The 71853-nt window shown below is 48.6% G+C and overlaps 1 protein-coding gene across 4 annotated transcripts; it reads right to left on the bottom strand.

Moving 5' to 3' along the window:
- Positions 1–32984: 32984 nt before the first annotated feature.
- LOC141069347 (uncharacterized) lies at positions 32985–66226 on the bottom strand. 4 transcript variants are annotated; one of them, XM_073558827.1, is made up of 5 exons: positions 64976–65050; positions 55130–55238; positions 54570–54770; positions 34908–35044; positions 32985–34434 (listed from the first exon to the last, which is right to left on the bottom strand). In XM_073558827.1, the coding sequence occupies exons 1-5, from the start codon at positions 65029–65031 to the stop codon at positions 34428–34430; spliced, it is 510 nt and encodes a 169-aa protein (XP_073414928.1). In that variant the 5' UTR covers positions 65032–65050; the 3' UTR covers positions 32985–34427. The 4 variants fall into 4 exon arrangements, 3 of the variants coding, with proteins under 3 accessions (XP_073414928.1, XP_073414927.1, XP_073414926.1); XR_012226554.1 differs by lacking the exon at positions 64976–65050 and adding an exon at positions 66104–66226 and having other exon boundaries at positions 32985–35044; XM_073558826.1 differs by lacking the exons at positions 34908–35044; positions 64976–65050 and adding an exon at positions 66104–66226.
- Between the last annotated feature and the right edge of the window lie 5627 nt (positions 66227–71853).

The raw sequence follows: 71853 nt of genomic DNA, 5'->3' as shown, positions 1-71853 counted from the left end.
TCAGCATTGAGCTGAATCTCTCCTCGGCCTATCATCCCGAGACGAATGGGTTGATAGAGAGAGCCAACCAGACCTTGATAACATATCTTCGACATTTTGTCTCAGACAGGCAGGACGACTGGGCATCCTTGCTGCCGTGGGCAGAGTTCGCGTTGAACAATGCTGTGGCCGACTCTACCGGTCAAACCCCATTCCTCCTAAATTACGGTCAGCATCCGCGCTTTCCTGTGCCCATGCCCGCACACCGGCGTCCTGCTCCAAGCTTCTCCCCTGGCGACATGGTATGGCTCTCTACCCGAAACATTAAACTGCGGGTTGAGTCGCCCAAGTTCGCGCCACGATACATTGGCCCATTCAAGGTCCTTGACCGACTTAGCTCGGTGGTCTACCGTCTGGCTCTTCCTCCACATTTGGCCATCTCGGACGTGTTCCATGTGTCCCTCCTCAAACCAGTTCACATGGCCCAGTTTTCCGAGCCATCTGCCGGGTCATCAGACTTATCGTCTGACGAGTTTGAGGTTAATGCCATCGTGGGGCGCAAGTTTGTCCGTGGCAAAAAATTTTATTTGGTAAACTGGAAGGGTCATGGTCCCGAGGCTCGTACCTGGGAGCCGGTGGAAAACATTCACGCACCGCTCCTGATCACGGCTTTTGAGCGCAGTGAGGCTCAGAGGGGAGGGGGCCCTAGGAGGGGGGGTAATGTTAGGCGTCGGATTCCTGGCACTGCACAGCGGGAGTCCAGAGCCAGACATCCTGCAGTCTCCCATTCCTCTCCGACCGCTCGGACTCCTGCTCAGCAATCTCGGCTGGCCAGGTATCTCCCTCTGACTCGTTCTGTGAGCCTGGATGTTGCTGCCACCTCTGGTGCAGCAATGGTGACGCAACCTGCTTTGCAGGGAACTGCTCCCGAGGCTAAGTCCTCATGCCGTGCTACTAGGCATGCCCACAACTTGTCCTCTCAGTGGAGAGCAGGGGTCACATGTGCAGGTCCTATTTCGAATCTGATTGGTCCTTCCTATAGTACTGGAAGGTCCCGGAAGCGCATGGCTATAAAAAGCCCGCATGGCGGCTCGGCCATGCGCTAGTGTAGCATATTATGCTGTGTGTGTATGGTGATGGATGCATGGACTGGTGACTGACTCATTTGAAACCCCTTCCCTCGGTTATTACGAATGGTGACAGATTGTTGGGTCGTCAGCTCCAGGTTGTGGCCAGCTACACGCCACTGTGCCTCCTGCACGACACACTAGCGTCCGACGGTGCTCGGTCGTTCCGGCGCCGTCGCTCAGCAGCGATAGTTATTGCCGCACTGCGGTTGCAGCGTTCTTGGCGTCTGCGGTTGCAGCGTCATTCGCTGGGTATCCTGTGAAGTAAACAGGGCCAGCGTCCTCATACAACTCTGTTGTCTTATCGACTATGTGTGTGAACAGAGCCGTACTTAGCGTTCGGGTGACGTTAACCCGAGCGCAGTACCTCACCTTTCGGTGCATCCGCCATTACTTAGCAGCGGTCTTGTCACCTACCGCACGGTGGACCCCGGGCGGCGAACGCACCTCCTATTATTTATATCTGGTGCGTTCCGCCGACCCTAACAGAAACGACTCCACCTAGGTCAGGCAAGAGAGGCCTTCCTAGGTGATGATGATTCCTCTCAACCCCTTACGATTTCTGTGCTTTTGGTTTCAGGGGGGAGGCGTGGTTCCGAGGTGGCCTACGTGGATTCGGGCTCAGCGGGTAACTTCATTCGGCCGGAAGAGGTAGACAAATACCAAATTCCTGTGGTCACTCTATCTAACCCAATTCAGATTGCCACCGTGGATGGCAAACCGCTACAGGTGACCGTCACCTTGGTCACTGAAGAGGTGGAGTTGCAAATCAGAGCCTTACATCGAGAGAAAATAGCCTTTTACATTTTACCTAAGCTCTCTCACGTCATTCTACTCGGTCTTCCATGGTTAAGGACTCATCAGCCTGTTCTCGACTGGTCTTCTGGGGAGATACTCCGCTGGGGGCACCCGTGCCAAGCTCTCTGTCTGACTCCTGTCCGCCTGGCGGCCGCTCCACGGTCGCCTCCAGGCCTCCCGGGTCTTCCTCCAGCTTACAGCTCCTACGCCGATGTTTTTGATAAGAAGGAAGCGGAGGTCCTCCCTCCACACCGGCCGTTTGACTGCCCAATTGAACTTGTTTCCGGTTCAACCCCCCCAAGGGGCAGAATCTACCCTCTGTCTCCCGCAGAGACCACCGCCATGCCCGAGTACGTCCGAGAGAACCTCGCCAAAGGCTTTATACGGAAATCCTCTTCGCCCGCGGGAGCCGGGTTCTTCTTCGTCAAAAAGAAGGACGGAACTCTACGGCCATGCATTGACTATAGGGGCTTGAATGAGATTACCATCAAGAACAGGTACCCTCTTCCACTCATTCCGGAACTGTTTGACCGTCTCAGAGGGGCTCGGGTCTTTACCAAGCTGGACCTCAGAGGAGCCTACAATCTGGTCCGTATCCGTGCAGGTGACGAGTGGAAGACCGCTTTCAACACTCGAGATGGCCATTACGAGTACCTGGTCATGCCCTTCGGTCTTTGCAATGCTCCTGCAGTCTTTCAAGAGTTCGTCAATGAGATCTTCCGGGATCTCTTGTACTCCTGTGTGGTCGTGTACTTAGACGACATCCTCGTCTTCTCGCCGGACCTCTCCTCCCACAGAAAGTGTGTCCGCCTGGTGCTTCAGCGCCTTCGGGAGAACCGTCTGTATGCGAAGATCGAGAAATGTCTCTTCGAACAGACCTCTCTGCCATTCCTGGGTTACATTATCTCCGACGCTGGTCTAAGGATGGATCCCGAGAAGTTGTCTGCTATCCTCAAATGGCCTCGCCCCGTCGGATTGAAGGCGATACAACGATTCCTCGGGTTCGCCAACTATTACCGGCAATTTGTCTCCCACTTCTCCGCGATCACAAGACCCATTTCTGTGCTCACCCGTAAAGGATCTACTTCCAAGGATTGGTCTCCTGAGGCAGAGGAGGTCTTTCTGAACCTAAAACGGGCTTTCTCCACGGCTCCGGACCTTCATCGCCCTGAGAGCGATCGACCTTTTGTACTCGAGGTGGACGCTTCCTCGACTGGTGCCGGGGCGGTGCTGTCCCAGAGAACCGCCTCCGGTCGCCTGCATCCTTGTGGCTTCTTCTCGAAGGCCTTTTCTCCATCCGAGTGCAACTGCTCGATCGGTGACCGGGAAATTTTGGCCATCAAGTTGGCCTTGGAGGAATGGCGCCACCTCCTGGAAGGAGCCGTCCATCCTTTTGTCATCTTCTCGGACCACAAGAATCTGGCCTATCTCCAGTCTGCCCAGAGACTAAACCCTCGCCAGGCCAGATGGTCTTTATTTTTTGCCCGATTTGATTTCGAGCTCCGATTCCGTCCTGGCAACAAGAATTCCAAAGCCGACGCCCTGTCCAGGGTCTTCCAACCACACGAATCCACGGAGGAACTGTCGCATATCATTGATCCCACTAGAATCATCACCGTGGCTCCAGTGAACTGGCTTACTCCTCCACCTGGCAGGACGCTTGTGCCAGAGAATCTCAAGCAAAAGGTTCTTCTATGGGGGCACTCCTCCAAACTGGCCGGCCATGCTGGAACTAAGAAGACCCTTGACCTTATCAAACGTCACTACTGGTGGCCCTCACTTCGCCAAGATGTACTCGACTTTGTGGCTTCTTGTCCATCCTGTGCAAAAAACAAGGTGCCACGGAGATCTCCGTCCGGCTTGTTGCTTCCGTTGCCTGTCCCTACGGTTCCTTGGGAGAACATTGCCATGGATTTAATCACCGACCTACCCTGCTCTGTGGGCTGCTCAGTCATTCTGGTGGTGGTGGATCGTTTTTCCAAGATGGCTCACTTCATCCCTCTGCCCGGTCTTCCCTCAGCGCCAGAGCTGGCCGAAATCTTCATTCATCAAGTCTTCAGGCTTCATGGACTACCTCGACGCATTCTGTCTGACCGAGGGGTTCAGTTTACCTCCAAGTTCTGGCGTTCGCTTTGTAAGCTCATGAACGCTTCCCTCGACTTCTCCTCGGCCTACCATCCACAGTCCAACGGACAAGTAGAGCGTACCAACCAGACGCTTACGGGATACTTACGTCACTTCTCTAACGCCCACCAGAACGATTGGGTCAACTTATTCCCCTGGGCAGAGTTCGCTTATAACAACCATGCTGGTGAGTCTTCGTTTTTCATTGTTTTTGGCAGACATCCCGATGTTACTGTCGTCCTACTCCAGTCCTGCCTTGTGTTCCTGCTGTCCTACTCCAGTCCTGCCTTCGGTGTTCCTGTTGTCCTACTCCAGTCCTGCCTTGTGTTCCTGCCGTCCTACTCCAGTCCTGCCTTCAGTGTTCCTGCCGTCCTACTCCAGTCCTGCCTTCAGTGTTCATGCCGTCCTACTCCAGTCCTGCCTTCAGTGTTCCTGCCGTCCTACTCCAGTCCTGCCTTCAGTGCTCCTGCCGTCCTACTCCAGTCCTGCCTTCAGTGCTCCTGCCGTCCTACTCCAGTCTCAGTCTTACTCCGGTCCATCCAGAGCCGCCCCTCTCGGTACCGGCTACCGTGGTACTCGAACCCCTGGGCCTGCTCCTAACGGTCCCTGTATAGGGGTCGGTTCCACCTGGCAGCTCGCCCGGGGTCCCTCGGTGCCACGGTCCAGAGGGTCCACTCTCGGAGTTTCCCGCTCCAGACCACCCGCGCTAACAGGGGCAACACAAGGAGTCTATTGCACAGATATTATGCACTTCAATGTACTATGGCTATATAGGATGCAATATGGTTGTAAAAAGAATTAATAAGCCACAAAAAATAAGAAAATTGATATACTGATATTATACATAATCATAAAGTGCAAATAGTGAAAAAATCATTCATAAAAAGCACAAATTTGTAAAGACCAATCTATATATGAAAAGTGCAATGTCCAGAAATTCACAGACAGTGGGCTTAGGCACAAGTTTGTAAAGACCAATACATATATAGAGTGCAATATGCACGAATTCATAGACAGTGGGCTTAGGCCCACAACCGCATAAATGTATATCACTAATTCAACAAATGACTAGTGTAGATAGCCATGTGGGCAGAGATAAATATATGTCACAACAGATATCCATTTAAATAAAAATGCTCAGTGGCAGGTTCTAAATAGAGGTGCCAATGACAATTAGTCATATATGCGGCTGCAAGTAAACTGTATTGAAAAGAACATATACATGTGCCAAAAAATTGCACTCAATCAATATCTTATGCCAATGTGCGATAGATCCCCAGGATGCGCCCGTCCCCGACGCGCGTTTCGACGTCTGCCTTCGTCAGTTTTTTTTTCGTTGTGATGATTTGATATCCGATTTTTCCTTATTTGTCTTATATTGTCCATTTGTGCTTTGATAAGGCTTATTATATAATTTTTAACACCATTTATAATTTTCCTTAAACATGCAACTTTGACCTTGGTATTTTGTTGAACCATATACATTTGGATCTCATGAACCAACAACTCCCAATATGTATTAAACAATGATAAGGAGATGCTGGGAGTGGTTGTTATCAGTCATTATCAGACTGCGGACCATGCAGGAACCACAATACTGATGAAACGCAGGCATATGTAAATGTTTACATCCAGGTACCTAATAGGTGACATCTTCTCTGATTGAGTGGTTTCCTTCTTCTTATTTCCATCTTGACCAGATGCCATGATGACTTTTCACATCCACAGCTGTTCTCTGCAGACTTCTCTCTTCTCCAATCTTCTGGAGCACATCCCCACATGGTGACGTTAAAAGTCAAAGTGTTACTAGATTGCCTTCTGCACAAAGATATCTGTCCATACTATGCCCTAAATAAGCCTCCTATGGTGTATGGCCTCTACACTATGTGACTTACTAATCCACAACCACATTACTGTGTGCCATTATCAGCTATAACTGCTACAATGTCATTTTTTCTTCTCCAGCCAGATGGCGTCGCCGTCAGGATATGTGCACACGATGCATATTTGCTGCGGATCCGCCGCGGATTTTTCCGCGTAGAAACGCTGCAGATCCGCACTGTGATTTACAGTACAATGTAAATCAATGGGGAAAAAAAATCCTGTGCAGAAAAATCAGTGCGAATTTGCTGCGGGTTTAAAAGAAGTGCATGTCACTTCTTTTCTGCGGTTTTGCTGCAGTTTTCCACTTGCTCCATTCTACAAAAGCGCAGGTGGAAAACCGCAGTGGAAAACCGCACAAAAACCGCAAAAAAAAGGAAGAAATCCACAGGAAAAATGCAGGTCATTAAATCCGCGGGAGGATCCGCACCGTGTGCACATGGCCTCACCTGCACAACAGCAGCTATTGGATCTCTATACAAACCGATATCTGCTGCTGCGCAGGCTCCCCGGCGCCATTCTCAAAATGACTTTCTTTTTTTTCCCTCGCTCAAGTAAATCTGCAAAAGGCATTCAGTGCACAGTAACCATGCGATTATGATGAAGCGCATTTATCATGCAAACTGCGGGGCAGTCAGAGATCAGTGGGGGGGGTCAGTAGTCTGCATTATGAATATCTCATCGGAGCACCACATACATGAACCCCGTCCTAGGGCACGAGAATCTCAATAATATGAAACTGAAAATAAAGATTAAGAAACAGCCACAAGATGGCTTTCATCAACCAAGGCATCATTTTATTCAGTATAACAGCACCGACCTGACATTGTGTGTAGGTCACTATGCACAATCCTGCTGACAGGTTCCCTTTAAGTAGGCGGCTTTATATCACAAGAGTGGATTTCGTTAGGAAATGGATAAGGCAAAAATGGAGCATTACAGAACAGAAGAAATTAGTAAAGAGAGTGATAAAATATGACGGTGTGGTTTTGCTCCTCTCAGAATTTTGAAAATTGTGTGAACAATTGGAAAAAAAATGTGGAGAGCATTAAACCTCGGGGGAGAGATAATCAACAGCTTAAACATCAGTGAGTTTTTTATTTTTATATATTTGCTTATGTGGGTTTTTCATTATTATTTTTTTCTGAACAATTAGAAAAAGGTTGTGAGTGAAGGAATTAGGCCGGGGTCTCACTCACGAGTGCAATGCAAGAAAAGTGTGCGAGTCTCTCGCCTCAATCCCCGGCACTGCCACCGGTGGCTCGGAGCAGAGCGTTCAGCTGCAAAGAAATACATGCAGCCGCACACTCCGGTCCCGAGTGCCAGTGGTAGTGCCAAGTATTGAGGCCAGAGACTCTCGTGAGTGTCTCGCATTGCACTCGCAAGTGTGACCCGGCCTTAGGAAGATTGTTGTTTTTATCTGATTTCCTCTTTTTGTATCTCTACAGTATGTTTTGTACAATAAAGTTGTAAAATTCAAAAAATGAGCAAACAATTGCAGCATTCTAATGATGTCACAATGGGCTGGAGGCTATAGAATGCCCCGTCACCCAGGGTTCCGTTGAGGGTTTTAGTAGGCGTTTGTGGAGAGAGGAGTGTTGTGAGCGACTTGTGCAAATATGATGCCAAGAAAGCGATTTAAGAGTATTATAGTTCTCTGTGATACCGAGGACAGCAGCGATGATGACGATTTACATCAGGTGAGTATCACTTTATATTCTTAAATAAATAAAAAATATTTGGGATAAAAGTTCAAGAAAAGATGGTGGGACAGAAAATAGCGCTCCAAGTAGATGAGGCGATAACTCGGATCATGATTGCAGAGTGAAGACTGCGTCACTTGTAATATTTGTGACAATATGTCCATGTACTGGATACATAACATTGCATGAAGACACATAAATGTCACCACCGCCCCTATCCATAGCCTAACCATAAGTGTCCCATACCCCCGCTATACTCTGTACGTGGAATAAGCACAGTGGAGACCACACTCATATCGCTGCCCACCTGTAATCAGTGGAATATGGGGTAAGATTATAGATTAGAGATGTTCATGGTTATAGATTCTATCTGACATGTTTGCCATTTTTTCAGTCTCATCGAAGAAAGAGGCCAATACCGAGGTCTCCAGGCCAAGATAACACCACTGGCTTCAATTCGGGCCCGACTCCGAGTTTACCAGGTACTGTAACCCTAATCTAGTGAAGTCTCTGAGGTATTAATAAGCCATTGTAGTCACCGGGTGCAGATCACGTGCACATTGTGGTCAGGGCTTGGATTTATCGTTATTAGTCGTCTATGGTAGAGTTTATAGCAAACATTTCTGTTCAGCATTTGGTCAGGAATATTCATGCAGGCGTTATAAAGTCAGCCAGAAATGGGATTTGTGGATTGCTTCTCATGGTGGCCATGTACAGGGCGGATTACTGGAGCTGAAGGTGATTGTTTTGCCCCATGTACCTATAGGGAAACACTGGATAATTTATTAGGATTTATTTCTTTTGATATTGAGCCTCGGTCGTTGCTATTACAATATTCTAATAAGAGAGTTATATTGTGTTTCCCCCACAGATCTGAGTTTACCACCAACAGATCATGGTCCGGACAGTACCACCTGGTGAGACACGTTTCCTCCATTACTAAGTACAAGATGGGGATTAATGATTAATGATGGCTCATTACCTGTTACATTTATTCCACAGCTCCGATGACATCATTATTGATGATGATGATGATTCCAATAGAGCAGCAACTTCCATGTATAATAGTAAGTTATCATTTCTAGACACAATCCAGGTTTATGTTATTGTAGAGGTAACAATTACTTTTCTGTACTGTCACAGGTCAGTTTCCAAATCTAACAATTACAAGGGCGCTGATCAGGAGTTGGAACAGCGAGCCACCTGGGAAATGTGCTGTAAATGCCGGTGTCAGAGAATGACAGCAGCATTTAACAGGTTAACAGAAGCAGGCAGAGCTCCAATCCACTCTTGGTGTCAGAGGCAGATGATGGCTGAATGACACAACCATCATCTGCCATGAAAGAGGCGGGCTCAACTCCTTAGCCCTCTCCATTCATTCTCTACTGATGAGCGTCGTACATGGTTGTTAAGGGGTTAAATTACAGATACCTTACAGAGGTAATCCTATTTTACGCATGCTTGATTGGTGTGGATCCTGTGTCTCGGATATTTCCATATTGGGAGAGCAAGTCACCGCCATGTTGACTTATGGCCATTGTTATCCTTAGAGAATTTATTACAGATGTGCAGTACATTTGCTTGTGTCTTTTTGGAAACCCGATAGACATCAATGGAGAAATCCCTGCACCAAGGAATCCCACATCTCCATTAAAACCATGGAGGCTACCATGAATCAGCAAATGAGGTGAAAATGGGCCCCTACCATTTGAGGGTCCACCCTCCGGCCATTGAGGACATGTTCACTTCTGATCTTGTACTGAGCACATACAACATTACTAAGGATATATTACCTGAGTAACAGGTGGGATAGACATCTGAGAAAGTTTATGGACCCTGATGTTGCTGAACCCCATTATAATGTCAGATCCTGATCTGAAGGGAAGATCCTGTGGATTTCTGGTGGTCTGGTCAGCTATGTGTTCTGCTGTGGTCGGATCCCATATTCATAGTCTTATTAGTCCTCTACACTGTATATTTATAGACCCCTCTCTAGTACGGGCTGCATACTAACACGTCTGATTTGAGCCTTATAAAAAGTATTTTCACTCTTCCATATTTCTGTACAGATCATTTACCATCTGACAGTGAGGAGAGCTCCGCTACAGAGGAGAGGTAAGTTAGATCCATCTACCTCTATATAAAGCCATGAACTAGGCGAGATGTTTCCTGTGGATTTATATATGATTCTTATCTTTGCCAGGACACCACGATGTAACATCCCCGGCTGTTTCCTGGAAGAAATTATTTCTCCTCCTTCCATCTATGTTACCCACTTCCAGGAAAATAAGGAGGAGCTGGTGGAGCGACTGTACAACTTGTACAACCGGACAGTCTTCGATAATAAGGTATCACATCTTGTCATGGGTTCCTGGGTGATACATGACTTCTCTATTATCTCCCCCTTTAGACAATCAATTCCAAGAAAAATGGCTCTAACTTTCTGAAAGGCAGATTCCTAACCCCATTGTCATGTTTCTGTAATATAGTTATTGAATATCTCAGGTAAATCTCACTTAGTTTGGTGAATGCCGTCACCCTCTTCCTATCTGTGGGACGAGAGGAAACCTTAGATGATCCACCATGCAGAGACAAAAAGATTAGCATTTTTTGGCTTGACGTTCAAAGGATTTTTACATTTATTTATAAGAAACATTTAGTTGATATTTGGACATTTTAGAATAAGGTTATTTTTATTTTTGTTCTCACATCTTGGACTTCTCGGTAGACCCCGCGCCCCATACAGGTAGACCAGTGCTGTAAATGGCATATGAGAGTTGGGGACTTTGTAAGATTGGGGGTCAAAAAGTTTACAGATGTAATGGAATTTGTTTTCTTTATTTTAGCTCCCTTTGAAAATGGACATTTTGTGGAGCAAGAGGCTGACAGCATCCGCCGGCCAATGCTGGAATAAGCTGCAGGACAACCTCCGTTTCTCATATATTGAGCTTTCTGAAAAAGTCTGCGATTCTGCCGGTAGGTTTCACATCACATCCATCCTACAGCTTCATAAGACAACCTGCATACAGGGCAAAAAAACTGCTACTTGTTATGCAGAACATCTTAGAAACTCATTGTACATACTGTCATAAGAAAAACTAAGTACACCCTCTTTGAATTCTAGTATTTTACATATCAGGAGAAAATAAAAAAAAGTATCAGCTCCATAGAAAGTCCTAAAAGTAGGGAAATACAATCTCAGAAAACAACGTGAAAAAAATATATTGCATCATTATTTAACAAAAAGTAGGTCAAAAGGCAACAACGGTGTGTGATAAAGTACACCGTCGATGCAACTTCAAGTTATTGCTGCTAAAGATGATTCTAAAAGCTATTGATTGATGGGGTGTACTTATTTTTCACTCTCTGCTTCTGCATTTTGAAGTAGGTTTCGGTAAATAAATAACGGCACGGTTGACTTGTCACGTGTTGTTCATCTCATGATGTATTTTGTATTTTGTCCTGCTATGTAAAACCAAATAGTTCAATCAGGGTGTACTCAGATTTTGTCATAACTGTATAACCTCTTGTTTTAGAGCGAGTACGATCCACACTTGCGCATGAGATGTGCCATGCCGCCACTTGGATAATCAACGGTGAACGCAAAGACCACCATGGCTTGTTATGGCAGGCTTTCACAAGAAGGGTAAACCTTATCCATCCCGAGCTGCCAAAAGTGACGGAATATCACAATTATACCATCAACTACACCTACAAGTACAAATGCCACCGGTGTGATAAAGAGTAAGTGGATTTTATGACCCATCACCTCCGGACACACAATCACTGCGGAGAGACGTCCGTGTGGTTCTGTTAGTAGTAAAGTATGAAAGCATTCCACCATCAGAGCGGACTGACGTCTGGGGGGCGGTAGGGTTTAGGATGCTACGTGTTATATTTTCTGTGCTGGGCCAGTTCTTAATATATCGATTTCAATTTGTTCTTGTTAATATAATCCATGGTATTAATGAACGTTCATTCCAGTCCAGTAACCAATATTCCTCTTATCTTTGCAGAATTGGGCGATTTAGACCAATAGCTGGCAATAAACGTAAATGCCGCCGGTGCGGAGGACGAATGCAACAACTACCCAGCAGCTAAACATGTAACTATTCTTCAGAATATTTAGTCTCTAATTTGGTTTCTTTAAAATGTAAAGTTGAGACACTTTTATATATTTTCCCCTGAGTAGCGAGACAATGAATATCTGTGTTCATCACCAGCAATTAGCGGTAAAGATCCAGAATCCGTCCTCATAGGTTCCAGATAAGCCCCGATTACATTTCCCATAACTTGCTGGCTATGGAATGATTGACCATTCCCAGCAATTATCTACAATGCTCTGGAAAACCTTCTATGAGTTTACGCTTTGTTGGATGTAATTATTTTCTTTCTATTTTCAGGTTCATTATTGGAACAGTGAGATTCCTCTAAATATTGTCATCTCATCCACCTGTGATGGAGGTAAGAACGAATCTTCCATTATTGTCAGCAATCAATAATAAAAGTGAATTTTACAATATTGAGAATCTGGAGTCTCTAATTTAGTCTTTTATTGAGTTTTATCATTTAAAGGTTAAATACTTTTATATATTTTGCCTTTTTCCACCACCGTGTAGGGAGACAATCAGTTTACGTCTTCATCACAAGCAGCGAACAGCAAACATTCAGAATCCACCTCTTCTGATGGACACAAAGCTTCTGACGGGCGTTTTCCAGGTAAATATTTCGGTGGTTTTCCTCCAATCATTCTTGTTTTCAAGAAGTGCAACAGCGAGGACAGTGTAAGCAAGGTGTCATAACAGAAGAAATGCAATATCGGTTTTATTACTGCATTATTTGTTCTAATTATTATTTTTTCTTGCTGCACAATTTTTAAATTCTGTCTGAGAAAGGAAGGAAATGATGAAAGTTATCAGCCTACTGCTGCGGAGGAATCTCCAACACCCAGTCTGACGGGCGAGATGAGTCCCTCTGACATGGCATGCCGTATAGATCTATTGTGAGTGCTCTCACCATAGCCGTATGGCTCATGTCGCATTTATCTCACATTACACTATTATTGGCAGCTTCCTATTTCCAATCTCCACATTGGCCTTCTTTGTAGACAATATATAATGCTATATTTCAGGTCTATTTCACCTTCAGCTGATGACCAGGAATACAATGCTGAAGTTCCTTCTCTGAGTTTGTTTCTTTTGATCACCAGTACCTTTTGTCAAGTTTTTTAAAAACATCTTTTAATTGTTTTCAGGTTAATGAGAAAGGCGACTTATCGCTTCTACACAGGCATGACACATCGTGGAAGAAAACGGTGAATTCCGGCCCCGACCTGCGCTGAGAACAGTTTCCAAGACCTGGAGAATCTCTACAAGTGCTTTATAATCAGAGCTGCCCAGCAATGGATATGGCGCTGGACATTTGAACTTCAATAGTCATCAATTGCTTTTTTTTTCTAATTTTTCTGAGTTAGATATAAATACCATTAAAAAATGAATATATTAATTCTTTCTAGTTTGGGATTTTTGTTCTGCAAAACGATGGCTGTTGATAAACATATTACAATCAATGTTGTCTACTTGTGATATTCAGCCATAATCCGCCTCGCACAATCGAGAGGAGCGGAGCTTTGTCTGCTGCTGTTAAACTGATAAATGCAGCTGTCAATCTGTGAGAGTTGCATTTCACCCCTTAACGTCTAATGACGGACACAGTCCATCATGGCTGGGTGTCAGTTTCCGCACCAGGACGGACAGTGTCCATCATGCATGTAAAGTGTCACTAAAACTTGCAAACACCCAGTGATAGTTCAGCGCCGGCAGATGTGTATGACAGCTGAGAGGCACGGAAAGAGGTGCAGACACCAGTAGCATAGTTACCAGGGGGGCAGAGGGTGTTGTTGCCTCGAGCCCCTTGCTTTGAGGGGGCCCACCCAGAGCTACTGCCACTGAGTATACCACCTGAGTTGTAATCAGGGTTACCGGTTAGGGGCCCACTCAGATATTTCTCCCCCCCCCCCCCCCCCCCGAGCTGAACCCCTAGCTACGCCTCTGGCAGGGACCCATGCTGTCAGTCCCCGCACCCAGATCGCTGTAATCGGGCAGTCAATCTGACAGACCGCTCACAGCATGACTGCGCAGGAGATGCTGAAATATCAGCCCTTCCTGCCCGATCAAAGGAGAAGCTCGGCGCTGACAGTTACTGAACGGGCAGCAGCCACGGGACAAATGGAGGAGTATGAGAAAGAAGAGTTAATGGGCATGCAACAGTCAGGAGATGAAGTGGATAATGATCCCCTCTCTGTTGTCTCTAATTTGAGGAAGGGGACGGAGGAAGCAAGCTTGAGTGTTAACTCGCCACCCACACAGTATGGACATGGACCAACTGAAGATTGTGAAGTGGGTTATCATGTGGCCTTCTAGTATGTGTGTTCACAAGCTGATTGGGGTGCATATGACTTGGCAGCAGGGCAGGCCTTGCGGTCAATGCATAAAGAAAAAGTACAGGAGTACAAAATGCATAATGTGAGGTGAAATTTCCCTGGGCCCATCCAGTATGTGGGTTCCAAGGCATAGTGGGGTGCAGATGACTTGGCAGCAGGGCAGGCCGTGCATTCAATGCAACATTTTTTATGGAGGCCCTCCTGGACATCTCGTGAAAGGGATATTGGGGTGCGTCATAATTCTTGGCAGCCCATCCACTCACTGCATTGGCTGCAACAGTTTAGGAGACCCACTGTTTAATAATGGCCCTTTAAGCAGATTAATGCTGCCTAATGTCCCTGTAAAAATAGGCTCTGTGACTTTAAGAGTCCCTCCTTCATAAATGAAACAAGATGTGTCTGCTTATGTGTCACACACCACATGGCCAGCTAGGGTTGGTAAATGTTACAATGACATTTCCCAGTGAATGCATGTTTTGGATGAAAGCAATGTTAAAGTGGAAAAACGCTTCAAAAACGCTGCGTCTGAACATAGCCCAAGTGGGGGAGGAACATTTTGGTCTGGGGTTATTTATTTTGCCTTATATACAAGTCATTAACCTGGACAGGATGTACCTTAAGATATTTCCCAGCAAAATCCATTTTGGTTTTGTTTTAGTATGTTTTTTGGTGCACCGGTAAAAATGGCATGAAACTATGAAACAATTGATTAAAGCTGTGAACTAAGAGTCAGAAATGCTTCCACGGGCATTTTAGTGCTCGCCCATCACTAGTCCTTGACATTGAAGAGAAGCTACATATAGACACAGCCAGCACTAAAATTGATTTTAAGCTATGGCCCAATGTATTTCTTCATTAGGGTACTTGTACATGTGAGTTTTACATTGTTAGGGCTGGCGGAACACACCAAATAATATTAAGATGGTGATAAGGTATGTTTGAAGCCCGGGGTTCACCGTGCAGAGATGTTAACTGCTGCTCGGTAATGGCGGACACAAAATGGCGGTATCGCACTGGACACACGTGGGCTTAACGCCACCTGGTGTGTAGTTGCAACAAGCTGTTACTTCAGAGTCGCGGAACTGCAGAGCACAGATACCGCACCCTGTTAACTGTCACAGGGCACAGCTGAATCAGCGCTAGTGTTCGGTCTCAAGACTCAGCCCCAAGGACGTGGGGTAAGAGCCTCTCTAGACCCACGAAGCGCACGACGTCGCACCTGCGATGCCTGGACGAATCCTGACTAATAAATTTAGCGCACTGAGTGCACACAGCATCGCACTGGCAAACGCCACTAACCACCCTTATTAGGGATTCTAGCGTACTGATTGCGAATGGCGTCGTGCTGGCAAACGCCACTACTTGGCGCTGACTCTGCCTCCTACCTGTACTATCAGCCTAGGCACTAGCTGACAGGGCTGAACAACACATGCATACCAAGGGTAGGGGTTTCATAATGAGTCTTTCACCAGAGACATTCATACATGCATACAACACTCACTCCACATGGTCTATACTAGCGCAGGGCTGTGCGATCCTTTTATAACCGCAGCCTTCCGGGACCTTGCTGATGGCCCAATCCGAGCTGCTGGAGGACCTGAGCAGGTGACCACCAATGAGCGATCGATTCACGGGCATGCTCAGATGGAGAAAAGCAGGACTTAGTCCCAGGAGTGTCTGCTCACCGCTGACTAATACTGGATGCTATAGCTGAACCTGGGGTGGCAACAGCAACCAAGTGCATCGCATTATCCTGAGCAAGATGCTGGGACTGACATCTCTGCTGCGCAGGATCCTCTGTGGCTGAAAAAGAATGGGAGACCACAGAGGACATGGCTCAAGATTCCCCCTGTTCAGTGGCAAGATAACGATGTCTAACATACATTATCTGCACGAAATGTAGATCAATTGGTTGAGAAATTGATGCAGTTTTGATTAAATTAGGAGAAATTATGACATACTGCTGAATTTTTAAAGGATCATCTGCTGTCCAGAGCCTGACTGGTGTCCTCCACTGAGACATGTACAAGATTGGGAGGTACCATGTACGCGTCCTCAGAAAGCAACAAGAACTTTTCTAATCTCATTTACAAGTTGTTGGTATATTGCAACTAAATTGCTACATGTGATAAACCAACGCCTGTCTGCACAAGTACAAGTATTTTATTGGGGCAGCTGTATTACAGCACCATATACTGTTTTGCACATTTTCTGCATTTGATTTTTTAGCTTCAGGCCCAGTCCATCTACATGTATTTTTTTTATATATATTTCCTTTCTACGGTGTTTTTTTGGCCAAAATCAGAATACACAAAGGGGAAAAATATTAATCCCAAAAACCAAGAGGAAAATACACCAATGAAGATAAAAGGGGCAAAAAAAAATACAAAATACTAAGTCATAGTACAAAAGTAAAATATTAATAATGCCCAAGCCTGAGACAAACTGAAAAATGAAGAGCAAAATGCACCAAAACAAAAATGAGAAATTAGTTCATTCTCGGTGCTTAAACCCAAATAAAAAAAAAGTGGGAGATGGAGACACAGACACCTTAGGAATCAGATAACACCCTCTCCAAAATACAAGCGCACGCGCAGGGCTGGAATCTATCATGTTATTAGAATTGCTAACATTGCTTGCACTGAGTTCTTTTGGGATTGCCTTCTAGTTTAACGCCATGAATTAGCCGCACACGTCTGTGCACATTCTAACGTCTTTGCTGGAGGGGCAGCTGTATTTTAACACCATGTCCTGTCTTGCAAGATGTATGTATAGCGACACTTATGAGCATTATTACTCCTCATTTTGTTAATTTGCCTTTCAGCCTGTCAGTGCACTATTTTCAATATTTCCTTTACACCGGATGTTTTTAATTCAAAATTATTAGCAAAACGCACCTAAACGTAAAATGGCGCAAAACTGGTTTGCTCAGAAAGTGCAATCACCTCTTATCCTGCTACACGTTTATGTACAGCGACATTTATGTGCTCTAGGTCCCTTATTTTTTGGCTTCTGACCCTGTCCCGTACATGCTTTTCCATCTTATATTTCCTTTCTAAGGTGTCTGTTTTTAAGACAAAATCAAAAGCAGAACACACAAAGGGGCAAAGAAAATTCAGTCATGGTGGCACAAGACTGAGATAAACTGGAGCTAATCCCAAAAAAAGAGAAACAAAAGGCACCTTAAAAAGTATAAAGCCATTGTTATAAAAAGCAGGAGATGGAGATCCTCATACTTTAGTGCGCATAAAGCATCGAGTCACGCTCCAAAGATAAGCGCCTGTGCGGCACTGGACGTCCACCATCATTTAATGTCCAGTACTAACTTTGTTTGTACGGAGTATTTCTGTGATTAATTGCACCTTTACACGCCTTGGCTTTCTGATAAAGGGTTATATTCCCTTTATTACAGCTCTCAGTGCTGTTTGTACTGGGTATTATTGTAATTGCTCTCTAACATCATGAATTAGCCGCACACGTCTGTGTACATTCTGACATCTTTGTTGGAGGGGAAGAAGAATTTCAGTGCTATGTTCCATTTTGCTGGATATATGTATGTTAGGGTTGGTGGAACGCACCAAATAATATAAAGATGGTAATAAGGTGCGCTCACAGCCCGGGGTCCACCGTGCAGAGATGTTAACTGCGGCTCGGTAATGGCGGACACTAAGTGGCGGTATCGCACTGGACACAAGTGGGTTAAACGCCATCCAGTATGTAGTAGCGACGGGCTCTGTTGCTTCACAGAGCCACGGTACCGCATAACACAGATGCCGTACCGTTTACTGTCACAGGGCACAGCTGAGTCAGCGCTAGTGTACGGTCACAAGACTCTGCCCCAAGGACGCGGGGTAAGAGCCTCTCTAGACCCACTAGGCGCATGGCGCCGCACCTGCAAACGCCACTAATAGACGCTGGCTACTGTGGAGTGCAGACCAAGTGCACAGTGGTGTACAGGCAGCCACCACTAGGTGCTGAAGCTCGGCCCTGACTCTGCCCCCTACCTGCACTATCAGCCAAGGCACTACCTGGCAAGGCTGCACAACACATGCGCACCAAGGGTCGGGGTTTCATAATGAGTCAGTCACCAGAGACATTCGTATGTGCAAACAACGCTCACTCCATATGGTCTATACTAGCGTGCGGTATATTGCCCCTGATGAGCATTATTCCTTTATCTGCATTTGTCTCTCAGCCCCGGTCCCTGCTCTCTCTAATATTCCCTTTCTACGGTGTCTATTTATATTCCAAAATTATAAGCAAAATGCACCGGAACATAAAATGGTGAAAAACTATTAGTGCACAAGAAGAATGGTATAAAAGGCCATAATGGGCAGACAGGGCCCCGATCACCCCTATCCTAACACACATTCATAGAGCCACTTCTCAGCAGTATTCGCCTTTATGTGCACTTGCGCTTCAGACCCCGCTGTCCTCCATCAATTACTTCCTAATTTCTTTCCTAATTGCGTTTTATGACTGAATCGGGGGCAAAATCAATAAAAAAAAAAAGGTGTGTAAAAGCCACAAGCACCCACCCTGCCCTCTGGTCACATCTACTGTCTCTACACCAAGATCAAGAGAAAACAGCAACAAAATCAAAGTAGTGCGGAGCTAGTTCACTAATTACCCAAGGAGAGGAAGATGGCGAGAGCCTGAGGCCCCAAACCAGGCCCTCTCCGAAAACCAGGCGCCCTGGAGTGCAGCGTCTCACTAATAGGCCACATGCAGTGATTGCTACGATAGCTGGGGACTCGTGTTCCTGTCACTTCGGCGTCATTACGAGGCCACACGTCCGCTGCTCTCCTTTCCCTCCCTTCCCTTGTGCAATGGGCGCAGCGTCTCACTAAAAGGCCACGGTCATTGAGTGCTATTAGATTTCGTGCCTCAATTTCCTGTCACTTCGGTGCCGTTACGCGGCCACACGCCCGCAGCTCCCCTTTCCCTCCCTTCCCTTGTGCAATGGGCGCAGCGTCTCACTAAAAGGCCACGGTCATTGAGTGCTATTAGATTTCGTGCCTCAATTTCCTGTCACCTCGGTGCCATTACACGGTTACACGCCCGCTGCTCCCCTTACCCTCCCTTCACTTGTGCAATGGGCGCAGCGTCTCACTAAAAGGCCGCGGTCATTGAGTGATATTAGATTTCCTGCCTCAATTTCCTGTCACCTCGGCGCCATTACACGGTTACACGCCGGCTGCTCCCCTTTCCCTCCCTTCACTTGTGCAATGGGCGCAGCGTCTCACTAAAAGGCCGCGGTCATTGAGTGCTATTAGATTTCGGGCCTCAATTTCCTGTCACTTCAGCGCCATTACGCAGTCACACGCCCGCTGCTCCCCTTTCCCTCCCTTCCCTTGTGCAATGGGCGCAGCGTCTCACTAAAAGGCTGCGGTCATAGAGTGCTATTAGATTTCGGGCCTCAATTTCCTGTCACTTCGGTGTCATTACGCGGTTACACGCCCGCTGCTCCCCTTTCCCTCCCTTCACTTGTGCAATGGGCGCAGCGTCTCACTAAAAGGCCGCGGTCATTGAGTGCTATTAGATTTCGGGCCTCAATTTCCTGTCACTTCAGCGCCATTACGCAGTCACACGCCCGCTGCTCCCCTTTCCCTCCCTTCCCTTGTGCAATGGGCGCAGCGTCTCACTAAAAGGCCACGGTCATTGAGTGCTATTAGATTTCGGGCCTCAATTTCCTGTCACTTCGGTGTCATTACGCGGTTACACGCCCGCTGCTCCCCTTTCCCTCCCTTCCCTTGTGCAATGGGCGCAGCGTCTCACTAATAGGCCGCGGTCATTGAGTGCTATTAGATTTCCTGCCTCAATTTCCTGTCACCTCGGTGCCATTACGTGGTTACACGCCCGCTGCTCCCCTTTCCCTCCATTCCCTTGTGTAATGGGCGCAGCGTCTCACTAATAGGCCACGGTCATTGAGTGCTATTAGATTTCCTGCCTCAATTTCCTGTCACCTCGGCGCCATTACGCGGTTACACATCCGCTGCTCCCCTTTCCCTCCCTTCCCTTGTGCAATGGGCGCAGCGCCTCACTAAATGGCCACGGTCATTGAGTGCTATTAGATTTCCTGCCTCAATTTCCTGTCACCTCGGCGCCATTACGCGGTTACACGCCCGCTGCTCCCCTTTCCCTCCCTTCCCTTGTGTAATGGGCGCAGCGTCTCACTAAAAGGCCACGGTCATTGAGTGCTATTAGATTTCGTGCCTCAATTTTCTGTCACTTCGGTGCCATTACGCGGTTACATTCCCGCTGCTCCCCTTTCCCTCCCTTCCCTTGTGCAATGGGCGCAGCGTCTCACTAAAAGGCCGCGGTCATTGAGTCCTATTAAATTTCGTGCCTCAATTTCCTGTCACTTCGGCGTCAATACGCGGTTACACGCCCGCTGCTCCCCTTTCCCTCCCTTCCCTTGTGTAATGGGCGCAGCGTCTCACTAAAAGGCCACGGTCATTGAGTGCTATTAGATTTCGTGCCTCAATTTTCTGTCACTTCGGTGCCATTACGCGGTTACATGCCCGCTGCTCCCCTTTCCCTCCCTTCCCTTGTGCAATGGGCGCAGCGTCTCACTAAAAGGCCGCGGTCATTGAGTGCTATTAAATTTTGTGCCTCAATTTCCTGTCACCTCGGCGTCATTACGCGGTTAAACGCCCGCTTCTCTCCTTTCCCTCTCTTCCCTTGTGCAATGGGCGCAGCGTCTCACTAAAAGGCCACGGTCATTGAGTGCTATTAGATTTCAGGCCTCAATTTCCAGTCACTTCGGCGCCATTACGCGGTTACACGCCCGCTGCTCCCCTTTCCCTCCCTTCCCTTGTGCAATGGGCGCAGCGTCTCACTAAAAGGCCGCGGTCATTGAGTGCTATTAGATTTCGTGCCTCAATTTCCTGTCACTTCGGTGTCATTACGCGGTTACACGCCCGCTGCTCCCCTTTCCCTCCCTTCTCTTGTGCAATGGGCGCAGCGTCTCACTAAAAGGCCACGGTCATTGAGTGCTATTAGATTTTCTGCCTCAATTTCCTGTCACCTCGGCGCCATTACGCGGTTACACACCCGCTGCTCCCCTTTCCCTCCCTTCCCTTGTGTAATGGGCGCAGCGTCTCACTAAAAGGCCACGGTCATTGAGTGCTATTAGATTTCCTGCCTCAATTTTCTGTCACTTCGGTGCCATTACGCGGTTACACGCCCGCTGCTCCCCTTTCCCTCCCTTCCCTTGTGCAATGGGCGCAGCGTCTCACTAAAAGGCCACGGTCATTGAGTCCTATTAAATTTTGTGCCTCAATTTCCTGTCACCTCTGCGTCATTACGCGGTTAAACGCCCGCTGCTCTCCTTTCCCTCTCTTCCCTTGTGCAATGGGCGCAGCGTCTCACTAAAAGGCCAAGGTCATTGAGTGCTATTAGATTTCAGGCCTCAATTTCCTGTCACTTCGGCGCCATTACGCGGTTACACGCCCGCTGCTCCACTTTTCCTCCCTTCCCTTGTGCAATGGGCGCAGCGTCTCACTAATAGGCCGTGGTCATCGAGTGCTATTAGATTTCGAGCCTCAATTTCCTGTCACTTCGGTGTCATTACGCGGTTACACGCCCGTTGCTCCCCTTTTCCTCCCTTCCCTTGTGCAATGGGCGCAGCGTCTCACTAATAGGCCGCGGTCATTGAGTACTATTAGATTTCGGGCCTCAATTTCCTGTCACTTCGGTGTCATTACTCGGTTACACGCCCGCTGCTCCCCTTTCCCTCCCTTCTCTTGTGCAATGGGCGCAGCGTCTCACTAAAAGGCCACGGTCATAGAGTGCTATTAGATTTTCTGCCTCAATTTCCTGTCACCTCGGCGCCATTACGCGGTTACACACCCGCTGCTCCCCTTTCCCTCCCTTCCCTTGTGCAATGGGCGCAGCGCCTCACTAAATGGCCACGGTCATTGAGTGCTATTAGATTTCCTGCCTAAATTTCCTGTCACCTCGGCGCCATTACGCGGTTACACGCCCGCTGCTCCCCTTTCCCTCCCTTATCTTGTGCAATGGGCGCAGCGCCTCACTAAATGGTCACGGTCATAGAGTGCTATTAGATTTCGTGCCTCAATTTCCTGTCACTTCGGTGTCATTACTCGGTTACACGCCCGCTGCTCCCCTTTCCCACCCTTCCCTTGTGCAATGGGCGCAGCGTCTCACTAAAAGGCCGCGGTCATTGAGTTCTATTAGATTTCGGGCCTCAATTTCCTGTCACTTCGGCGCCATTACGCGGTTACACCCCCGCTGCTCCCCTTTCCCTCCCTTCTCTTGTGCAATGGGCGCAGCGTCTCACTAAAAGGCCACGGTCATAGAGTGCTATTAGATTTTCTGCCTCAATTTCCTGTCACTTCGGCGCCATTACGCGGTTACACACCCGCTGCTCCCCTTTCCCTCCCTTCCCTTGTGCAATGGGCGCAGCGCCTCACTAAATGGCCACGGTCATTGAGTGCTATTACATTTCCTGCCTAAATTTCCTGTCACCTCGGCGCCATTACGCGGTTACACGCCCGCTGCTCCCCTTTCCCTCCCTTATCTTGTGCAATGGGCGCAGCGCCTCACTAAATGGTCACGGTCATAGAGTGCTATTAGATTTCGTGCCTCAATTTCCTGTCACCTCGGCGTCATTACGCGGTTACACGCCCGCTGCTCCCCTTTCCCTCCCTTCCCTTGTGCAATGGGCGCAGCGTCTCACTAAAAGGCCACGGTCATTGAGTGCTATTAGATTTCGTGTCTCAATTTCCTGTCACCTCGGCGTCATTACGTGGTTACACGCCCGCTGCTCCCCTTTCCCTCCCTTCTCTTGTGTAATGGGCGCAGCATCTCACTAAAAGGCCACGGTCATTGAGTGCTATTAGATTTCGTGCCTCAATTTTCTGTCACTTCGGTGCCATTACGCGGTTACACGCCCGCTGCTCCCCTTTCCCACCCTTCCCTTGTGTAATGGGTGCAGCGTCTCACTAAAAGGCCACGGTCATAGAGTGCTATTAATTTTCGTGCCTCAATTTCCTGTCACCTCGGCGTCATTACGCGGTTAAACGCCCGCTGCTCTCCTTTCCCTCCCTTCTCTTGTGTAATGGGCGCAGCATCTCACTAAAAGGCCACGGTCATTGAGTGCTATTAGATTTCGTGCCTCAATTTTCTGTCACTTCGGTGCCATTACGCGGTTACACGCCCGCTGCTCCCCTTTCCCACCCTTCCCTTGTGTAATGGGTGCAGCGTCTCACTAAAAGGCCACGGTCATAGAGTGCTATTAATTTTCGTGCCTCAATTTCCTGTCACCTCGGCGTCATTACGCGGTTAAACGCCCGTTGCTCCCCTTTCCCTCCCTTCTCTTGTGTAATGGGCGCAGCATCTCACTAAAAGGCCACGGTCATTGAGTGCTATTAGATTTCGTGCCTCAATTTTCTGTCACTTCGGTGCCATTACGCGGTTACACGCCCGCTGCTCCCCTTTCCCACCCTTCCCTTGTGTAATGGGTGCAGCGTCTCACTAAAAGGCCACGGTCATAGAGTGCTATTAATTTTCGTGCCTCAATTTCCTGTCACCTCGGCGTCATTACGCGGTTAAACGCCCGTTGCTCCCCTTTCCCTCTCTTCCCTTGTGCATTGGGCGCAGCGTCTCACTAAAAGGCCACGGTCATTGAGTGCTATTAGATTTCGGGCCTCAATTTCCTGTCACTTTGGTGTCATTACGCGGTTACACGCCCGCTGCTCCCCTTTCCCACCCTTCCCTTGTGCAATGGGCGCAGCGTCTCACTAATAGGCCGCGGTCATTGAGTGCTATTAAATTTCGGGCCTCAATTTCCTGTCACTTTGGTGTCATTACGCGGTTACACGCCCGCTGCTTCCCTTTCCCTCCCTTCCCTTGTGCAATGGGCGCAGCGTCTCACTAAAAGGCCGCGGTCATTGAGTGCTATTAGATTTCGGGCCTCAATTTCCTGTCACTTCGGTGTCATTACGCGGTTACACGTCCGCTGCTCTCCTTTCCCTCCCTTCCCTTGTGCAATGGGCGCAGCGTCTCACTAAAAGGCCTCGGTCATTGAGTGCTATTAGATTTCGTGCCTCAATTTCCTGTCACCTCGGCGTCATTACGCGGTTACACGCCCGCTGCTCCCCTTTCCCTCCCTTCCCTTGTGCAATGGGCGCAGCGTCTCACTAAAAGGCCACGGTCATTGAGTGCTATTAGATTTCGTGTCTCAATTTCCTGTCACCTCGGCGTCATTACGTGGTTACACGCCCGCTGCTCCCCTTTCCCTCCCTTCCCTTGTGCAATGGGCGCAGCATCTCACTAAAAGGCCACGGTCATTGAGTGCTATTAGATTTCGTGCCTCAATTTTCTGTCACTTCGGTGCCATTACGCGGTTACACGCCCGCTGCTCCCCTTTCCCTCCCTTCTCTTGTGTAATGGGTGCAGCGTCTCACTAAAAGGCCACGGTCATAGAGTGCTATTAAATTTCGTGCCTCAATTTCCTGTCACCTCGGCGTCATTACGCGGTTAAACGCCCGCTGCTCTCCTTTCCCTCTCTTCCCTTGTGCATTGGGCGCAGCGTCTCACTAAAAGGCCACGGTCATTGAGTGCTATTAGATTTCAGGCCTCAATTTCCTGTCACTTTGGTGTCATTACGCGGTTACACGCCCGCTGCTCCCCTTTCCCACCCTTCCCTTGTGCAATGGGCGCAGCGTCTCACTAATAGGCCGCGGTCATTGAGTGCTATTAAATTTCGGGCCTCAATTTCCTGTCACTTTGGTGTCATTACGCGGTTACACGCCCGCTGCTTCCCTTTCCCTCCCTTCCCTTGTGCAATGGGCGCAGCGTCTCACTAAAAGGCCGCGGTCATTGAGTGCTATTAGATTTCGGGCCTCAATTTCCTGTCACTTTGGTGTCATTACGCGGTTACACGTCCGCTGCTCTCCTTTCCCTCCCTTCCCTTGTGCAATGGGCGCAGCGTCTCACTAAAAGGCCTCGGTCATTGAGTGCTATTAGATTTCGGGCCTCAATTTCCTGTCACTTCGGCGCCATTACGCGGTTACACCCCCGCTGCTCCCCTTTCCCTCCCTTCTCTTGTGCAATGGGCGCAGCGTCTCACTAAAAGGCCGCGGTCATTGAGTGCTATTAGATTTCCTGCCTCAATTTCCTGTCACCTCGGCGCCATTACACGCCTGCTGCTCCCCTTTCCCTCCCTTCCCCTGTGCAATGGGCGCAGCGTCTCAGTAAAAGGCCACGGTCATAGAGTGCTATTAGATTTCGTGACTCAATTTCCTGTCACTTCGGCGCCATTACGCGGTTACACGCCCGCTGCTCTCCTTTTCCTCCCTTACCTTGTGCAATGGGTGCAGCGTCTCACTAAAAGGCCACGGTCATTGAGTGCTATTAGATTTCGTGCCTCAATTTCCTGTCACTTCGGCGCCATTACGCGGTTACACGCCCGCTGCTCCCCTTTCCCTCCCTTCCCTTGTGCAATGGGCGCAGCGTCTCACTAAAAGGCCACGGTCATTGAGTGCTATTAGATTTCGTGCCTCAATTTCCTTTCACTTCGGCGCCATTACGCGGTTACACGCCCGCTGCTCCCCTTTCCCTCCTTTCCCTTGTGCAATGGGCGCAGCGTCTCACTAAAAGGCCACGGTCATTGAGTGCTATTAGATTTCGTGCCTCAATTTCCTGTCACTTCGGCGCCATTACGCGGTTACACGCCCGCTGCTCCCCTTTCCCTCCCTTCCCTTGTGCAATGGGCGCAGCGTCTCACTAAAAGGCCACGGTCATCGAGTGCTATTAGATTTCGGGCCTCAATTTCCTTTCACTTCGGCGCCATTACGCGGTTACACGCCCGCTGCTCCGCTTTCCCTCCCTTCCCTTGTGCAATGGGCGCAGCGTCTCACTAAAAGGCCGCGGTCATTGAGTGCTATTAGATTTCGGGCCTCAATTTCCTTTCACTTCGGCGCCATTACGCGGTTACACGCCCGCTGCTCCGCTTTCCCTCCCTTCCCTTGTGCAATGGGCGCAGCGTCTCACTAAAAGGCCGCGGTCATCGAGTGCTATTAGATTTCGGGCCTCAATTTCCTTTCACTTCGGCGCCATTACGCGGTTACACGCCCGCTGCTCCCCTTTCCCTCCTTTCCCTTGTGCAATGGGTGCAGCGTCTCACTAAAAGGCCGCGGTCATTGAGTGCTATTAGATTTCGTGCCTCAATTTCCTTTCACTTCGGCGCCATTACGCGGTTACACTCCTGCTGCTCCCCTTTCCCTCCCTTCCCTTGTGCTGCCCTGAGGAAATAGCGGTTAGCGCGCTACGCAGGGGGTATATATACCCCATTCAGATCACGTGGTACACTAGCAGTCAGAGGGGGACACTGGCGCTCGCGTGGTCTTGTGACGTCACTACGCGCCGGTAACATGACTGTGATGTCAGCAGTGGGCGCCGATTCTTCCTTACACAGCGCTGATATCTGTATAGTAGAGGCTAAAGGACCTGTGGTGACGTCATGCCCATGTGATCAGAGGGGGCGGCGCCTCTTCCTCCACGGAGCAGAGCAGACCGCACCCCTCGCACCCGCGCGTCTCCGCCCCGCGCCCCTCGCACCCGCGCGTCTCCGCCCCGCGCCCCTCGCACCCGCGCCTCTCCGCTCCGCGCCCCTCGCACCCGCGCGTCTCCGCCCCGCGCCCCTCGCACCCGCGCGTCTCCGCTCCGTACCCTATTGTGTAGTTAGCGACCTCCAATGATCAGGATCGCGCCACTTACATGCTTCTGTCCGTCATTGACAGCGGTGCCTACACTGTGTGCAGTGGCCTCCGCTCCTAAGCCTGATCCATGTACCAGCTCCATACGTGCACGGTGGATGACAGGAAGGGGTTAAATCGGTGGGCTCCATTGTAAGTGACTGCGTATTTAGCTGCAGCATCTTCCCAGCAGAGGAGCGGCCGCCCCCGATCTCAGAATCCATGGGTGTTTTTTCTTGAACCCATCACCTCATTCATTCTGCCCACACCACTTGGCGCAGATCCCAGCAGCCGGGTCGGAGCCGGGTGTATTCATTCATCTCTGACCGGCTCCAGTGTTTCAGGCAAAATATAGTGATCAGATCGGGTGGAGGCCTATAGGCAGAGAGCAGTACTGGTCCAGCTGATTGGCAGGTGTCTCGCTATAGAAGAGGCCTGCTAATAACGGACGAGAGCAATGAGGGAAGAAGCCGGACCCTTTCATAAGTGATATGTTCCCTGAAATGCTGGAGATTTTCAGAGATATACCCGGGTGCGATTGTGCAGCCCGGCTCTGAGTTACACTGCCCGCTTATTGGGCACCATGAATCAGGTGAGAGGTTCCCTTTTCAGTGGTCGCTGTTATTGCTACAAATGATATAAATCGCTGTACAGGTGACTATAGAAAAACAAGGTAGTAAATCTGCTGCTTTCTCCACTGCTGAGCCACTTCTTCCCCTGCATACTGAACTCACCACCCACTCTAGGGAAAGAAAAAATGCTTCAATGTTTCTTGGGTGTGATAGGACTGACTGTCGGCTCACTGAGGGATGCGATTACAGCTGCTCATTAAAGGAGTTGTGTCACCGTTGGTCTTCATTATCATACCGCTGCCACACGTCCCAGATTTCTGCCTGATCGACAGTTGGGACAAGCGGTAACGTCGGCCTCTTGCGCTATGGCAGCATATTGGTATCACACGTTAATGAGTCAGATGAGTCCCGTTGTATTCGTGTGTTCTGGATGAAATGGTTAACTGTGATTTCTGCTGCACTAATTATGGCCGTCCTCCCCCCGTAAGGTCTGGTCAGATTCCAGCCATCGCTCTGGCCGTGGGACTCTGTGCGAAGCCATCTTCGAGGCTCACTGACGAGATGTGTGTGTGTACGATGTGCAGACCGTGGTGAAAGACGAGAGGTACACACACCTGGATCCTGTATCCCAGGAGCCCCTGACCCCAAAGCAGGTAAGGGTGCCCCAGGGGCCACTGTAGTGGTGAATAGGCTTATTCTGTGTCTGCCTGCAGGAACGTGCGTCAGGGTCCCTGCTCTCCAGGCCACTTTACAGGTGATCGATTATTGGTGCCACTAAAGGGCGTCTGTCTCACACTTGCCTTTATTCTGCTCACAGTGAATGCATTTGCATGTTCTAGCCATGGTAAACTCTTTTTAATACACTGGGTAATTCCCCCTTATATTGATTCTTGCACATCTGATGTTGTATGTGGTAAGTCCTGAAGAAGGGCTCTTTGGAATCCTGACACACGTTGAATAAACCACTGTATAATGTTACCGATCCTTTGGAACTTTGTTGTCCTGGCAGCGCGGTTGTAATCCACATCTTCTACCCAGTATATTATTTCATAGGGTCGGTGACCGGCCTGTGGATCTGCAGCAGCCAACATCTTTGCAGGCCTGTATTCAGCACCATCAGGTGAGCAGTTTTCTTGGCGCCTCCTTCACCTGTTTTGTGGGAAAAGACTCTATTTGCGCTTTGTGTCTCCCCCTCTTTCATCAATCATTTGCGCCTGCTATTCAGCCATTGTGCCTCCCCAGCTTCCCCCACACGAGGTGTGGCGGCCCCATGTACAGCGATTTATATCATTTGTAACAATAACAGCGACCACTGAAAAGGGAACCTCTCACCTGATTCATGGTGCCCAATAAGCGGGCAGTGTAACTCAGAGCCGGGCTGCACAATCGCACCCGGGTATATCTCTGAAAATCTCCAGCATTTCAGGGAACATATCACTTATGAAAGGGTCCGGCTTCTTCCCTCATTGCTCTAGTCCGTTATTAGCAGGACTCTTCTATAGCGAGACACCTGCCCATCAGCTGGACCAGTACTGCTCTCTGCCTATAGGCCTCGACCCGATCTGATCACTATATTTTGCCTGAAACACTGGAGCCGGTCAGAGATGAATGAATACACCCGGCTCCGACCCGGCTGCTGGGATCTGCGCCAAGTGGTGCGGGCAGAATGAATGAGGTGATGGGTTCAAGAAAAAACACTCATGGATTCTGAGATCAGGGGCGGCCGCTCCTCTGCTGGGAAGATGCTGCAGCTAAATACGCAGTCACTTACAATGAAGCGCACCGATTTAAACCCTTCCTGTCATCCACCGTGCACGTATGGAGCTGGTACATGGATCAGGCTTAGCAGCGGAGGCCACTGCACACAGTGTAGGCACCGCTGTCAATGACGGACAGAAGCATGTAAGTGGCGCGATCCTGATCATTGGAGGTCGCTAACTACACAATATACTGCGGAGCGGAGACGCGCGGTTGCGAGGGGTACGGAGCGGAGACGCGCGGTTGCGAGGGGTACGGAGCGGAGACGCGCGGGCGCGAGGGGCACGGAGCGGAGACGCGCGGGCGCGAGGGGCACGGAGCGGAGACGCGCGGGCGCGAGGGGTACGGAGCGGAGACGCGCGGGCGGTACGGAGCGGAGACGCGCGGGCGGTACGGAGCGGAGACGCATATGTATTTTGGCATGGGGAGCCCCATTTGAAAGTTCGCATCGGAGCCCATAACTTTGCAGTTAAACCACTGGGAGGGAGTCACCTGCCCGATCACATCGCCTGATCTCAGCGCACTCACCTTCCTCCTCCACCTCCGTCTGCTCCCCCCAGTCGTTCTCCCGGGGAAGGAGTCCATCTCCGATCCCCTCTTCATCAGAGTCCTGGCCGAAGTCTATTCTCTGCGCCAGACGGGCCAGGTTCTGTGACATAGACAGCGGCTGCACGTACGTCTCCGAGCCATCCAGCCCCACCTCCTGCACCTGCTTCTCTGCGGAATACTCGATGCTGATCTGCACCGGCGGCCCCACCAGACATGATCCGCCCAGTGTATACAGATATGGTTGTGGCTAAATCCAAGTCGTCTCTTGGCCCTGGTCCTTCTGTGCACTGGGATTTCGCTTTCTCACACAGAATCGGCTGTTTCCTAGTTGGCGGAGGGACCAGGTCCTTTAGCTGACTTGGATTTAGCCTGCTCTATATAAGAATGCTGAATCCCAGGAGACAGAAGGACACTTATTGTATATAGATAGGAATCCGGTCATGTCAGTGTTTGCAGTAATACTGAGCTGCAGACTAGATCTGACATCTGATTACACATTTATTTATGGGTGACATTTATACTTCCAGTGTGTACAAAACTCTGCGCCAATCTCATCCGCATCCCATTTTATTTACTGGTGATCATTTTTCTAGATCACACACCACAGATTTTTTTTTCATGCATGCACCGAGGAGTTTTTAACCCTTGGGCGATTTTCTGTTTTTTTCATTTTTTCCTTCCCATAACTTTATTTTTCCATCCACATCGCCATTGGGTTTTTTTTTTTTTAGTTTGGCGGGACGTTCTTATTGATACCATTTTGGCGCGGATACCATGTTTTGATCACCTCTTATTTCATTTCACTGCAATGTTGCAGCGACCAAAAAATACGTAATTATGGCATTTCAATTTTTTCTCTCATTAAGGCCTGTTTCACACTTCAGTTGTTTGTCGTCAGTTGCAAACCGCCAAAGTGTGAAAAAACTGATCCGTTTCCGTTTTGCAACAAACGTATGCCACCGGATCCGTCTCTTGGACGGATCCGCTGCAGCCGCTAAGTGCATGAAATTTAAAGGAACCGATCGAGAGAGACAGAAAAAAACGTTACATTGTCCGTCTACTCCAGCCGGCGGATGCTAAAATTCAAACGGATCCGTCAAAAAAACGGATGTGACGGACGACCATCAGTCAAAATCCACCACTAATGCAAGTCTATGGGGAAAAAATGGCAGATCCGTTTTTTTATAAAACTAGATCTAGCAGGCTAAAAGACCAGGTCCTTCTGCCAACATGGATTTAGCCGGCTCTCTGTGAGAAATCTAAATCCCAATCGGCTAAAGGTCCAGGTCATTCTGCCAACTTGGATTTAGCCTGCTCTCTGTGAGAAAGCTAAGTGCCAGTCGGCTAAAGCAGGGGTCCCCAACCGCCGGTCCGCGGCCCAACACCGGGCCGCTGCATTGCCCTTGCCGGTCCGCGGACACAAGGGGAGCCAGGGGTGGTCAGTGGCGTAGCGGGGGCTGGGGCGGCGCGCAGCAGTTCTAGCGGCGGCCAGGGAGCGATCCAAGCAGCTCCGCTGCCTGTAAGGGCTAATAGCAGGAGCGGAGCTGCAAGGACCCGTCCAGCTTCCTGCCCGCCGCCCGCGCTTCCTGTCTCTGACTGACACAGAGAGGAGTGCGGCCGCTGTGTCAGAGCGAGGAAGCGCGGGCGGCGGGCAGGTGAGAGGAGAGAGGTGGTGTCTGTGTGTATGTATAATGTGTGTGTGTGTGTTGTGTATGTCTGTCTGTGTGTATGTATGTGTGTGTTGGTCTGTGTTTGTGTAGCCTGGCCCTGGAGGAGATGGGGACATGAGGAGAAGGCCATGAGGGGAGTGATGGAGAGACAGCAGTGATGGGGAGAGGGGAGTGATGGGGTGAAGGCAATGATGGAGAGATGGCAGTGATGGGTTGAAGGGAGTGATGGGGTGAAGGCAATGATGGGGAGAGGGGAGTGATGGGGTGAAGGCAATGATGGGGAGAAGGGAGTGATGGGGTGAAGGCAATGATGGAGAGATGGCAGTGATGGGGTGAAGGCAATGATGGGGAGAAGGGAGTGATGGGGTGAAGGCAATGATGGGGAGAAGGGAGTGATGGGGAGAAGGCAATGATGGAGAGATGGCAGTGATGGGGTGAAGGCAATGATGGGGAGAAGGGAGTGATGGGGTGAAGGAAATGATGGGGAGAAGGGAGTGATGGGGTGAAGGCAATGATGGGGAGAGGGGAGTGATGGGGTGAAGGCAATGATGGGGAGAAGGGAGTGATGTGGTGAAGGCAATGATGGGGAGAGGGGAGTGATGGGGTGAAGGCAATGATGGGGAGAAGGGAGTGATGGGGTGAAGGCAATGATGGAGAGATGGCAGTGATGGGGTGAAGGCAATGATGGGGAGAAGGGAGTGATGGGGTGAAGGCAATGATGGGGAGAAGGGGGTGAAGGCAATGATGGAGAGATGGCAGTGATGGGGTGAAGGCAATGATGGGGAGAAGGGAGTGATGGGGTGAAGGCAATGATGGGGAGAAGGGAGTGATGGGGTGAAGGCAATGATGGGGAGAAGGGAGTGATGGGGTGAAGGCAATGATGGAGAGATGGCAGTGATGGGGTGAAGGCAATGATGGGGAGAAGGGAGTGATGGGGTGAAGGCAATGATGGGGAGAAGGCAGTGATGGGGTGAAGGGAGTGATGGGGTCAAGGCAATGATGGGGAGAAGGGAGTGATGGGGTCAAGGCAATGATGGGGAGAAGGGAGGGATGGGGTGAAGGCAATGATGGGGAGAAGGGAGTGATGGGGTGAAGGCAATGATGGGGAGAAGGGAGTGATGGGGTGAAGGGAGTGATGGGGAGAAGGGAGTGATGGGGAGAAGGGAGTGATGGGGAGAAGGGAGTGATGGGGAGAAGGGAGTGATGGGGAGAAGGGAGTGATGGGGTGAAGGCAATGATGGGGAGAAGGGGGTGATGGAGCACTTATTCAAAACCTATGGTGAGTTGAGTCACATTATAAATGTTATTTAATTATAAGTATGCACTGCTACACTACAACCGTGTCCATAGCCCCGCCCCCTTATGACCAAAGCCCCGCCCCTGCCACACCTCCATCCCCGCCCTGCCGGGCCATGGAAGAATGGTCTTGCTTGAAACCGGTCCCTGGTGCAAAAAAGGTTGGGGACCACTGGGCTAAAGGACCAGATCCCTGTGGTTGTTTTAGTACTAGACCTAGCAGGCTAAAGAACCAGGTCATTCTGCCAACTTGGATTTAGCCTGCTCTCTGTGAGAAAGCTAAGTGCCAGCCTGTAATACTATTGTAGGAACTCGAGGATTCTGATAGCGTGGGGCAATGATCAGACAGAAGCGGGTTACTTTAGTGCAAATAGTGTATTTTTATAACAGCAGTGACACCCAAAAACAATATGCTGATAACCTGAAATGAGACAAGTCCTAAAGCTATATAGCAATTCAGTAAAGTTCCTAAGACAGAGTCCTCATAAAAATGTGATCCAAAGTTGAGTGTAACACTCAGGTGACGTGGCACAGTTCACAACGTAGTGATGCAGAGAGAGTCCAATCCCGGTATGTAGCAAGCACAGGGAAGTCCAGAACAAGTCTATAGGTAAATCCCAGACGAGCAAAAGCACAGGACAGTCCAAAAGCTGATTTACAAGTTGATCCCAGGAGCGGCTTGAACACAGGTGAGTCCAGGAACAGGTTCACATTAAAGCATACGGTTGGTGACAGTTCCGACTGCTCTCATTGGGGAGAGTGAAGGGTTAAGAACAACATATAGTTCAGGAACACAGTTCTTACCAGACAATGTGAACCAAGGGTTAAGTTCCAAAGATGAGTGCAGCTTTCCCTACAGAGAACAGGGAATGTCCAGAGCCACAGCAGAAGCACACTAAGAAACAAGCAGCACAGCTGAAGGAAGCAGAATACTCCAGCAAGGAAGGCAGCACCTGAGCCGGGTTTTATACAAATGAACAGGAAGTAGAGCACACAAGAACAGCAACCTCCATCTTGACAAAGGGCAAATTCATTCACAAGGTGATTTAGAAAACCCGGAATACTGACACAGTCGGCTAAAGGACCCAGATCCCTGTGATTGTTTTAGTACTAGACCTAGCAGGCTAAAGGACCAGGTCCTTCTGCTAACTTTGATTTAGCCTGCTCTCTGTGAGAAAGCTAAATCCCAGTTGGCTAAAGGACCAGGTCCCTGTGAGTCTTTTAAGACTTGACCTAGCAGGCTAAAGGACTAGGTCCCTGTGAGTGTTTAATACTAGATCTAGCAGGCTAAAGGACCAGGTCCTTCTGCCAACTTGGATTTAGCCATCTCTTTGTGAGAAAGCTAAATCCCAGTTGGCTAAAGGAACAAGTCCCTGTGAGTGTTTTAATACTACATCAAGCAGGCTAAATTTTCACACTGATTTCAGGGTGTAGAATACATTGCACCCGTTACATCCATGACCAGGTCCTTCTGTCAACTTGGATTTAGCCTGCTCTTTGTGAGAAATCTAAATCCCAGTTGGCTAAAGGACCAGGTCTCCGTGAGTGTTTTAATACTAGATCTAGCAGGCTAAATAACCGTGGTAAAACAAACCTTGAGGCGGTCAAAGGCTTCCTGGGCTTGCGAAGACCATACAAACGTCTTCCCATTCTTAGTAAGGAGAGTGATGGGACGGACAATTTCCGAAAAATTCCAGATAAAACGTCTATAAAAATTAGCAAAACCAATAAATCGTTGTACCTCTTTGATGTTTCCTGGTACCGGCCAGTCTATGATCGCCTGGATCTTGCTGGATTCCATGTTCAATCCCTGGGGAGAAATAATATAGCCCAGAAATTAAATTTCGGGCAATGAAACTCACATTTTTCGAGTTTAATGTATAAATGATTATCTCTTGGCTTAAACATCTTGGCTTGACGAACTCTTTCCAACATTTCAGGAATTAGCGGCAACGGGTACCTGTTACGAATGGTTACCTTATTTAGCTCCCGGTAGTCAATGCAAGGTCTTAGAGTCCAATCTTTCTTCTTTACAAAGAATATGGGGGCTCCCACTGGTGAAGAGGATGGTCGGATAAACCACTTGGCTAGGTTCTCATCTATATACTCTCGTAATGTTTTTAGTTCTGGAGCTGCCTGCGGGTAAACATGGCCGAAAGGGATCGCTGCCCCTGGAAGCAATTCTATGGGGCAGTCATATGGTCTATGTGGTGGAAGTTGGTCTGCCTTCCTTTTGTCACAAACATCCACGAATTCCTGGAAAACCAGAGGGAGAGTAGGTACCTGTATTGCCTCTTCCACGTCCCAGGTAACTGGAACCGTGACCGTTGGACAGATGGTAGGACTACCCTTCGAGGGGAAGGATATCTCCTTGGTTTCCCAATTGATGTTTGGATTTTGCGACCGTAGCCAGGGAATTCCTAAAATTATAGGAAAATGAGGAGAAGATATTAGCATAAATGAAAGGGTTTCCTGATTGTATGGTTCCACCTCACACTCCAGGAGCACCGTTTCCCGGTCTACTGGTCCAGAAGTTAATGGGGAACCATCCACCGATTCCATGGTGACAGGCAAAGCTCTGTTTTGATCTCAGTGCAGACTCTTACCTGCACACCTGGGACATATTATGGTGGCCTCTCATTGGTTCTGGGAAAGCTTCTTATAGCCTCAGGAAGCTCCCATCCCTGTCAGTTATACTTTCGCCCTTGGCATAGTGTGGTGACCCCTGAGTGTGTTTGTGCTGTGTTCTGGTTGCTTGATACTCTGTGTACGACTCGGTCTGTTCTCTGGATATTGCTTGTTGGATTCTGCTTGGTACCTTCTTTGTCTGTTTGGTTTTGACCCCTGCTTGGCCCCGACTCTCCGTTCTGTCTCATCCCTGGTACTTTACTGCTATCTCTGTGTATGACCTCGGTTTTGCCTGACTGAGTATTTCTGTTTAGTGTCCTGCCATCTCTGGAAGCAGGACGCTAAGCCCTGCCCCTTGCAGTCACATGACCGTAGGTCCTTCACTGCTTGCTAAACTTCAGCGTCCCCAGGTCCTGTTTGTACTTTCCAGCTGTACCTGACCCCAGGCCCCCCTACAGTGCGGGTGAGTCCCTGCTCAGCGGAGGCTGCACGCAGGTGCTGACATGACCCTGACATTATAACTGACCATTAAGTTTTTTGGGGGGTTTTTATGCAGAGTTATGGATCCCATACAGTCTCTGGCTGACCAGATGAAAAGTCTGAGTCAGATGTTTCAGGGTTTATCTCTGGAGCAGCAAGCTCTGGCTCGTTCTCAGCAGCAGGTTTCTGAGACAGTGCGAGAGGCTTTATCTTCTGGGTCTCCGGGGGCTGGGGCGAGGGATGTTGTTCTGGTGTCCCCGGAACCACCTGTTAAACTGCCTGACTTCTTTACTGAGAACAAAAAGGAGTTCAGGATCTTCATTTAGGGTTGCAAAACTTTTTTAGTTTGAGGCCACGCTCCTCTGGGGACGAAAGTCAGAAGGTTGGGGTCATTATGTCCTTATTAACAGGGTCCCCACAAGGTTGGGCTTTCTCCCTTCCTCCCACTGCCCCTGAGAGTGTCTGTGAATGCATTCTTTGAGGCCCTTGGGCACATTTATGATGAGCCTGACCGAGTGCGATTGCCATAGGACATGGTGATGAGCGTCTGTCAGGGGAAACACTTGGCTGAGTGGTTTTGTACTGAATTTCGCCGCTGGGCTGCAGAGATCTCTTGGGGCGACGCTGCGCTTCGAGGTCTCTTTCGCAGAGGCTTGTCCGAGCGGCTGCAGGATGCCTTGGCGTTACATCCCCCACCTAAGTCTCTCGAGGACGCCATGACCCAGGCCGTCCGGATGGACCTCAGGCTGTGGGCAAGAGGGGTGATGCAGGTGGAGACTCCATTGTTCCCCAGTGGAAAAGAGACTGCCCCTGAGCTCATGGATGTAGGCGTCCTCTCCCTGAAGGATACAGAGAGGAAATGCCGGAAGGACAAGCAGTTATGCTTTTACTGCGGTAAAACGGGACATTGGAAAAGGGAGTGTCCTGATTGCCCGTCTTCGACCCAGTCGGCGGGAAATGACTAGGTCTGGGTAGTCAGCGGGGAGACTACTCAGACCCTCAGGTACCCTTTTCCTCGTTTTCTAAGGTTTTACTTCATGTGGAACTGTTTGTGGACGGTAGTTCTTTTCCCTCTACAGCCTTTGTGGACTGCGGATCATCGATTAATCTCATTGACTCCCAATTGGTCACACGCTGCAAGATAGGGACAGTTAGGCTCAAGGTTCCGATCAAGGTGGTGGCCATTGACTCCTCTCCCCTCACTAAGGAGGGAATTCTCTTTGTGTCTGACTTGTTTTCGCTCAGAGTGGGCGCTACTCATGGGGAAAACCTAAGTTGTTTGGTTCTGGACAATCTACCTGCAGGGTTGGTATTGGGCATGCCCTGGTTACAACGCCATAACCCAGTTATTAACTGGAAAACGGGGGAGATTGTTCAATGGGGGTTTAATGATTTTAAGTTGTGTGATAAATCTGCACTACTGGTTGAACCTGTTAAATCTGTGTCTGTATCATCTGTCGGGCTGGAAGGTATTCCGGAATGCCTGAAGGACTTCGAAGATGTATTCTCTGAAAGCGAGGCCGAGACATTACTGCCACATAGACCCTTTGACTGCGCTATCGAGCTGGTCCCGGGGGCTAAATTAACTAAAGCCCGTCTGTTTAATTTATCCGGTCCTGAGCGCTTGGCTATGAAGGACTACATTGCTGAAAGTCTGTGCAAGGGACACATACATCCTTCAGTCTCACCTGTGGCGGCAGGTTTCTTTTTTGTAAAGAAAAAAGATGGCAGGTTATGTCCCTGTCTCGATTTTCGGGAGCTTAGTCAGATTACTGTACTGAATACGTCCCCCCTTCCGTTGATTCCCGACTTGTGTAACCAACTATCAGGGGCAAAATGGTTCTCCAAACTGGATCTTCGGGGGTCATATAATTTGATAAGGGTCCAAGAGGGGGATGAATGGAAAACTGCGTTCCTCACGTCCGAGGGACTGTTAGAAAATTTAGTCATGCCGTTTGGTCTTACCAATGCCCCTGCCATATTTCAGAATTTCATCAACATGGAATTCTCAGATCTCACTGGTCGTTTTGTTGTTATCTACTTAGATGATATTTTGATATACTCCTCTGACAGGCATTCTCATCTGGAACGAACTGTTCTCCAAAGACTGAGAGAAAATCATCTGTTTGCCAAATTGGAGAAATGTGTATTTTGTGTTCAAGAATTGTCTTTTTTGGGATTAATTGTATCCTCTGAGGGTTTTCGCATGGACCCCAAGAAGGTGCAGGCCATTGCGGATTGGGTGCAACCCAGAGATCTTAAGGGTCTTCAGCGCTTCTTGGGGTTCGCCAATTATTACCGCAAATTTATCCGGGGGTTTTTGCAGGTGGTCAAACCACTCACGGATCTAACATGCAAAGGTGCGGATGTGAGAAATTGGTCCTCGCTCGCAAAAGAGGCCTTTGTGACTCTGAAAAAATGTTTTATGTCTGCTCCTGTGTTGGTACAGCCAGATCCGTCCAAACCATTTGAGGTGGAGGTGGATGCCTCCGAGGTGGGGGCAGTGTTGTCCCAACGGCCTGCCACTCTTACCAACCTCAGGCCATGTGCTTTCTTTTCCAGGAAGTTCTCTGCTGCTGAAAGAAATTATGATGTAGGCAATAGAGAGCTTCTTGCGGTCAAGTTGGCGTTTGAGGAGTGGAGGCACTTTTTGGAGGGGGCCAGTCACCCGGTTACTGTGATCACTGATCACAAAAATTTGTCATGCATTGAGTCTGCTAAAAAACTAACGCCCAGACAGGCCCGTTGGTCGCTTTTTTTTTCTCGTTTCCAGTTTACTATTACATTCCGTCCATGGTCAAAGAATGTCAAGGCTGACGCCTTATCTCGCAGTTTTCATCCTGTGTCTGCCCCTGAGCCACCGTCCTCCATTCTGCACCCTGGGGTGGTGTTAGCAGGGATCTCGTCTGAATTGGAACGGGAAATTGAGGGGGCCCAGTCGCTGGCTCCTGCGGCCAAGCCAGGGGGCAAGTTGTTTGTCCCAGAGCAACTTCGCCTTAAACTCTTGCAAGAGTTCCATGAATCCAAGCTGTGTGCTCACCCTGGCATATCAGCCACACGACTGGCGGTGGCTAGGATCTTCTGGTGGCCTACCCTTGGTTCTGATATAAAGAAATTCATTTCTGGTTGTGGGGTCTGCGCTCGTTCTAAATGCTCTCATAGCCGTCCGGCTGGAGAGCTGATGCCCTTGGCAGTTCCCGAAAGACCATGGACCCACCTGTCCATGGATTTTATTACCAATCTTCCCTCTTCCAGGGGTAATACGGTGGTATGGGTAGTGGTGGACAGATTTTCAAAGCAGGCTCATTTTGTGCCCCTGTCCGCATTACCTTCTGCTGAGACCTTATCCAGGTTGTTTGTGCAGCATGTGGTCCGCTTGCATGGGGTACCCCTGAATGTGGTGTCTGATCGTGGTGTGCAGTTTGTGGCTAAGTTTTGGCGTGCTTTCTGCAAAAAATTAGGGATATCTCTGTCCTTTTCGTCTGCGTACCATCCCGAGAGTAATGGTCAGACGGAACGCACTAATCGGTCTCTGGAACAGATTTTCAGATGTCTGACTTCTGGTAGACAAAATCACTTGTGTGATATACTGCCATTGGCTGAATTTGCCTTCAATAGTCGGGTGAGTCAATCCACTGGTATGTCCCCTTTCTTGATCAACTATGGGTTCAGTCCTCATTTTGGTGAGTTTTCTCGTCTAGATTTGGGGTGTTTCCAGCAGAAGTCCAGCGGCGTATATCTAGGTCTCAAGGCAGGTATAAGTTTTTCGCGGACAGGAAATGATTACCTGGTCCCATGTTTCAGGTTGGAGAGAAAGTTTGGCTCTCCATGCGAAACATTAAGTTAAAGATTCCGTCAGCCAAGTTGGGCCCCAAATTCATTGGCCCGTACAAGATTGTGGAAAAAAAAATCAACCCAGTAGCGTACAGGCTGTGCCTTCCACCCTCTTTCAAGATCCCTAACGTCTTCCATAGATCTCTACTGAAACCTTTTGAAGCAGTCCAGGGAGAATCCGAGTCCGCTGCTCCTCCGGATTCGGTTGAGGGACATGTGGAATATGAGATTGGTCACATCGTAGATTCCAGGTTGGTACGGCGGTCAGTACAGTACCTTGCTCATTGGAAGGGGTATGGGGCCGGAGGACAGGTCCTGGGTGCTGGCCCGGTTGATGCATGCGGATTGCCTGGTTCAGGCTTTCCATGCTAGGTACCCGGGCAAGCCTGGTGGTCCAGAGGCCCCCCATTGAGAGGGAGGTACTGTCATGATACCAGTGCTGGTGGACCTGCACTTCTGGGGTTAATGTTTTGGACTTATTATGGTGGCCTCTCATTGGTTGTGGGAAAGCTTATAGCGTCACGAAGCTCCCATCCCTGTCAGTTATACTTTCGCCCTTGGCATAGTGTGGTGATCCCTGAGTGTGTTTGTGCTGTGTTCTGGTTGCTTGATACTCTGTGTACGACTCGGTCTGTTCTCTGGATATTGCTAGTTGGATTCTGCTTGGTACCTTCTTTGTCTGTTTGGTTTTGACCCCTGCTTGGCCCCGACTCTGCGTTCTGTCTCATCCCTGGTACTTTACTGCTATCTCTGTGTATGACCTCCGTTTTGCCTGACTGAGTATTTCTGTTTAGTGTCCTGCCATCTCTGGAAGCAGGACGCTAAGCCCTGCCCCTTGCAGTCACATGACCGTAGGTCCTTCACTGCTTGCTAAACTTCAGCGTCCCCAGGTCCTGTTTGTACTTTCCGGCTGTACCTGACCACGGGCCCCCTACAGTGCGGGCGAGTCCCTGCTCAGCGGAGGCTGCACGCCGGCGCTGACAGGACCCTGACATTTTTTACTTACAGTATTCATTGGGGTGTTTCATAGACACCTCTATTACTAACCCTGATGTCAGCCGTGATTTTTTACAAACAGATTACCCCAATTGCCACTGCACAAAAGCAATCAGGAAGAGCTGAGGCAAAGTGCAAGAATCAGCACATCTAATAGATGCTGGTGAGAGCTTACAATCTACAATGAGGTGGGGGAGACAGAGTACAGGGGTGTATTTACAATGGTGTATTTACAATGAAGGTCCAGCCATCTTGAAGGAGTGAGGGATGGATGGAGATAGTGAATGCTACACACACACACACTTACACATAGAATGACTGATTAGTGAACGTGATAGGCCGCTCTGAACAAATGTGTTTTGAGGGAGCACCTGAAACTATGCAAATTGTGGATAGTCCTGATTTCTTGGGGTAGAGCATTCCAGAGGCTTGGCCCTGTGCGGGAGAAGTCTTGGAGTCGGGAGTGAGAGGTACGGATTAGTGCAGAGGTTAGTCGAAAGTCGTCTGCAGAGCGCAGCAGTCGGTTAGGCCGATAGAAATGAGGGAGGAGATGTAGGGGGTGCCGCACTGTGGAGAGCTTTGTGGGTGAGAACAAGTACTTTGAATTGGATCCTATAATGAATGGGCAGCCAATGGAAGGACTGGTGAAGAGCGGACGCGTCCGAGTACCGATTAGTCAGATAGATGACCCTGGCTGCTGCATTAAGTATGGACTGGAGAGGGGATAGTCGAGTGACGGGGAGGCCAATTAATAGAGTGTTGCAGTAATCCAGGCGCGAGTGGATCAATGCTACAGTGAGGGTTTTTTTTTTTTTCCATCGTGAGAAAAGGGCAGATTCTAGAGACGTTCTTTAGGTGTAAGCGACAAGAGCGGGCAAGAGATTGTATATGGGATGTGAAGGAGAGATTGGTGTCAAACATAACACCCAGACAGCGTGCCTGCTGCCGGGGTATTATTGTGGTACCACCCATGGAGAGGGAAATGTCAGATTTAGGGAGGTTAGGAGACGGCGGGAGCAGAAAAAGTGCAGTTTTGGAGAGGTTGAGTTTCAGATAGAGAACGGACAAGATGTTGGAGACTGCGGACAGTCACTGGCGTTCTGTAGTACAGCGGGGGTAAGGTCAGGGGAAGACGTATATAGTCTCGTGTCATCAGCATAAAGATGGTACCGAAAGCCAAATCTGCTGATGGTCTGTCCAATTGGGGCTGTGTAGAGAGAGAAGAGGAGGGGGCCAAGGAGTGAGCCCTGAGGTACCCCGACTGCAAGAGGAAGAGAGGATGATGTGGAGCCAGAGAACAAAACACTGAAGGAGTGGTCAGAGAGATAGGAAGAGAACCAGGAGAGAGGAGTGTCCTTAATGCCTAGTGACTGGAGCCTAGAGAGTAGAAGGTGGTGGTCAACAGTATCGAAAGCTGCAGATACGTCAAGAAGAATGAGCGGAGAGTGGTCACCGTTAAGTTTTGCTGTCAGAAGGTCATTGGTCACTTTGATGAGTGCAGTTTCTGTCGAATGTAAGGGGCGGAAGCCGGACTGTGAAGGGTCTAGAAGGGAGTGAGTGGAGAGGAAACTGGTAAGGGGGGAGTAAACTAGGCGCTCCAAAAGTTTAGAGATGAAGGGGAGATTGGAGACTGGTCTGTAGTTGTTTGTGCAGGATGGGTCGAGATAGGGTTCCTTTAGTAATCGTGAAACGAAGGCGTGTTTGAAGAAGGATGGGAAAATGCCCGAGGAGAGGTAGAGATTAAAGATTGTAGTTAGGTGGGTTGTGACGACTGGAGACAGGAGGAGATGTGAGGGAATGGGGTCGGTAGTGCATGTAGTCAGACGAGAAGAGAGGAGTCTGAAGACTTCTTCTTCTGTGATGGGATCAAATGTGGAAAGTGAGCCAGGGGAGATGCAGGAAGGGATGGGAGTCACAGCACTTGGTGGTTGGGAGCAGATTTCCTTACGGATATTATCTATTTTTTCTGTAAAGTGGGAGGCCAGGTCATCAGCACAAATGTCTGTGATAGGGGCTTGTGCTTTTGGCCTGAGGAGGGAGTGAAAAGTGTCAAAAAGTTTTTTGGGGTTGTTGGCTAGTGAGGAGATCAGTGTGGTGAAGTAGGTCTGTTTGGCGAGGTGAAGGGCAGCGTTATAGGTTCTTAACATAAATTTGAAGTGGATGAAGTCTTCTGGTGTGCGGGTTTTTCTCCATAGGCGTTCAGCACTCCTAGAGCATCGCTGGAGAAGTTGAGTTTGCGATGTGAGCCAGGGCTGTTTTACTCTGTGCTTGGAGGTTCTGAGGGTGAGGAGAGCTTGTTATGAATGAGTCACCGTAGGAGGCAAAAGCAGAAATACAAGCTAAGTCCAGAAAACCAGAGAAGTTGGCAACTATCAGATTGCAGACCCCTGAACCTATCAACACAACTAGCAGTAGCCGTGGGGGGTTCCTACGATGCCCTAGACCCCTCGATCACAGCCGGAGAAATACATAGGCCTAAGGAAAGAAAGGGGAAATCTAAACTGCCCCAGAGCAGACCCCAAAGCAATAGGCAGCCCCCAACATATAATGACCGTGAAGCAAGATGAAAATACTAACACAGACAGAAAGATAGACTGAGCAAAGACGGGGCCCCAAAACTACCTAGACAGGAAAGGACAGGAAGGCTGCTGTCTGCAATCTGCCAAAACCCTATCAAAGACATAAGCCAACCAACTGATATGAAAAAGGCCCTGAATCAGCTAGGCTTCAAAAACTGAATCAGCACTCAGGTATTTTCAGAAGACAGAGCTAAATGAATTCAGCACACCCCAGCAGGGAATGGCAGAAATCCAGAAAAACAAAGCAAAAACAAAGTCAAAGCACAAAAGCAAAAGGCCGAGCAGCAAACTTAGCTTTGGAGGAGCAGGAATTCAGACTGGTCTCCAAGGATCCCACAGAGAAATCACCCACAGGGCAGAAGGGCGTCGGCAGCATTATATCCAGTCCGTAACTCCACTCAGCCAGTCACAATCATCAGCCTCAGGTGTTTGACAATCAGGCTCACTACCTTTCTTTACCAGAAGAGGGAGTTCCTCGGGCCTCAGTAATGAAGGGGAAAATGAACTCACAACAGGAGCTACTTGGTCAAGGGTGCTTCTAAGAGTGTCGTTGTAGTGATGAACAGCCAGATTAGGAGAGGAAAAAGAGGAGATTGGGGACAGTGATGAGTGTAGGGAATCTGAAAAAGTGTCAGAGGGTTAATGGCTTGTAGATTTCTGAATGTGTGGTAGGTAGGAGTGAGCTGGGGTGGGTGAGGATTTGTGAGCGTGAAGGAGAGAATGTTGTGGTCAGAGAGTGGAAGCGGTGAGTTATTTAGGTGGGAGATTGAACAGAGCCGGACGAAGACCAGATCAAGGGTGTTACCGTCCTTGTGTGTCTCAGAGGTTGAAAGCTGTGAAAGGCCTAGAGAGGTGGCTAGTGATAGAAGCTGGGATGCAGATGTGGAAATAGGGTTATTAATGGGGATGTTGAAGTCTCCCAGGATAAGGGTTGGAAGTTCTGAGGACATCATGAAGTGCGGCAGCCAGGCTGAAAAGTGGTCAAGGAAGTGGGTGGGTGAGCCTGGGGGCCGGTATATGACCGCTACTCTGAAGGAGAGGGGACGGAACAACCTGATGGTGTGGACCTCAAAACAAGGGAATGAGAGTGATGGAACTGGGGGAATGACCTGGAAAGTGGATTGTGGGGACAGGAGTATGCCGACTCCACCACCATGTCTGTTTGTGGGTCTCGGGGAATGAGAGAATTGTAAGCCACCGTAGGAAATGGCAGCAGGAGAGACAGTGTCAGAATCCTGAATCCAGGATTCAGTGAGGCCAACAGATTAAGAGAGTTGTTCAGAAAGCAGTTGTGTAGGAAAAATGATAATTACTTACCGGTAATTTGATTTTCCAGAGCCATGACAGCACCGCACATGAGAAGGTACCCGCCCCCAGGAAACAGGAAACCTGTAGCAGAGACAAAAGAAGGGGGGCGGCACCTCTCCCCTCAGTTTGTTTCAGAGTATGCAAGGTAACCGCCTTATTAGTTTACATACATTTTATATGACAGCGCTACTAATATTCCCCTTTCCCTTTAAATACATGTCTATATATACATATATTTACACATCCAGATATAATTTTTAAAAACCTCTGGTGCACCACACAACCATCACCAAGATTGTTCCCGCCCTATGCGGTGCTGTCATGGCTCTGGAAAATCAAATTACCAGTAAGTAATTATCATTTTTTCCCTTCCCCATGACAGCACCGCACATGAGAGGAAAGATAGAATAGACTCCTAGGGTGGGACAACAGCAGACAACACTTTTCTCAAGGCCAGATTTGAGGGCCCTAGGTCTAGTCTATGGTGTCGGAAGAAAGTGGATGGTGATGACCATACTGCTGCCTTACAGATCTGCTCAACTGAAGCATTTGCCCTTTCAGCCCAGGACGTGGCTATGGCTCTTGCAGAGTGAGCCGTTACACCCAGTGGGGGAGTCTGGTTTGAAGAAGAGTAAGCTAGTGCAATACCCATACGAAGCCATCGTGCAATCGTTGACTTTGAAGCTTTTTTACCCCTGTTTGTCCCCTGAAAGGAGACAAAAAGGGCTGAAGACTGTCGCCATGGTTTTGAGGCTTCTATATATTGAAGCAGGCAACATCTGACATCTAAACAATGGAAGGTTTCCTCTCCCTGGGATTTGGGTTTCGAACAAAACGAGGGCAAAATTACCTCCTGCTCCCTGTGGAATTTGGAATTTACCTTTGGTAGGAAGGCTGGATCAGTTTTTATGATCACTATCATCCAAAAAGGTGGTATATGGTGGATTTACAGATATCGCCTGCAGCTCGCAAACAGGACGAGCTGAGGTTAGGGCCACCAGGAGTACTGTGTTAAGTGTCAGCGCCTTTATTGGGATGGAAGCAATCGGTTCGAATGGAGATGCTGTTAGTGCCCTTAATACTAAATTTAGATCCCAGGGAGCTACCTTAGGTGTTAATTTTGTGGGCCTGGATGTGAAGGAGGCCCGAATGAAGCTATAGATCCATGGGTGATCTGCCAGTTTTTGATCAAACAATGCACCCAGGGCCGATACCTGCACTTTTAAGGTGCTTGTGGATAGTCCTTTTTCCAGCCCTTTCTGGAGGAACTCCAGGATCTCCTTTATTGGTATTTTCTGGGCTGTTCTAGTCAATTGTCGGCCCGTGAACTGTAAGAATTTTTCCCAAATTTTTTGGTATTTTTGTGAAGTTACCTCCTTCCTGCTAGCGAGCAGGGTGGTTACTAACGGGACTTAGAACCCTTTTGCTAGAAGGAGTCCCCTCTCAAGTTCCACGCAGTGAGGTGCAGCCCGTGAACCCTGGGTTGTTCCACTTGGCCCTGGTATAGCGGATTCGGGGTATCTAGGCGGATCCATTGGTCCGAGATAGACATGCGTCTGAGCCATGTGAACCATGCCCTTTTTGGCCAGAAGGGCGCAATCAGGATTATTCGAGCTTTTTCCTGCCGGATCTTTTTTAAGACTACTGGAATCAATGCCAACGGGGGGAACGCATATGCCAGGTGAAATTTCCACCGGTGTAGTAGCGAATCCACCCCCTCTGGCCGCTCTCTTGGATTTAGGGAGTAGAACCTGTCCACTTTCCGATTTTCCCTGGTGGCAAACAAGTCTACTTCTGGTGTGCCCCAGGCAGCGCAGATTTCCCCAAATATTTTTTGACTTACGGACCATTCTCCCTGGTGTAGTACATGACGGCTTAAATAATCGGCCAGATAATTGTCTGCCCCCTTTAAATGTGTACCCGATAAGGATAGAATATTGTTTTCTGCCCAAGCGAATAATTCCCTGGCCTCTGCCATAAGGGTTGCCGACCTTGTACCCCCTTGTCTGTTTATGTATGCTATGACCGTGCTGTTGTCGGATAATATGGTGACATGTTTCCCTTGTACTTTTTGCTTTACCAGGGGAAGGGCTCGCCTTACAGCCGCCAGTTCTTTTAGATTTGAGGATGCCTCCCTCATTCCGGGTTCCCACTGGCCCTGTAGGGTTTGTTTCCCTATGTGTGCCCCCCAACCACTCAGACTTGCATCCGTGGTCAATACCACCGAGTTTTGAGTCGTCCAGGGTACTGCTCTGTTTAGGTTTTCGGTGCTCAGCCACCATTTTAGGGACTCCTGCACTTGAGGGGAGAGGATAATCTCCCGATCTAAATTGGAAGGACTCTTCTCCTGCTCGGACAGGATCTGCCTTTGTAGTTCTCTCGTATGGCTTTGTGCCCACCAGACCGCTGGAATTGTCGCTGTTAACGTGCCCAGGAGCGACATTGCCTCTCTTACTGGTATGGCTCGACCAGACTGTATCCGTTGTATTTTTTTGTGGATAGCTCCAATTTTCCTTCCTGGAAGGCTGCACTGTTGTTTTAATGAGTCCAACTGAATTCCCAGGAATTCTTGTGACTGTACTGGAGTTAATTTGGATTTTTTGAGATTGATCATCCAGCCTAACCTGGTTAATATCTCCAGGACCCTTGTAACTGCATCTTCGCAGTTTTCCCTGCTGTTTGCTATAACCAGGAAATCGTCTAGATAAGGTACTAACAGGATATTTTCCCTTCTCATAAAGGACGCTACTTCCCCGATGATTTTCGTAAATATACGCGGGGCTACTGATACCCCGAAGGGTAGGCACCGGTACTGTAGATAAGTGGGGATTTGAGCAATCTCTACTACCAGTCTCAGATATTGTTGGTGTTCTTCCCATATTGGGACATGGTAATAGGCATCGGTAAGATCTATTACTGCCATGTAGCAACCTGGGTCGAGTAGCTTTACTGCTGACCCCAAGGTCTCCATTTTGAATTTTTCTGTTCTGATATATTGGTTCAGGGCTTTGAGATTGAATATTGTTCTTAGTGACCCATCTGGTTTTGGCGTGAGGAACAGAGTACTGTAAAACCCTTTCCCTTTCTGATGACATGGTACTTTTATAAGTACCTCTTTTTGAATGAGGAGCTGGATCTCCTTTTCTAATGTAGCCTGATTCTTCTTGGCTACCCGGGTCACTTTTAGTCTTTGAGGAGGAAGGGTTAGAAAACTGAGTCGTAGGCCCTCGGCCAACAGGTTGGTTACCCACTTTGAGGTGGGCAATGCTACCCACTGATGGACAAAGAATCGAAGCCTTCCCCCAACCGCCCTGGCGTCATTGCTTGGTATCGGGTCTCGGGGTGGTTCTACTAAAGAGGAAACCTCTCTTCTTCCCCTCCAGGGCCTACCCCGCGTGGTTCTATCGTCTGGCCGTCCTCGGCTCCCTCTATTCCCTGTTCCACGAAAGGACGAGTGAGCCTCAGTCCACCGACGCCCAGGGAAGGGGGTTGGAAACCGTTTTTTCTTATCTGATGCTTTTTCCAAAATTTCGTCCAGTGCTTTTCCAAATAAGTATTGGCCCTCACAGGGGACGGCACAGAGTTTAACCTTTGACTGGAAATCTGCCGACCAGTTTTTTAACCAAAGTGCTCTGCGGCCTGAATTAGAAAGGGCGCATGCACGGGCGGCACCTCGGACGGAATCTACTGCGGCGTCAGCCAGGAATCCTGCTGCTTTCTGTAGGAAAGGTATTGCCTCCAGCAGTGTCTCCCTTGGGCATTTATTCTTAATTTGGTCACTTAATTCGTCTAACCACCTGACCATAGCACGTGCCGTAAAAGTGGCAGCCACCCCTGGTTTAAACGACCAAGCTGATGCTTCCCAAGCAGCTTTTAGAAAAGCGTCTGCTTTCTTGTCAAGGGGGTCTTTTAGGGCGCCCATATCTTCAAATGGCAACGCTATCCCTTTGGATGTACTAGCAATGGCGGCATCTAGTCTGGGCGCCTTTTCCCATTTATCGCATAGCTCCTCATCAAACGGGTATTTTCGTTTGAGCGCCTGCGGTATGGACATTTTTTTGTTGGGTTTTTTCCACTCTCTCTTGATTAAATTTAGCAGGTTATCATGGAAGGGAAAAACCCTTCGCTTTTCCCCCTCAAGATTGCTAAACATAGCATCTTGAATTGATTTAGGCTCTTTTGGTGTCTCAAGTCCCATTGTGGACCTTACAAGTTTTAGCAATTTCCCAATGTCCTCTGATAGAAAATATGGACGCCCCTTTTCCTCGTCCGAGGAGTCTAGGTCTGAATCCGAGGCCCCTATCTCCCCTTGCTCTTCCTCAGACTCAATATCAGTAGTTATCTCTGTGGGAGGCAGTGGGGGCGGGGTGAGGCAGGCGTTATATCGGTGCTATGTGTGGCCTGCTCTTTTATTTCCTCTTTCACCGTCGACTTTACTTGATCCCGGATCATAGCTTTAATGCTTTGGAGCAGGGATGGTGACTCTTCGGCCACTGTCTTTTTAATGCACGAGCGACAGAGTCGCTTGTCATACGTTTTATCTAGGGCCTTTTTACATAACGCACATTCTTTGTTCTTTTGTTTGGATGTGGCCTTTCCCTACAGAAAACATACACAGGGCCTTTGTTAACATATTGTGCTGCCTTACAAAGGCACTCACCCGGCCCTCTGGGTACTCCGGCAGCTGGTGGCTTTTCCTCCTGTACTTGCTCTCCAACTTCAGGATCCATTCCGTTCTGCTGCTGGCTATACGTGGAGCCTGTGTGCAGCCTCTCTGGGACCAGTGACATCTGCCGCGACTCCCTTCTTATGGAGGAGCGGTGCGCGCCTCTGGGACTGCTCCCGCCCGGAAGTGCCCAGTACACCGCTCCCCCGGCGTGCGATGTCACTTCCGGTGCGACCCCGGAAGCAGTCGCCACTCAATCGGCGCCAGCGTCGTGGTGGCCACGCCTCCCCCGGCCCTGCCTCCCACTGGAGCGGCCGCCGGGGAGTCACAGGAGGAGGACGCCATTTGCAGCGCCCACAAGCTGAGCTGACAGGCGCGCGCGACCGCGCCCCCTGACGCTCTCTCTCCCCGGACCTCGGCCTCCCGACCGGATCATCAGAGAGGGATACCTCCAAGGTACCGCTCTGCCCCAGGCACCCGCCTGCAAGAAACAGGAAACCAAACTGAGGGGAGAGGTGCCGCCCCCCTTCTTATGTCTCTGCTACAGGTTTCCTGTTTCCTGGGGGCGGGTACCTTCTCTCATCTGCGGTGCTGTCATGGGGAAGGGAAAAGGAAGCTTGTTACAAACAGACCATGGATTCCAGAGGGCACAATTAAAAGATGGAGATGAGGGAGTGCAAGTAATATTAATTAATTATTATGGTTTCGATACGAGGTAGGGTAGGGGTTGGGGGATGGTGGACCAGGGTTGGGGGGAGATGTCCCCTGAAATCAGTTGGAGTAGGAAGATAAAGAGCAAATAGTTGTTAGAATTGTAAGTAGTTTATTTCTGCAATGTGTTTGGGCAAGATGGGATGAGGTTTCTCAGGAAGTTGAGGAGTGCATACACATCAGACTCATACACATCAGCCCCTCTATACTTCCCTCTCCCATGTACAGATCTGTACATGGGAGAGGGAAGTATAGAGGGGCTGGTGTGTATGAGTCGTGATGGAGGGGGGATGGGGTGGTGAATGTGGATGGCAAGGGAACACAGGAGGATAGAAATAAAGCACATGGTTAAAGGGGAAAGCAAAGTGTGAGTTACCTGATTCCTGCCCTGATTAACTGCCATGGATAACTGCCGTTTTCTTGATGCTTTGCTTATGGGATGCTTGCGTGCTGCACCCCACACTGCGTGCTTCCCCTTAGGAACTACTACATATATAGGCCACACTACAGGGTCAGGAGAGAGGGATTGTGGGAGCTGGTTGGGTATAATTTGGCAGCTGGGGCCAGCACACTAGGGGGTGGTTAGATGATCAAAGGCACTAGACCAGGCTGTGTCATATGCTATAGCACCTTCCACCTGATAAGCTCTAGAGAGGCCCCAGTCATGGATCTAAAGCAGTAAGTATTACATACATACACCAAACAGATCAAGGAAGCAAAATGCCATAAAATACAAATTGCTTTATTGAAATACATACAGCAGACATGAACATACTAAAAAGAGATAGATATATCGATGGATATCACAAATACAAGTGTGCTAATCGTGTAAAAGTATACACAAAAAATGATACACCAAAAATGAAATATATTATATTATTATAGGCAGCATATTTATAAATACTTAGTATTTTGGCCATACTACATGTTACGCTTCTTGACTATGCATGTTTGTTTAGCGTTACTGGTATGATAATGGGTCAAAATATATACCTCTTTAAGACTTGGTTTCTTGTCTAAGCTATTATAGCAGTGTCGTGCATTGAATTTGACCATATCCTACATTATCTGCTGAGGGCTTTCCTCCTCATGTAGGGCATACATTTTGGTAATGTCTATCACATTGTCATGTAATATTGGATGCTTTCAGTATTTTTGCCTGTTAGTATCACTATTGCAGTAGACCACAGTCTATCTGCTTATGAATGTACATGTTTTGCATACCCCTTATGACTTATACTGATGCACTTTGTTGTGATTTTTTGATATTTCATTTTGGTGTATCATTTTTTGTGTATACTTTTACACGATTAGCACACTTGTATTTGTGATATCCATCGATATATCTATCTCTTTTTAGTATGTTCATGTCTGCTGTATGTATTTCAATAAAGCAATTTGTATTTTATGGCATTATGCTTCCTTGATCTGTTTGGTGTATACATTAGTTGGGAAGTGCCATGTTTTTTCAGGCCCTAGTTGTGGAAATAAGTATTACATACAGTGCAACAAATGAATTATAGCAAAGCTTTAGCAAGCACATTAAAATATGCAGCAAAATGGTAAAGCAGCAGAAGACAGACAGCAAGCAGAAGTATGGAGTTGTACCATTTGGATATATTGCATCAGAAAATAGAGGCAGCAGAGGTGGGAAGTTGTACCATTCAGGCTGCTTGCTAGCAGTGAATGGAGTAAATACATGCAGGGTGGATCAGTTGATGAACATTTGGATATATTGCTAACATTTCCCATATATTTACTTTACATCAGCACAATTTTGGAACCAAAATTTTTTTTTCTTAAGAAGTTATAAGGGTTAAAAGTTGACCAGCGATTTCTCATTTTTACAATACCATTTTATTTTTAGGGACCACATCACATTTGAAGTCACTTTGAGGGGTCTATATGATAGAAAATACCCAAAAGTGACACCATTCTAGAAACTGCACCCCTCAAGGTACTCAAAACCACATTCAAGAAGTTTATTAACCCTTCAGGTGCTTCACAGGAATTTTTTGAATGTTTAAAAAAAAAAAAAAATGAACAAATTTTTTTCCCAAAAAAATTTAATTCAGGTCCAATTTTTTTTACCAAGGGTAACAGGAGAAATTGGACTGCAAAAGGTATTTTGCAATTTGTCCTGAGTACGCTGATATCTGATATGTGTGGGGGGGACCACTGTTTGGGCACATGGCAGAGCTCGGAAGGGAATGAGCGCCGTTTGACTTTTTCAACGCAAAATTGGCTGGAATTGAGATCGGGCGCCATGTCACATTTGGAGAGCCCCTGATGTGCCTAAACAGTGGAAACCCCCCCATAAGTGACACTATTTTGGAAACTAGACCCCCTAAGGAACTTATCTAGATGTGTGGTGAGCACTTTGAACGCCCAGGGCTTCACAGAAGTTTATAACGCCCAGTCGTGAAAATAAAAAGAAAAAATCATTTTTTCCACAAACATGACCTTTTAGCTCCCAATTTTTTTATTTTCCCAAGGGTAACAGGATAAATTGGACCCCAAGAGATGTTCTCCAATTTGTCCTCAGTACGCCGATACCCCATATGTGGGAGAAAACTACTGTATGGGCACACGTTTGGGCTCAGAACGGAAGTAGTGACATTTTGGAATGCAGACTTTGATGGAATGATCTGCGGGTGACATGTCGCATTTGGAGAGTCCCTGATGTGCCTAAACTGTGGAAACCCCACACAAATGACCCCATTTTGGAAATCAGTTGTTGTCCAATTTGTCCTGAGTACGCTGGTACCCCATATGTGGGGGGGGGGACCACTGTTTGGGCGCATGGCAGAGCTTGGAAGGGAAGGAGCACTGTTTGACTTTTTCAGCACAGAATTGGCTGGAATTGAGATCAGCCGCCATGTTGCATTTGGAGAGCCCCTGATGTGCCCAAACAGTGGAAACCCCCAATTCTAACACCAACCCTAACGCCAACACACCCCTAACCCTAATCTCAGCCATAGCCCTAACCCTAATGGGAAAATGGAAATAAATACATTTTTTTAATTTTATTATTTTTCCCTAACTAAGGGGGTGATAACGGGGGGGTTTGATTTACTATGTATGGCGGTTTTTATGTTTTAGCGTATTTGTCATACGCTAAAAGACGCTTTTTAATGTAAAAATAGTTTTTGCAGCACCACATTTTGAGAGCTATAATTTTTCCATATTTTAGCCCACAGAGTCATGTGAGGTCTTATTTTTGCGGGATGAGTTGACGTTTTTATTGGTACCATTTTCGGGCATGTGACATTTTTTGATCGCTTTTTATTCCGATTTTTGGGACGCAGAATGAACAAAAACCAGCGTTTCATGAATTTCTTTTGGGGGGTGCGTTTACACCGTTCCATGTGCGGAAAAATTGATAAAGCACCTTTATTCTTCGGGTCAGTACGGTTACAGCGATACCTCATTTATGTCGTTTTTTTATGTTTTGGCGCTTCTATGCAATAAAAACAATTTTATATAAAAAATAATTATTTTTGCATCGCTTTATTCTGCGAGCTATAACTTTTAAGTTTTTTCGTTGATGATGCTGTGTGGCGGCTCGTTTTTTTGCCGGACAAGATGATGTTTTCAGCGGTTCCATGTTTATTCATATCTGTTTTTTTTATCGCGCATTATTGCACTTTTTGTTCGGTGGTATGATGATAAAACATTGTTTTTTTGCTTTGTTTTTTTATTTTTTTTTAATGGGTTCACTAAAGGGGTTAACTAGACGAACAGTTTTATAGGGCGGGTCGTTACAGACGTGCTCATACTAAATATGTGTACTTTTATTTTTTTTTTCCAAAAAATGAAATTATCAGGCAATATTTTTTTTTTTAATTTAGCGATTTTTTAAATATATTTTACACTTTTTTTTTTTTAACTTTATTACATTGTCCCAGGGGGGGACATCACTGTCATGTGTCAGATCGCTGATCTAACAGGTTGCACAGCACTCTGACAGATCAGCGATCTGACAGGCGCTGCTGCAGGCTTCATCCATGACTGCACTCTGCAGGCACTGAGGAAGCCACCTCCCTGAAGGCCCCCACGGCCATATCGGATCCGGGGGCCTGCAGGGAGGAGGACCCTCGGAGCGACGCAGCACATCGCGTCGCTCCGGGGGTCTCAGGGAAGCACGGAGGGAGCCCGCTCCCTACACATTTCTCTCCTATGCCCCATGTTTGATCGCAGTGTGCCAGGGGTTAATGTGCCGGGGGTGGTCCGTGACCGCCCCGACACATAGTGCCGGGTGTCAGCTGTGATAATCAGCTGACACCCGGCCGCGATCAGCGGCGCTCCCCCCGTGAGTGCCGCTGATCGTGTTAGATGTACTACTCCGTCCTTGGGACTTAGGTCCCAGGTCACATGGACGGGATAGTACGTCTAATGTAGGAAAGGGGTTAAGGCACATTAGAGATTAATGACAAAATAAAATAACACACATTTTGTACCAAAGTCCCCTGTTCTTTAGCTGCACAAACTGTATTGCGGTACTTAACACAAGATTCATTTCTCATTGAATCCACTATAGGACACAAGCGTGGGTAAAGGGAAGGAGACCTAGGTGGGCCCTGCGCCACAGATAACACGTCCCAGGGTGACCCAAAAAACAAAGCCCCGAAAAAAAGACAGAGAGAAGCATGACAGTACAGATAGTATGTAAGGCAAATACGGTAAAGGTGAGAAATATTGGACAAAGGAAATGAAAAGGTGGCAGACCCCCACAGGACCCACCCTAGCAAGCCATGAGAAGTGGAGAGAGGGGAATATCGGAGATCTTAGACTCATCTGACATCGGAGGGGCGCTGGGTCACAGCTATCTTGGCAGAACACGGATGGTGGAGGCTCCAACACTCCACTTGGCGGAAAGAGGACACATGATGAATTGGCATCCAATGAGGGCACTACTGAAAAGATGGAGGAAACCCACAACACCTAGAAGAAAACAAAGACATTTATTAAAGAAAAATCCTGCCTAAGTTGTACAAAAAGCCACGGCCGCCCCTCCCAATATTCACACCGTGATCTAATGCCCATCAGCAACAATGTACAAACAGAACATGAGGCTATTACTTTACATTCTGATCAGACTATGAAGCCCACTACCACATCACAGTGACAAAACCGGGGGTCCCTAGCCTTAAAGGGAATCTGTCACCCCATTTTTGGCCTATAAGCTGCGGCCACCGCCATCAGGGGCTTATCTACAGCATTCTGTAATGCATTCTGTAATGCTGTAGATAAGCCCCCGATGTAACATGAAAGAGAAGAGAAATGAGTCATATTATACTCACCCTGGGATCCGGTCCAATGGGTGTTGCGGTCCGGCGCCTCCCATCTCCATACGATGCCATCCGCCTTCTTACTTCTGCAGTGGCTCCTGCGCAGGCGCACTGCTCTGCCCTGTTGAGAGCAGAGTAAAGTACTGCAGCACGCAGTCCCATGTGTGCAACATCACCCTCTTCTCCCCAGGCAGACTCCCAGCACGCAGTCCCATGCAAGCAACATCACCCCTTCTCCCCAGGCACACCCTCCCTCCAGCATGCACATGCAGCCCCATGCAAGCAACATCACCCCCTTCTCCCCAGGCAGACCCCCTTCCAGCATGCAGATTTAACCCCATGCAAGCAACATCACCCTCTTCTCCCCAGGCAGACTCCCAGCACGCAGTCCCATGCAAGCAACATCACCCATGTCTGACAGGATATCAGGACTCTTCAGACCTACAGATTCCCATCCCATTTCTGCTACTACATGTGGGGACAAATGACACCGCAAGAAACGACCTGGAAACCATCTGCAGAGACTTTGAAGACTTAGGCAAGAAAGTGAAAGAACTGGGAGCGCAGGTGGTCTTCTCTTCCATCCTCCCAGTGGGTGGCCATGGAACAAGGAGGTGGAATAAGATTCTGCAGGTGAACAACTGGCTACGTCGATGGTGCCGTCAACAACGATTTGGATTTCTGGATCACGGAGTGAACTACTTATACGATGGACTACTTGCTAGAGATGGGGTGCACCTTACGAAGACTGGAAAGCATGTATTTGGAAGTCGCCTTGCTACACTTGTAAGGAGAGCTTTAAAATAGAACAACATGGGAAGGGAAGCAAAAGACCAGAAAATGCCATACACCTGACAAATGCTATTGAGAACTCTGCTATTAGAAGTGGAAAGGAAGAACAAAGAGAAAAGAATCTAATTAATAAAAATATTGGAGAAAGAGAAACCAATCACAAACTAAAATGTTTCTATACTAATGCACAAAGCATGGGCAACAAACAAGGAGAATTGGAACTACTAACACAGGAAAAGAAATATGATGTCATTGGAATCACTGAAACTTGGTGGGACAATACACATGATTGGAATACAAGACTAGAAGGATACAACTTATTTACAAGAAACAGACTTGATAAACGAGGAGGGGGTGTCACATTGTATGTTAGAAACGCGTATATCTGCACAGAGATTGAAGCTTCAGAGACTGGGAGTTCTGTGGAAACTGTTTGGGTAAGAATACAAGGACAGAACAATGGAAAGGACACCATTGTAGGCATTTACTACAGGCCGCCTGTGCAAGCTGAAGATATGGATGATCTCTTTATGCATCAAATGGCCAAGTTCTCCAAAAAATATGACATAGTTGTCATGGGGGATTTCAACTATCCAGACATTTGTTGGGAATCTCTCTCAGGCAAAACTAACATGTCAAGGAAATTCTTATCCTCTCTTGCTGACAACTTTATCTTCCAAAAGGTAAGGGAGAAAACAAGGGGAACTGCTACCTTAGATCTAATCCTTATAAACAGGGAGGAAATGGCTGAGGAGGTAAAAGTGGCTGGGACCCTAGGAGGTAGCGACCATGCTATTTTAGAATTTTGGATAACTAGAGGAGGAAGACCTGTGAAGACTCAGACGTCAAGGTTAGATTTCAGAAAGGCAGATTTTAAGGGATTCAGAAAGAGAATTGGAGGGATCCAATGGCTGGATATCCTTAAAGACAAAAATGTCCAGGAAGGATGGGAAATCTTGAAAAATGAAATTCTCAAAGCACAATTGTTAACAATTCCAAAAAGAGGGAAGAATAGGAAGCATTTAAGGAAGCCAGGATGGATGAACACAGAACTTAAGCACATGCTAAAAAGGAAGACAAAAATGTTTATAAAATGGAAAGAGGGAGGCATATCTAAAGATGAATATAATTCTGTCTGCAGAACCTGCAGGGCACAAATCAGATTAGCTAAAGCTGACAATGAATTGAGGCTTGCAAGAGATGTCAAAAGCAATAATAAATGATTTTGGTGATATGTCAAAAGTAAAAGTAAAGTCAAAGATGTTACAGGATGAAAATGATGAAATGGTAAGACAGGATGTTGAGAAGGCCGAACTTTTAAATTCCTATTTTGCATCTGTTTTCTCTCAGAAAGGAAATGTAACATCAACTGTTCATCACTGTCCTTAGGGGAATAGAAGAATCCAGGATATCTATAAACAGAAAGATAGTGAGGAAACACTTAGCTAACCTAAATGAATTCAAGTCTCCAGGTCCAGATGAATTACACCCCAGAGTACTGAAGGAGATAGCAGAAGAAATTTTTGAACCCCTCTCCATAATCTTTGAAAATTCTTGGAGAACAGGAGAAGTCCCAGAAGACTGGAGAAGAGCAAATGTTGTTCCTATCTTCAAAAAGGGGAAGAAGGTGGACCCAGGCAACTATAGGCCGGTGAGTCTGACTTCTATACCAGGAAAGATCTTTGAACAAATTATTAAACAACATGTATGTCAGTACCTGGATAAGAATGAAGTGATTAAACAGAGTCAGCATGGGTTTGTAACTAATAAGTCATGTCAGACTAACTTAATTTCCTTCTATGACGGAATCACTGATTGGGTGGATCAAGGAAATGCTGTAGATATAGTATATCTTGACTTCAGCAAAGCATTTGACAAAATATCTCATACAATCCTTATTGAAAGTCTTAGTTACTCACCGGTTAACGGTATTTTTCGGAGTCCATGACAGCACCACCTGAGAGAGGGGATCCGCCCTTTAGGAACAGGAAACCTACAGATACAAAAAGGGTGGCACCTCTCCCACGCATCAGTTGGATTACAGAGCACAAGAGGACTTCCAAGGTTAATGCATGATTTATGTACAGTATTCTTTACAATTATAAACTTTTATCACCAGTGAGCATATACAAGAAATATAGACGTGCACACCCAAGTTAAACTAAAGGGAGGGAATATACGGGTGCTGTCATGGACTCCGAAAAATACCGATAACCGGTGAGTAACTAAGACTTTATTCGGTCGTCCATGACAGCACCACCTGAGAGAATTACAGAGAGTAATCACTACTTTAGGGGGGGGCTACAGCCTGCAGAACCCTGATACCGAAGGAGAGGTCTGCAGAAGCACCCAAGTCTAGCCTATAATGACTATAAAAAGTGCTCAGAGAGGACCAAGTGGCCGCCTTACAAATCTGGTCGATGGAGACTTCTGATCTCTCGGCCCACGAGGTCGCCACGGCTCTGGTGGAATGCGCCTTCAATTTCTCCGGAGCCACTCTACCTTTTGAGGTATAAGCTAACGAGATTGCTTCTCTAATCCATCTGACTAGTGTACTTTTGGACACCCTAAGACCTTTCCTAGGGCCCTGGTAGGAGACAAAGAGGGCATTGTCCTTCTTCCAAGGATCGGTAGCTGCTAGATACTCTAAGAGGCATCTCCTAACATCTAAAGTGTGTAGCTTCTCCTCTTTCTCATTAGTTGGCTTAGGGAGGAATGATGGAAGGACTATTTCCTGCGACCTATGAAAGCTGGAGGCTACTTTTGATAAATACGCTGGGTCAGGTCTAAGTATTACCCTATCCTCTTTTACCTGAAGAAAAGGTGGGCGCCTAGACAATGCCTGAATGTTGCTTACCCTACGGGCTGACGTTATGGCTATCAGAAAAGCTATCTTGAGGGACAGGCTCCTAATAGAGGCTGACGAGATGGGTTCAAATGGCACTTCTGTCATAGCTGTGAGGACTAGGTTCAAATCCCATGGCGTGAGTCTATTCTTTACTATTGGTCTGGACCTACTCGCTGCTTTGATAAACCTATTGACCCAGTAATTAGCCGCGATGTTGCAGCTAAAGAGGGCCCCTAAGGCAGATACCTGTACTTTAAGGGTACTGGTGGGGAGACCCAGGTCCAGCCCTTTTTGTAAAAATTCCAAGATCTGGCCTATAGGGACGGAATCATCAGTATTTATATTTGAGCTTTGGAGGAATCTTTTCCAAATTCTGACGTAAATCTTAGTTGTCACCACTTTCCTACTTTTTAGTAGAGTGTCAATTAGGTCTGGGGAGAAACCTTTACTTCTTAGCAGTGACCGCTCAAATTCCACGCCGTGAGATGTAGGCCAGCCACCTGAGGGTGGAAGACCGGGCCCTGGGACAGAAGGTCCGGGATGTCCGGGAGAACCCAAGGAACGTCTATCGACATGATCCTGAGGTTCGAGAACCATGCTCTTCTGGGCCAGAACGGGGCGATGACTATGACTCTTGCCTTGTCCTTCCTGATCTTCCTCAACACCAGAGGAAGTAGAGATAGGGGAGGAAAGGCATAGGCTAGCCTGAAGTCCCATTTTATCAGTAGCGCATCTACTGCCAGAGGAGTCTCCCTGGGATTTAGGGAGCAAAACTGTCTCGTTTTCGAGTTCTCTTTGGTGGCGAATAGATCCACCTCTGGTTGACCCCATCTCTGTACGATCTGAACAAAAATGGAGGTGTTTAAGGCCCACTCTCCTTGTTTTAACAGATTGCGGCTTAGGAAATCTGCCGCGACGTTTTCTTTCCCTCTTATGTGAAGAGCCGTGAGAGATAAAAAATGCCGCTCTGCTAGCTGGAATAACTGTCCTGCCACATTCATCAGAGTTTTGGATCGAGTTCCGCCTTGGTGGTTGATATAGGCCACGGCCACTCGATTGTCCGAGAGAACTCGTACGTGATGGCCCTGTAGATACATAAGGAGCTCTTTAGCTGCGTGTACTACCGCTGTCAATTCTTTCAAATTAGAAGACATTTGTATTTGATCCCGTTCCCATAGGCCCTGGACCAGAATTCCCTCCATATGCGCCCCCCAACCGGAAGGACTTGCATCCGTGGTGACCACGCGGGTAATGTTATACTCCCAAGGGACCCCTTTAGATAAGTTATTTCTTTCTAGCCACCATTCCAGGGACTCTATTGTGTTTCTGGATAAGGTCAGTCGACCTTCTAAGTTACCCCCAAGAATCCTCTGATACCACAAAACTTCGCCCTGTAGAGTTCTCGTATGAACTTGGGCCCACTGGACCGCGGGAATGCAGGACGAGAAGGAACCCAACAGGGACATGGCTTTCCTGAGGGACATGGAGGGGTTGTTGGAAGCGTTCAGGACCCGGCCATGCAGGTGCAGCAGCTTCTCTGGGGGCAGACGGCATTTCTGTTTTTTAGAATCTAGGGTTAGGCCTAAAAATTGTTGAATTTTTAATGGCTGCAAACGGGATTTTTTGATATTAAGTAACCATCCCAACCGCTCTAGAGCCGCCGTTGTTTTCTGTAACTGATCTAAACATTGCTCGGCTGAACTGCCTATTATAAGGAGGTCATCTAGATAGGGAACGACTAGAATATTTAGCTCGCGCAGATGGGCCATCACCTCTGCCATCACTTTGGTGAATACTCGGGGTGCAACTGCCACCCCGAAGGGTAAGGCCGCGTACTGGAAGTGCTGGATTGACCCCTCCAACTGAACCGCCAGTCTGAGGAAAGGTTGGTGAGCTAGACATATGGGTATATGGTAGTACGCGTCTTTCAGATCTAGGACCACCATGAAGCAGTTTTGAAACAGCATTTTTATTGCGGTGTTAATTGTTTCCATTTTAAACGGTCGAACGACCAGACATTTATTGAGGGCTTTGAGATTAAATATAGCCCTAAATGAGTCGTCCGGTTTACGGACCAAGAACAGGGGGGAATAGAAGCCTTTCCCCCTCTCTTCCTCTGGAACTCTCGTCAGGACTTTTTTGTCCAGTAGCTCGAGGACCTCGGTCTCCAGGGCAGCTTGTTCTAGCGGGGAAGATTTGAGCGGAGTTACCTTGAACCGGTCTTGGGGAACGCAGGAGAACTCTAGGTGCAGTCCTGTAGCTATCACCCCCAGTATCCAGCTGCTATTTGAGATTCTGGCCCAGGCCGGGTAGAAGGCAGATAATCTTCCTCCTACCGGAGCCACTAGTCATTGGGGCGGTTTCTTATTATCCCGAGATGGACCTTCTTGGCGCCCCCCTCCTCCGAACATGAAGCCCGTACCTCTGGTTTTCTTGTTGTCCCATCTGTTCTGATCTCTGGCCTGCCTCCTGCGGGAATACCCTTTCCTAGAAAAGGGACGTCTCCAGGATGTATTCGGCAGACTCGGAAATTTCTTTTTCTCATCCCCGGCTTTCTCTAACAGTTCGTCTAGGACGGGGCCGAACAAGTATTCACCCTCACAGGGGATAGAACAGAGACGGGACCTGGCTTGGATATCTCCCGGCCAGCATTTCAACCAGAGGGCTCTTCGGGCCGAATTAGACAAACTTGCAGACCTGGCCGCCATTCTTACAGAGTCTGCCGAGGCATCTGCCAGAAAGGCAGCAGCATTCTGGATAATTGGAAGAGACTTACGGATGGAAGCTCGCGAGGTCCCATCCTTTAGCTGGGAGTCCAATTGATCCAGCCAAACCATCATGGATCTGGCTGCGCACGTGGCTGCTATTGCTGGCCTTAGGGCGCCTGCTGACATCTCCCAAGTGCCCCTTAAAAAGGAATCTGCCTTTTTATCTAGGGGATCTTTAAGGGAGGCCATATCGTCGAATGGTATAGATGATTTTTTGGAGGCCTTAGCTACCGCTGCATCCAGCTTGGGGGCCTTATCCCATCGACTTACTATTGGGTCCTCAAAGGGGTACCTTCGCTTGAAAGCAGGCGGCATAGAACCCCTTTTTTCCGTTTTTTTCCACTCCCTGTCTATCAGGTTCTGGACTTTTTCGTTTAATGGAAAAGTCCTTTGCTTTCTGGGGTCTAGACCCCCGAACATAATGTCCTGAGCAGACAGTTCTGTCTTTTTTTCCTCTACCCCCATGGTTGACCTTATGGTTTTAATTAATTTATCCATACGGTCCAAGGGAAAACAAAACCGGCTGGAATCCTCTTCGGAGGAAGAAGAGGAGGCCGAGGACTCTGAGGAGATATCTTCCCTCCTAGGGCCGACTGAAGATTCTGAGCCTGAAACACTAGCCCGTCTTCTTTTAGAAGAATCTTCTTTTGATAGAGCTTTTATTTCAGTCCTGATTAATTGCCTCAGGTCCGTAGCGAAGCTTGGAGCTTCTTCCGCTACCTGCATAAATAGGGAAGAGTGTAAGAGTCTGATACTCCACTCACGTTCTACCCCTCATCTCCGTCCCTACCGTCTGTCTCACGCAAGACTGACATAATCTCTTAGGGTGACCATCTGGTAAGGGGCAACTACAGAGGGCACATTCCTTGTGCTTCTGTTTCCCTGTGGCCTTCTTTCCCTGAGAATCAAAAAATATAAAGGGACACTGCATCAGGGTACATTCTCGCAGATCTCTTACCCTTGCAGACGAGGATAGGTACCGGATCACGGGGGGCTGCAGGAGGATCCTTTGGCCTAGAGGAACTACTGTGGCTCTGTCCACTTCCCTCCTTCCGCCTCTTAGGCTGGTCACTGGGGTGCTTTGCCACGGGCTGCACCTCCTGTGGGTCCATGGGGGCTTCTGTTGTGTCCATCGCTGGGCCTCCAGAAGCACCTCAGCAGCAATGCCTTCTGTCTTAAGAAGGCTTCCCCTCCGGATCAGCAGGAACTCCGTCCGGTGTTCGGGCCCCCCATTGGACCGCTCTGCGATCCTCCCCCTCCCCTTCAGGCCCGCCAGGCGGCGGGCGCGCATCGGCGCGTGTCCACAACAACCGGAAGTCGACCGGCATCCGACTTCCGGTTTCGGCGCTAGGCCCCGCCGCGTCACAAGGGGCTAGCACTGCGCCGCCGGCTCGGAACCGTCGCTCCCTTTGTGGGACACCGCCGGCGGCGTCCGCCCGAACGGACCGCTCCGGGGAAAGGAGACACAGGGGGACCCCACTTACCTCACCGGTCCCATGGAGAAGGCATCCGCCGGACCCTGTCTCCGCCTGCTCTTACCACTGCCGTGGAAATCCTACCCGGACCCACCGTGGCGCATCCAGGGCTCCCAGCGAGACCGAGGTAGGAGAACCCCCCGCTACCTGAGTCGGTCCGCTGGCCTGGGACTTCAGTTATCCATGACGGACGATCTGTAGGGAGTTCTGTCCTTGTTAGGAACAGGAAACCAACTGATGCGTGGGAGAGGTGCCACCCTTTTTGTATCTGTAGGTTTCCTGTTCCTAAAGGACGGATCCCCTCTCTCAGGTGGTGCTGTCATGGACGACCGAATAAAAAATGACTAAGTATGGAATTGACAAGGCAACTGTTAGGTGGATTCATAACTGGCTTAGTGATCGGACCCAGAGAGTGGTCGTAAATGGCTGCACATCCAGTTGGAAGAATGTCTCAAGTGGGGTACCACAGGGCTCTGTCCTGGGCCCTGTATTGTTCAACATCTTTATCAACGATTTAGATGAAGGAATTGAGGGTAAACTGATTAAATTTGCTGATGACACAAAGCTAGGAGGGATAGCTAATACTAGAGAAGAGAGAGAGAGGATTCAAAAAGATATAAATAAACTGTAGCAGTGGGCAGCAACTAACAGAATGGTTTTTAACAGGGAAAAATGCAAAGTACTACATCTGGGCAATAAAAATGAAAAAAGCATATACAGAATGGGAGGAATAGGCCTAAGCAACAGCACATGTGAAAAAGACTTGGGTATACTAATAGATCACAGACTGAATATGAGTCAACAGTGTGATGCAGCAGCAAAAAAGGCAAATGCAATTCTAGGATGTATTAACAGAAGCATACAGTCTAGATCACGTGAAGTCATTATTTCCCTCTACTCCTCTTTGGTCAGACCTCATCTGGAATATTGTGTCCAGTTTTGGGCACCAAATTTTAAAAAAAGACATCAACAAACTGGAGCAAGTTCAGAAAAGAGCAACCAGAATGGTGACCGGTCTGCAAACCCTGTCTTATGAGGAAAGGTTGCAGGATTTGGGACTTAATAGCTGTCTACAGATATCTAAAGGGCTGTCACATTGTAGAAGGATCAACTTTATTCTCATTTGCACAAGGAAAGACTAGAAGCAATGGGATGAAACTGAATGGGAGGAGACACAGATTAGATATTAGAAAAAACTTTTTGACAGTTAGAGTGATCAATGAGTGGAACAGGCTGCCACGAGAAGTGGTGAGTTCTCCTTCAATGGAAGTCTTCAAACAGAGGCTGGACAGACATCTGTCTAGGATGATTTAGCGAATCCTGCTTTGAGCAGGGGGTTGGACCAGATGGCCCAGGAGGTCCCTTCCAACTCTACGATTCTATGATTCTATGATTCTATGATTCTACCCCTTCTCCCCAGGCACACCCTCCCTCCAGCATGCATATGCAGCCCCATGCAAACAACATCACCCCCTTCTCCCCTTGCAGACCCCCCCAGCATGCACATGCAGCCCCATGCAAGCAACATCACCTCCTTCTCCCCAGGCAGACCCCCCTCCAGCATGCAGATGCAACCCCATGCAGCATCACCCCTTCTCACCAGGCAGACCCCCTTCCACCATGCACATGCAGCCCCATGCAAGCATCATCACCTCCTTCTCCCCAGGCAGACCTCGTTCCAACATGCAGCCCCATGCAAGCAACATCACCCATGCAAGCAACATCACCTCCTTCTCCCCAGGCAGACCCCCCTCCAGCATGCAGATGCAGCCCCATGCAAGCAACATCACCTCCTTCTCCCCAGGCAGACCCCCCTCCAGCATGCAGATGCAGCCCCATGCAAGCAACATCACCTCCTTCTCCCCAGGCAGACCCCCCTCCAGCATGCAGATGCAGCCCCATGCAAGCAACATCACCTCCTTCTCCCCAGGCAGACCTCCTTCCAGCATGCACATGCAGCCCCATGCAGCATCACCTCCTTCTCCCCAGGCAGACTCCCTTCCAGCATGCAGATGCAACCCCATGCAGCATCACCCCCTTCTCACCAGGCAGACCCCTTCCAGCATGCACATGCAGCCACATGCAAGCAACATCACCCCCTTCTCCCCTTGCAGACCCCCCAGCATGCACATGCAGCCCCATGCAAGCAACATCACCTCCTTCTCACCAGGCAGACTCCCTTCCAGCATGCAGATGCAACCCCATGCAGCATCACCCCCTTCTCCCCAGGCAGACTCCCTTCCAGCATGCAGATGCAACCCCATGCAGCATCACCCCCTTCTCACCAGGCAGACCCCTTCCAGCATGCACATGCAGCCACATGCAAGCAACATCACCCCCTTCTCCCCTTGCAGACCCCCCCAGCATGCACATGCAGCCCCATGCAAGCAACATCACCTCCTTCTCCCCAGGCAGACCTCGTTCCAGCATGCAGCCCCATGCAAGCAACATCACCTCCTTCTCCCCAGGCAGACCCCCCAGCATGCACATGCAGCCCCATGCAAGCAACATCACCTCCTTCTCCCCAGGCAGACCCCCCCAGCATGCACATGCAGCCCCATGCAAGCAACATCACCTCCTCCCCAGGGAGACCCCCTCAGCATGCACATGCAGCCCCATGCAGCATCACCCCTTCTCACCAGGCAGACCCCCCCCAGCATGCAGATGCAGCCCCATGCAAGCAACATCGCCTTCTCCCCAGACAGACCCCCCCAACATGCACATGCAGCCCCATGCAAGCAACACCGCCTTCTCCCCAGACAGACCCCCCCAACATGCACATGCAGCCCCATCAGCTCCTTCTCCCCAGACAGACCCCCCTCCAGCATGCACATGCAGCCCCATGCAAGCAACATCGCCTTCTCCCCAGACAGACCCCCCCAACATGCACATGCAGCCCCATGCAAGCAACATCACCTCCTTCTCCCCAGGCAGACCCCCCCAGCATGCACATGCAGCCCCATGCAAGCAACACCACCTCCTTCTCCCCAGACAGACCCCCCCTCCAGCATGCACATGCAGCCCCATGCAAGCAACATCACCCCCTTCTCACCAGGCAGACCCCCCCCAGCATGCACATGCAGCCCCATGCAAGCAACATCACCTCCTTCTCCCCAGGCAGACTCGCAGCTCGTGCAGGAACATCCACTTAGCTGATCTGTGACTTCACATCCCTCCATGACAGCTGCTGCTTCCTCCTGTCTGCTCTGCGGAGGAAGAGGCGCCGCCCCTTCTGATCACATGGGCATGACGTCACCACAGGTCCTTTAGCCTCTAGATATCAGCGCTGTGTAAGGAGGAATCCGCGCCCACTGCTGACATCACAGTCATGTGACCGGCGCGTAGTGACGTCACGAGAACACGCGAGCGCCAGCGTCCCCCTCTGACCGCTAATGTACCACGTGATCTGAATGGGGTATATATACCCCCTGCGTAGCGCGCTAACCGCTATTTCCTCGGGGCAGCACAAGGGAAGGGAGGGAAAGGGGAGCAGCAGGAGTGTAACCGCGTAATGACACCGAAGTGACAGGAAATTGAGGCACGAAATCTAATAGCACTCAATGACCGTGGCCTTTTAGTGAGACGCTGCGCCCATTACACAAGGGAAAGGAGGGAAAGGGGAGCAGCGGGCGTGTAACCGCGTAATGGCGCCGAAGTGACAGGAAATTGAGGCCCGAAATCTAATAGCACTCTATGACCGCGGCCTTTTAGTGAGACGCTGCGCCCATTACACAAGGGAAGGGAGGGAAAGGGGAGCAGCGGGCGTGTAACCGCGTAATGGCGCCGAAGTGACAGGAAATTGAGGCCCGAAATCTAATAGCACTCTATGACCGCGGCCTTTTAGTGAGACGCTGCGCCCATTACACAAGGGAAGGGAGGGAAAGGGGAGCAGCGGGCGTGTAACCGCGTAATGGCGCCGAAGTGACAGGAAATTGAGGCCCGAAATCTAATAGCACTCAATGACCGCGGCCTATTAGTGAGACGCTGCGCCCATTACACAAGGGAAGGGAGGGAAAGGAGCAGCGGGCGTGTAACCGCGTAATGGCGCCTAAGTGACAGGAAATTGAGGCCCGAAATCTAATAGCACTCAATGACCGCGGCCTATTAGTGAGACGCTGCGCCCATTACACAAGGGAAAGGAGGGAAAGGGGAGCAGCGGGCGTGTAACCGCGTAATGGCGCCTAAGTGACAGGAAATTGAGGCCCGAAATCTAATAGAACTCAATGACCGCGGCCTATTAGTGAGACGCTGCGCCCATTACACAAGGGAAAGGAGGGAAAGGGGAGCAGCGGGCGTGTAACCGCGTAATGACACCGAAGTGACAGGAAATTGAGGCACGAAATCTAATAGCACTCAATGACCGTGTCCTTTTAGTTAGACGCTGCTCCCATTGCACAAGGGACGGGATGGAAAGGGGAGCAGCGGGCGTGTAACCGCGTAATGGCGCAGAAGTGACAGAAAATTGAGGCACGAAATCTAATAGCACTCAATGACCGCGGCCTTTTAGTGAGACGCTGCGCCCATTACACAAGGGAAGGGAGGGAAAGGGGAGCAGCGGGCGTGTAACCGCGTAATGGCGCCGAAGTGACAGGAAATTGAGGCACGAAATCTAATAGCACTCAATGACCGTGGCCTATTAGTGAGACGCTGCGTCCATTGCACAAGGGGAGGGAAAGGGGAGCAGCGGGCGTGTAACCGCGTAATGACGACGAGGTGACAGGAAATTGAGGCACGAAATCTAATAGCACTCAATGACCGCTGCCTTTTATTGATACGCTGCTCCCATTGCACAAGGGAAGGGAGGGAAAGGGGAGCAGCGGGCGTGTAACCGCGTAATGGCGCCGAGGTGACAGGAAATTGAGGCATGAAATCTAATAGCACTCAATGACCGCGGCCTTTTAGGGAGACGCTGCGCCCATTGCACAAGGGAAAGGGGAGCAGCGGGCGTGTAACCGCGCAATGACGCCGAAGTGACAGGAAATTGAGGCACGAAATCTAATAGCACTCAATGACCGTGGCCTTTTAGTGAGACGCTGCGCCCATTGCACAAGGGAAGGGAGGGAAAGGGGAGCAGCGGGCGTGTAACCGCGTAATGACGCCGAAGTGACAGGAAATTGAGGCACGAAATCTAATAGCACTCAAGGACCGTGGCCTTTTAGTGAGACGCTGCGCCCATTGCACAAGGGAAGGGAGGGAAAGGGGAGCAGCGGGCATGTAACCGCGCAATGACGCCGAAGTGACAGGAAATTGAGGCACGAAATCTAATAGCACTCAATGACCGCGGCCTTTTAGTGAGACGCTGCGCCCATTGCACAAGGGAAGGGAGGGAAAGGAGAGCAGCGGACGTGTGGCCTCGTAATGACGCCGAAGTGACAGGAACACGAGTCCCCAACTATCGTAGCAATCACTGCATGTGGCCTATTAGTGAGACGCTGCACTCCAGGGCGCCTGGTTTTCGGAGAGGGCCTGGTTTGGTGCCTCAGGCTTTCTCGCCATCTTCCTCTCCTTCTTGGGTAATTAGTGAACTAGCTCCGCACTACTTTGATTTTGTTGCTGTTTTCTCTTGATCTTGGTGTAGAGACAGTAGATGTGACCAGAGGGCAGGGTCGGTGCTTGTGGCTTTTACACACCTTTTTTTTTTTATTGATTTTGCCCCCGATTCAGTCATAAAACGCAATTAGGAAAGAAATTAGGAAGTAATTGATGGAGGACAGCGGGGTCTGAAGCGCAAGTGCACATAAAGGCGAATACTGCTGAGAAGTGGTTATATAAACTTGTGTTAGGATAGGGGTGATCGGGGCCCTGTCTGCCCTTTATGGCCTTTGATACCATTCTTCTTGTGCACTAATAGTTTTTCACCATTTTATGTTCCGGTGCATTTTGCTTATAATTTTGCACTATAAATAGACACCGTAGAAAGGGAATATTAGAGAGAGAGCAGGGACTGGGCCTGAGAGACAAATGCAGATAAAGGAATAATGCTCATCAGGGGCAATATACCGCACGCTAGTATAGACCATATGGAGTGAGCGTTGTATGCACGTACGAATGTCTCTGGTGACTGACTCATTATGAAACCCCGACCCTTGGTACGCATGTGTTGTGCAGCCTTGCCAGGTAGTGCCTTGGCTGATAGTGCAGGTAGGGGGCAGAGTCAGGGTCGAGCTTCAGCACCTAGTGGTGGCTGCCTGTACACCACTGTGCACTTGGTCTGCACTCCACAGTAGCCAGCGTCTATTAGTGGCGTTTGCAGGTGCGACGCCATGCGCCTAGTGGGTCTAGAGAGGCTCTTACCCCGCGTCCTTGGGGCAGAGTCTTGTGACCGTACACTAGCGCTGACTCAGCTGTGCCCTGTGACAGTAAACGGTACGGCATCTGTGTTATGCGGTACTGTGGCTCTGTGAAGAGCAACACAGCCCGTCGCTACTACATACTGGATGGCGTTTAACCCACGTGTGTCCAGTGCGATACCGCCATTTAGTGTCCGCCATTACCGAGCCGCAGTTAACATCTCTGCACGGTGGACCCCGGGCTGTGAGCGCACCTTATTACCATCTTTATATTATTTGGTGCGTTCCACCAACCCTAACATACACATATATCCAGCAAAATCGAACATAGCACTGAAATTCTTCTTCCCCCTCCAACAAAGATGTCAGAATGTACACAGACGTGTGCGGCTAATTCATGATGTTAGAGAGCAATTACAATAATACCCAGTACAAACAGTACTGAGAGCTGTAATAAAGGGAATATAACCCTTTATCAGAAATCCAAGGCGTGTAAAGGTGCAATTAGTCACAGAAATACTCCGTACAAACAAAGCTAGTACTGGACATTAAATGATGGTGGACGTCCAGTGCCGCACAGGCGCTTATCTTTGGAGCGTGACTCAAGGCTTTATGCGCACTAAAGTATGAGGATCTCCATCTCCTGCTTTTTATAACAATGGCTTTATATTTTTTAAGGTGCCTTTTGTTTCTCATTTTTTTGGGATTAGCTCCAGTTTATCTCAGTCTTGTGCCACCATGAGTGAATTTTCTTTGCTCCTTTGTGTGTTCTGCTTTTGATTTTGTCTTAAAAACAGACACCTTAGAAAGGAAATATAAGATGTAAGAGCATGTACGGGACAGGGTCAGAAGCCAAAAAATAAGGGACCTAGAGCACATAAATGTCGCTGTACATAAACGTGTAGCAGGATAAGAGGTGATTGCACTTTCAGAGCAAACCAGTTTTGCGCCATTTTACGTTTAGGTGCGTTTTGCTAATAATTTTGAATTAACACCCGGTGGAAAGGAAATATTGAAAATAGTGCACTGACAGGCAGAAAGGAAAATTAACAAAATGAGGAATAATAATGCTGATAAGTGTCGCTATACATACATCTTGCAAGACAGGACATGGTGTTAAAATACAGCTGCCCCTCCAACAAAGACGTTAGAATGTGCACAGACGTGTGCTGCTAATTCATGGCGTTAAACTAGAAGGCAATCCCAAAAGTACCCAGTGCAAGCAATGTTAGCAATTCTAATAACATGATAGATTCCAGCCCTGTGCGTGCGCTTGTATTTTGGAGAGGGTGTTATTTGATTGCTTGCGCGTACACTAAGGTGTCTGTGTCTCCATCTCCCACTTTTTTTTATTTGGGTTTAAGTACCGAGAATAAACTAATTTCTCATTTTTGTTTTGGTGCATTTTGCTCTTCATTTTTCAGTTTGTCTCAGGCTTGTGCATTATTAATATTTTACTTTTGCACTATGACTTAGTATTTTGTATTTTTTTTGCCCCTTTTATCTTCATTGGTGTATTTTGCTCTTGTTTTTTGGGATTAATATTTTTCCCCTTTGTGTATTCTGATTTTGGCCAAAAAAACACCGTAGAAAGGAAATATATATAAAAAAATACATGTAGATGGACTGGGCCTGAAGCTAAAAAATCAAATGCAGAAAATGTGCAAAACAGTATATGGTGCTGTAATACAGCTGCCCCAATAAAATACTTGTACTTGTGCAGACAGGCGTTGGTTTATCACATGTAGCAATTTAGTTGCAATATACCAACAACTTGTAAATGAGATTAGAAAAGTTCTTGTTGCTTTCTGAGGACGCGTACATGGTACCTCCCAATCTTGTACATGTCTCAGTGGAGGACACCAGTCAGGCTCTGGACAGCAGATGATCCTTTAAAAAAATTCAGCAGTATGTCATATTTTCTCCTAATTTAATCAAAACTGCATCAATTTCACAACCCATCTATCTACATTTCGTGCAGATAATGTATGTTAGACATCGTTATCTTGCCACTGAACAGGGGGAATCTTGAGCCATGTCCTCTGTGGTGTCTCATTCTTTTTCAGCCACAGAGGATCCTGCGCAGCAGAGATGTCAGTCCCAGCATCTTGCTCAGGATAATGCTATGCATTTGGTTGCTGTTGCCACCCCAGGTTCAGCTATAGCATCCAGCATTAGTCAGCGGTGAGCAGACACTCCTGGGACTAAGTCCTGCTTTTCTTCATCTGAACATGCCCGTGAATCGATCGCTCATTGGTGGTCACCTGCTCAGGTCCTCCAGCAGCTCGGATTGGGCCATCAGCAAGGTCCCGGAAGGCTGCGGTTATAAAAGGATCGCACAGCCCTGCGCTAGTATAGACCATGTGGAGTGAGTGTTGCATGCATGTATGAATGTCTCTGGTGAAAGACTCATTATGAAACCCCTACCCTTGGTATGCATGTGTTGTTCAGCCCTGCCAGCTAGTGCCTAGGCTGATAGTACAGGTAGGAGGCAGAGTCAGCGCCAAGTAGTGGCGTTTGCCAGCACAACGCCATGCGCAATCAGTACGTTAGAATCCCTAAT

This window comes from Dendrobates tinctorius, unplaced genomic scaffold (assembly GCF_039654945.1).
Source record: "Dendrobates tinctorius isolate UK_male_01 unplaced genomic scaffold, ASM3965494v1 ptg000259l, whole genome shotgun sequence".
NCBI lineage: Eukaryota > Metazoa > Chordata > Amphibia > Anura > Dendrobatidae > Dendrobates > Dendrobates tinctorius.
The sequence above is the reverse complement of the archived record's forward strand: the minus strand, read 5'-3'. Positions and strand labels throughout refer to the sequence as shown.

Bases quoted from the DNA above. Each gene is read 5' to 3' on its own strand.
- LOC141069347 (XM_073558825.1), bottom strand. From the start codon at position 65,031: ATGCTGCATGGGGTTGCATCTGCATGCTGGAAGGGAGTCTGCCTGGGG. The intron at 54,771-55,129 runs GTGAGTATAATA...GTTTTCTTCTAG, and splicing joins CCATTGGACCGGATCCCAGG to GTGTTGTGGGTTTCCTCCAT. The intron at 34,435-54,569 runs GTGGGTCCTGTG...ATTTCTCCCCAG, and splicing joins ACTTCTCATGGCTTGCTAGG to GGATTGAACATGGAATCCAG.